The sequence below is a fragment of the Callospermophilus lateralis genome, chromosome 10, assembly GCF_048772815.1.
Source record: "Callospermophilus lateralis isolate mCalLat2 chromosome 10, mCalLat2.hap1, whole genome shotgun sequence".
Taxonomy (NCBI): Eukaryota; Metazoa; Chordata; class Mammalia; order Rodentia; family Sciuridae; genus Callospermophilus; species Callospermophilus lateralis.
In genome coordinates this window covers 34790414-34862502 of record NC_135314.1, presented here as the reverse complement: position 1 = coordinate 34862502, position 72089 = coordinate 34790414, and the positions used below count along the sequence as shown (strand labels likewise).

General features: G+C 33.2%; 1 non-coding gene and 1 pseudogene across 1 annotated transcript; one reads left to right on the top strand and one right to left on the bottom strand.

Annotated features, from left to right (window-relative positions):
- The first annotated feature begins 3340 nt into the window (after positions 1 to 3340).
- On the top strand, positions 3341 to 10738 carry LOC143407782 (small ribosomal subunit protein uS4 pseudogene; annotated as a pseudogene).
- Positions 10739 to 44093: 33355 nt separating this feature from the next.
- Positions 44094 to 44197, bottom strand: LOC143409093 (U6 spliceosomal RNA). Its single transcript, XR_013092601.2, has one exon. It is a non-coding gene; the product is annotated as a U6 spliceosomal RNA (small nuclear RNA).
- Positions 44198 to 72089: the final 27892 nt, after the last annotated feature.

The window sequence follows — 72089 nt, the reverse complement described above, 5'->3', positions numbered from 1 at the left end:
TTGGTATTGAACTCATGGCCAGTGGTGCTATTAACTCATGCCTAGTTGCACTCCATCTAATGTATTTTATTGGTAAGGCGCATCATAGACCTGCACTTAGGAACTCTAGACAACACATCAGAATTAAGCTTGAAGACCACTTTAAATAGAAACATCAATGACAAGAAACCCACACATATGTATGAAATATATAGTGTAAACTGTAGTATGTGGCTTAAACAAGCTGGAAGATATATATCTTTGGTTGACTTCAGCTAGGAATATGCACATTGGGCAACTCAATTTTTTCACTCCTCTTTCCCTGTCTGGAAATGATCATTGATTTGGGGACCAAAAATAAACTTTAGCAAGAAAATTAATTTATAAATACATAATATGTAAATCATGAGATTTGAGTGTTTATAAAATACCAATAATTATCATATGTAGGATATACCTTATGGGACACATGCTCAAGTTATGATGGTGGTGAAGAGACTATGCAATAAAGTTTATTGCCTAGTGATGAATGCAAACCCTATAGACAGATTGCAAGGATTTAAATCGAAGCCCCTAAAGCCGTCTCTCCAAGTCTGAACTCCTTTGTATGTAAGGCTAATGCTACCCATTTCATTCAGTTTTTGTGATACTTTAATAGTATAACTTATTCACATGTATGTGTATATATTTACATGTGCTAAAGGTTGTATAATATTAATCTGTAGAAAGTTTCAGAGTAGCCTCCAGAATGGTAAATGTTTTGTAACTGAGTTTGAAATAGGAATTTGCTATGCATATGTGCACATTCCGAGATGGAGATGGAGTCAAGCTACACAGAGAGAATATCTACAGAAAGACATGAAAACAAAATGTCTTCTGGTATTTTGGCGGGCATGTAAGAGATCTAAAATGTGATGAAAAAGTCCAAGATTCTTAGATGTATTTTGAACCACGAGAAAAAAAGCTATTTCTGAGCTTGGAGTATGGAGTTCTAGTTTGGAGTTTGAGAAAAACAACTTTGAAGAAATATTTAGTTAATTTTGAAGAAATAATGTGGATCAAAATTCAAAAGAAGAACTACATAAAGGTATCAAAAGTAGAAAAATATCTAAGTCCTCTAACTATTTGGAACCTGCTGCTGGAGGGCAAATATGGTTATGCAGAAGGAAGGAATATAGAAAAACTTGGTATTCCAGAGGAACTTTGATGGGTCTTTTCTGGATTTAGAGGAGGATTGTGGTGCATTTGTGGAGACTATGTGAAACAATATTACTGAAAAAAAAATTATGGCAGAAAATTGTGAGGAGGCCCAAAGTAGAAAGAAATTTATCAATTCCAGATTTAGAAATAGGCATGACCATAATTTGGTTGTTTTTTGAATTCTGAGTTTTAAATATGTTGAGTATTATATTCATTTAGATGAGAAGTACATTTTTAATTTTATTTCAATATTTTTAATATTCAAAGGAAACCTTTGCCTATTAATTTTTATCCCAGTAACTTATTCTAGTAGAAAGTGATTATGAAAGAATACAAAGAAACTAAATCAAACAGTAAAAAGAAATGAATAAAATAAAATATTGTTTGAATTGAGTAGTCATTTCTGATTGTTTCAAAAGCTTTGGAGTTTTAAACAAACTCACCTGAAATAGTTCTACAATCCCTTGATGTAGAAGCAGGCATTATAATCTTTATATTACAGCTGGAAATCTCAAGGCACAAAGCCATTTAAGTGATATGTCCAAGGTCACTGAGCAAGTCACTGGTGAGGCCAAAAATAGAATCCCAATTCCTCAGCTAGTTTTTGTTCAGGAGACCATATTGGTTCTTTTATTACTCTGAGGTAAAAATTCAGCTTTATACCAGAGGCTTTTTCCCCCCCTTATAAGCCTACCTAAAAATCAACATTTAAAAGACCATTCTATTGCTATTAAATCAAATCATATTTCATGCTTGAGATTTTCAAGTTACTCTCAGAAAAGTATTTTCTTTTTGTTTAAGAGAATACTATCCATAGGTAGTTTTTCACTGTTATCATCTCAATTCATAAAACTTTTCTTCCTCCCCTAAATATTTAATGGCTCTATTTAACAATGAATATGTTCTGGTTTCTGCACAAGGAAATGCAAGCCATAGTAATTGGCTTTTCCTTCAGACAGCTGAGTCAGCAAGAAATCAGGCAGCCTATAGAAACCTTTTTATTTGCTATCAGTTTTTGAGAGTTTCAAGCATTGAAATATATTGAAAAAATATGGGAGCCAACTAAACCATGAAAATTAACCTTACATCTGCTTTATATGATGCTTGAACCTCAAGATTTGTAATTCCTTATCTGTGGCTGCTCAAACAATTTTCTGGTTCACAATGCTGTAGGTGCAATAGTAGGAAAGGAAAGTGGATTATAGTTTCAAGTACATATTTGTGTAAAAGTACTTGTATTTTTCCAGTCATAAAAAAAGAATCCTATTCTCCTCTTGTGGGAATTTCTGACAACTAGAAATTCTATTTTTTTAGATTCCTATCTACATATATGTTTTTTGTGTAAAATAATTTTATAAGGTTCAAACTTGTTAAATATGTCCATATACACAAAATAAGACTATAAATGTGTTTAATTTGTCTTTATATAAATATAATAATAAATAATTATATTAGGCCTGGAACGCCTTAGACTTCTTTACATATAATATTTCACTTATACTCATCACAACATTATAAAGTGACAATTATTCTTATCTCCATTTACTTAATGAGAAAATTGGGACACTAAAAGGTTAAGTCAATTGCCTGAAGTTATTTAACTTGTAAGTAGTAGAGCGGGACTATAAACAGAAGTAGGTTAGGTCTCCTGCACTTTGTGGGAAAAGAAATCATTGGCAAACATATGAATAAAATAAAATACAAAATCTAGTGGTTTAGTTAAAACTGACTAAAGACATAAACTGAGATAAAGAAAATGTAAATGTCTTTCACAGGTTATAGAGAGTCAGTTCCTAAACTTGGAGTATGATTTAAGTGGTTTTTCACTATAGCTCTCTTGAATAAATATCATCAGACAATGTCAACATTTGCAGACTAAGTAAGAACTATCTTTTATACTAATTATGCAATGAACAGTTACTCTAATTAAACATCTAGCTATTGTGCCATTTTTCAGCTGAGATAATTTAAAAGATTAGGTAAATAAAATATTTTTTATTTGTTTAATTTTCTATTGATGTTCAAACTTAGTTTTGTTTTTTGTTTTTGTTTTTGTATTTAACCACATTTAGGGACTTCCATACTTCCATAAGGTTCGTATTCAATAACTTTTTTCACTCTCATTTATTATTCAAACTACTTCTCTCTAAATGCTAATCAAATGCCTTTTGTTAAGACAATTAGATCTGTAAAAAGCTACATTTAATAGAAAGCATTAGTATTTATCTCAGGGGAACTTTTTGTAGGATTTGAAACTCTTGATCATTCTTCTCTTCTGGAAATTCCTTTGGGTTTGACGCCATTCTATTTTGTTTCCACTAGCAATTTTTTAACTCTGCTTCCTCTTATTTCTCTATGAACATTCCTTTAACAAATGTTGATTTTTCTCAATATAGAATTTGCAGGATCAATTTTTTTCTTTTTTTTTCTGTATAAATGTCTCATAGGTAAGTGTGATCACATCTTCTGTAATAAACATGTTTGGATAACTCTGGTAGGGACCATCACATGAGCATATGTGCACCAAAAAAAAAAAAAAAAAAAAGAGAGAGAGAGAGAGAGAGAGAGAGAGAGAGAGAGAGAACCAGTGAGCCTCAGATTTCACTTATTTATTGTGTTTTCTCAACTATACATTATGGAGGATAGAGAGCATTTAAATGTAATAACCAGAGTTAACCCTATGGAGACAAAGCATGTAAGCTGAAAACTAAGGCCTTAAAACGATCCTGATATATGAATGTAACTTGCATATTATTTTTCAAAAAATATCTTTTAATAACTTATACTCAAATGTTTCTATGTAGTTACAATATCCTGCTGAATAGAAAGAAGGTCATTAAAAAGCCAGATCCAACAATTTCTCTAGGTCCCTTTCAGATTCTAGACTGATCTACCTTCCCATTTAACACTGACTTGAAAAAAACCAATGCTTCAGTCTCAAATCAGTAATATTTTCTCCCTATCATTTCTACTTGCAGTAACAGCTAACTTTACCTTGACCTACAGAAAGATGGAGATAGGAAACAAATTTAGTGCTTTATACAATTTTCTTTCCTCCTTAAAAAAAAATACTCATTTGTCATTTTAACTGAGCCCTAAGTGAAAAAAAAAAAAAAAAAGAAAGAAAACCTCATATTTTAGATGATCTTCAGCTGATGGCCTTTATATTTCCCAAATACACATCTCCCTTTGCCAACTTCACTCTGCAGATCTGTAGGTGAATTGGAATACTACCTCCTCCAGTTTTGTCTACTCTTTTTAAGACTTTTGGGTTCCTGCAGATTGTTACCCTATGGAGAAACTTAGAAGAGGTATTCTTCTATGTCTTCTACAACTTCAGTGCTCTTTTCTCTGTTCCTTCTCCTTCCAATTATTCTTTTTCTCTATTCAGTTAGCCTATTATTAAGTCCTCCTTTTAAGCACATACATGAACAAAGAAGCAAAAATATTTGTTTTGCCAATCTTTAGAAAGAATCCTACAGAACCCTAACTCATGTCTTTATAAGGGAGGGGTCTATGAATAGGAAGCTCTCTAAATGTAATTCAGAGTTTTATTCACCACTACTTATATGAAAATATGCAGGGGTATTGAATAGGTGACCCATGTTTGTTCTCTGACTTGTACTTCTCAATCATTCCAACTGCCAGTGTCTCTCTGAAAAAGTACTTAAGGCCTTAGATTCTCGCCTTACATTCTCACTTTAAGCCATAATTTTAGAACAGAAGCAAGCATCAATGATTTAAAAATATATTTTGATGAACAAAAGGATAATTCATGGGAAAGGAATTAGAAATTGTAAAAGCTCTGAAGTAGGAACTCACTTGGAACCTTAACAAAGACCCTGCCCTGACTTAGTTTTTGATGTTTGGGTCCTGACAGTTTTTATCACTTACTATTCCCTTTTCTCTTCTGTTCTACATCTGAGAAAGTTAATAAAAAGACTAGGTGCTTCCTTCTTTGGAAGGGGCAGGAAGTTCAAACCCTGAGAGCCTCAGCCCATGCACAGGGACCTTTACCCTAACTTTATTGCCTAAAGAAAGCCAAGTCAAACTCTTTTCTCTACTTTCTCAAGCCACTGTTTTTGGATTTGTATGGGAAGATTTCCCTATTTTCTGCAGAAAGCTTCATTATGGGAGTAATATTAAAACTTTTCAAAGCTGCATGCTGTGGGTGTTATTTAATCAACTTCAACACCATACCAAAGTTCATGTAAGGGTTGTCCTTCTGACATCTGCGGGATGAACAAAACCATTGGAACTATGAGGCAGATGGTCTCTTGTTCTCCCTTGAGTCAAGACATAGAATCCAGAAATCCTCTTTTGTCAAATTAGGTCATGGAAATAAGAGCCCCTTTTCCCCAAAGTCAACCATAAAAATTCACAGTATAAATCTATTTTTTTAACCCAATTTTCTGTTAAGAATTGGCCACAAAGACATTTTCAGACTTAACTCTAGTTGATTATAAGTCATAAGACTCTGTCCCATTGCAGAAAAAGTCCTGTCTCATAACCCTAAAAAGGAATGCTTCACAGAGAGCCAAAAAAAACATGAACACATACACCTGTGTTGGTTTTCTGTCAATTGTGTTACTATTAGATTTTACCCTTATTGTCCAGTCATATTTCTACATGGATTTCCATGTTTCATCAAACATAAGCATGAAAATGGATTGCTTAGGTCTTTGAATCTTCCTTCTGAAGGTTGAGGGGATACATAAACTATGATTGGATAAACTTATTGCAGATTTATTAATCTTTCCATTGCCAGTTTATTTTAGCATACTTCAATATCGAACCTTTTGTGTGAAAGTTTGAACCTCCTTATAGTATGTCTCAATCAAGCATTAGCTCTCATCCTATTAAATGTTCAATGAAAGAAAAAGAAAATGACCCAATGCAATGTCAGGAAACATTGGTGATTGTCACATGGAAGAAGAGTAGTTCTTGTGTAGCAGATGATTGATGATTTAAACAAATCCCTTTTTGTTCTTTCTTTCTCTTCCACCTCACTAAGGAGCTCAGGATGAAGAAAGTGGAAAAATAAAAATAGGACATTAACAGAATTGCTGATGTGGATAAGGTGAAAAGCTGACATTATAGAAGAGTTGATGTGGATAGTCTTTGGTGTCTTGATTCATCTCTTTGCATCCTCATTTCTCTCATGAAGGACCTTATCTTGCTCTCTTAGTAATGGTTCCAGGAAGTAGGCATGCATTGGTGAGAAAGATGTTTTAGGAAGTGTTTTAGATGGCTTTTTGTTGCTCAGACTGAAATACCTGACAAGAACAATTTAGAGCAGAAGTGCTTTTGGAATTCATGGTATCAGAGGTTGAGTACGGTCAGCCAAATCCATCACTCTGGGTCCAAGCAGCTGAGCAAAGTGAGACAAATCCTGGGGAAATAATTTCCTGTGCACCTCTGTGCATGTCAAACTAGTTTTCTTTTTTTTAGTGCCTTGAGCCTTTCATGGGTGTGGTGTTGCTGATTCCTGAGATGCCTTCCAAGCATTGTTCCTATTGTATCTGTGCAAAGTACTTAGTTTCTCCTTGGTAGTGATAATCTTCTCAGCAATCATGCCTTCCTTGGCCCATTTTATATGTGCTTCTTTTCAGAAGAAACTGCCAGTTTGTCCAGCCTTTTTTCTTCTGCTTTCCGGTTGTCCTGAGCTGAGCAGCTTTTCTCTACCATACTCTTTCACCATGAAGTTCTCTTTCAACTCTTCAGGCCCACAGAAATGGAGTCCTGCCACCATAGATTGAACATCTGAAAGCATGAGCCGAAATAAATTATTTCTTCTCTAAGTTGTTTTGTCAGGTATTTCAGTCACAGCAAGGGAAAGCTGACAAACACTGGCAGTGACTGGTGTCTGCCATAGAAATGAGGAAAGGGGAGATATAAGAATTCCCAGGAATATAAGACAAGTAAAAAATCCTTTATTTAATTTTTTCTGTACAAAGAGTGTTTCCTGAAGAGGAGCCTTAGGCTGTTCTAACTTTTTTTTTTTTTCACTCTGCCAAAGGCAGTTTAGAGCATTTGAGAAAGTTCAAGTTTTTGTTCAGCTTTTCTGTCTGTGATCAACCTCTCTTTATTCTAAACCACCTGAGACTCAGTTTGATGGATTTAAAGTTACAATAAACATGATTTAAAGTTATAATAAACATTATTTAAACAAATAAAGTGTTGAAAGATAAGTACAAAATGAATAATTTCCTATAGTGTACATTAAAATACACTAATGTCTGCTTTAAATAAAATGCAAAAATTGCATGTTTATTATCTATTTCAGGGTTCTGAAAATTAAATATCAAATGATACTTACATCACTGTTTTTGATTTTCATTTCTTTTCTCTTGTTGTTTTGTTTGTTTGTTTGGTTGGTTTGGTTCTTTATTATTTATCTACATCAAAAGTTCTTTCTGATTTTTCTTTTGAATCCAGATCTTGCCAAGTAGCTTAGAGGTCCATTAAGATGCTGAGATTGGCCTTGAACTTGCCATACTCATGCCTTTATCACCATACCCACACTAAGTCTCTAGTTTTTTTCTTTTTTTTTGTTTATTGAGGATTGAAGGAAGAATGCTTTTCCAATGTAATACATCATCTGGCCTTTTTTATTTTTTATTTTGAAGCAGGATCTCACTATATTGCCTAGTAGCTTCCTAAGTTGCTAAGGTTGACCTCAAATTTATGATCCTCCAGCCTTAACCTCCTGAGTTGCTGGAATTACAAATTGAGTTATTGCTTTTTGATTCAATAAATAATAGAGCAAGAAAAGGTTACTTTTAATTAATTAATTAATTAATTAATTTTTCAGTATTAGTGATTAAAACCAGGGACACTTTACAATTAAGCTACATCCCCATCCCTTTATGTTTATTTATTTATTTTTTTAAATTGGCCTTGCTACATTTCCCACACTGGCCTTGACCTTGCTGATTCTGTCCTCAAATTTGCAATCATCTCTTCTCAGCCACCTGAATCATGGGGATTAGAGGTATACACAACTGCACCTGGATAAAGATCACTTTCAAAATTGCCTTTTAATTTTACAAGTAATGTTTATCTAATAGAGAATCTTATTAATATTTTTTTCATGTTTTTAGAAAATATGGATATGATTTAGTTGTCAGTTACTAAAAAAAATATTTAATTAACATCTAGTAAGTTACTTGGCAAAAAAAGGGTATGTGAAGATAGAAGAGAAACATTTAGGAAAATAAAACATAGGCATGAATCATAATCTTTATTCCCCAAATACTTTTAAACCTTTCCCTTGTTTCTCCAGAGATGCAGGATATATATAAACAGTATCTCTGTGCCTTTGTCGTAGCCATCATATTTTAGCAAAATTGATGATTTATCATCTGTCCTTGTCATAAAGCTGTAAACACATTAAAGGACAGATATTATTGATTGTTTTTTCTCTCTAGATCTCCACTGCTAACCTTTCTGCCTGCTAAATGATGGGTTCAATAAAGTTTTGATAAGTAAGTGTTGAATTAATGTGGACCAAAAGGAAACAAAAGCCTATAAAGTTAAAATACACAGAAGTCTATCAGAAAGAGGAAATAAATATTAGTTTACATAGCTCAAAAAAAATACTAAATTTATCTTTTTTGAAAGGTATGAACAAGAAACTCATAACACTGAGTTACAAGAGCTGCAGATGATTCATAGGTGGGATTTCAGCTTTCAGCTTGATCTGCGAGAGAGCTAATGTCTGAGGAATAAAAGAAGTTACCTTAATACCCATAATTTAACTACAAGGTGTCCTGTTGTTTGGGTAAATATTTAAATTACAAATACTTCTCTAACCTTCCAAAGAACAATAAGAAGTTCTTAAAAATAAAGGGATTTGATAGGATACATGAAGATAGATATAAGCCTGGAAATTAAATCTGGAAATTAGAATAATCTATAGCTTCATTTTTACAGTGGAATTGAAAAACAGCATGAAAGTTTCTTGGGGGGCTGGGGTTGTGGCTCAGTGGTTGAGCACTCACCTAGCATGTGCAAGGCACTCAGCACCACATAAAAATAAATAAATAAAATAAACGTATTGTGTCCAAATACAACTAAGAATTTTTTTAAAAATTTTTTTAGAGATTACTACTAATGGCTATCTTGAAATACAAAGCTTATGCTATTTCCCTTTGTTGTTGTTTTAAAAAATGTGTTGTCATCTTTTCAGTTGTTTACATTGAAGTTTTAAAATCATCAGTGATGGTGCCCTTTACTTCATCTCTAAATATAATTTAATTCTTGCTATGGTTTGCACGTGTCCCCCTAAAGCTTATTTATTGAAACCTTAAATTCCTCAATGCAAAAAAATTGAGAAGTGACAGTGTCTTTAATAAAGGTGATCAGGCCAATAAGTGGGATTGATGCCTTTCTCAGTTCTCATTTTTAAGGGACTGATTTAGTTAATTTGAATGCAAGTTGTTAAAAAGGAGTCAGCCTTTCATGCTTTATTGCTTCTATATGCTCCCACTTGTTGTCCTGCTTTCTGCTCTGAGTTGAAGCTGCATGAGGACCTTACCAGGTGCTGAGTAGAGTCTGTTGCCATGTTCTTATATTTGCCAGTCTCCAGAAATATGAGCCCAAATGTCTTTTATTTACAATTTACTCATTGCATAGTATTTTGTTATAGAAACAGAAAATGGATTAAGATAGCCTCCCGAACCTATCAATTCTCTTTCTTACCTGGTGCTCACTTATTATCTTACCTGTTTCTGTGGTATTTCAAGAGAGCATCTATCATGGCACTAAGACACTTGAAGTAATGCTTCTCATAATTGATTGTGCATTTAAATAATAGGCGAATATTGGTAACATCTACATCTTGATTGAGCAATTCTGGGGAAGATCCTAAAATTCTTGCAGGTTCTTCTGAGCTTGGGCCACATGTTGTGAAGAAAGTTTTCAGTGGTTTTACCAATGTCCCCAACACTGCCAACCATATCATTTCAAATTAAACAAAAAAGGAACAATTAAACTCACTCCATGATATAAGTATAAGGGTCCTCTCTCGCAGTTTCTGGGGACTGTGCATAGGCAATGACTCTGAAGCCGAGCCAACACGCTGGTGGCAGGGAGCTGTATGTGTTGAAAAACCTATGTGACCCCGCGCAGACCCTTGGAGAAATCCCGCCTAGAGTAAAAACTGAAGCTGATTGATGAGTATGGTCTCCGAAACAAACACGAGGTCTGGAGGGTCAAATTTACTGTGTCCAAAATTCGCAAGGCTGCCCTGGAATTGCTGACGCTGGACAAAAAGGATCCCCAACTTCTGTTGGAAGGCAATGAATGCCCTGCTGCGACGACTTGTCCGCATGGGGGTGCTAGAGGAGGGCAAGATGAAGCTGGATTATACATTGGGCCTGAAGATTGAGGATTTCTTTCTAAAAGACCTGCAGACCCAAGTCTTTAAGATGGGCCTGGCCAAGTCCATCCACCACGCACACGTGCTCATCTGTCAGCGCCACATCAGGGTCCGCAAGCTCCTATGGACATCCAATCCTTCATTGTCTGCCTGGACTCCCAGAAAGAAGCACATTGACTCCAGGTTTATTCTGTCCAGTATGATTTTAGATTCTGAGGTTATTCTCTCTAGGTTTCATATGGGGGTGGCCGTCTAGGCCACCTGAAGAGGAAGAATGCTAAGAAGAGCCAGGCTGGGCTGGGGCTTGTGATGAGGAGGAGGAGGATTAAGTGCTCCCCTCCTAGGCTGGAGGACTGTTTTCCCTCAGACAATAAAACAGGACCAACACTTTAAAAGGGGGAGAGGAGACTAGGGGGCGGGGGAAGAGGAAGGAAGGAGGGAGAGAGAGAGAGAGAGAACAGAAAAGAAATAAGTATAAGGGCATAGAGAAAATGTTCTAGTACTTTTAAAAATGCATTTTAATGGAAATTACAGTATTTGAAATTCTATTACATTCTTCTTCTTTCTATTGAGTAATGTAACTCATGTATTTCTGTTTTTATTTTTGCAAATAATATTTTGTGTTAAATCTTTACCCCTCTTTGCAAAACGGTCTTAAAAACAAAATAAACATTATTACATAATTGTATCTCACTAGAGTGTTAAAAAAAAACAAAAAATGTAAAAAAAAAGTTTACTTTTCATTATAAACTAATTATTTAGGTCAATAGTCAAGGCTCACCATCAACTGACTCCATCTAACCTAACTGACTTTATCTTATATTTTCTAAATCTTGAACTCTTTATTTTATCTAAATAGGTCTCTAAACTACTTTGGAAAATGTTAAATGCATTACACACTTTTTTTTTTTTTTTGGCCTACTCATTTATTTGTTATAAGTAATACTCATTGACTATTCTGTCCAGTATAATTTTAGATTCTGAGGTTATGTTAGTATACAAGACACATGCAGTTCTTTTTTCCTATGAGATTCACAGTTTAGTAGGAAGACTGGGATACTTTTTACTTTAATTACATACATGATATTATCATGATTTCTGTTTTCATAATATGGAAAGATTTCCATATTATGTGTAGAAGCCATGCAGTTGGGGTTAATATATGTTTCAGTGGAGGCTTTTCTAAATATGAGACACTAATTTAAAACCTGAAGAATAGTAGGATTTAGACAAGTGAAAGTTAAAGAGAATATCTATGACAATCTGGACACAGGGAGAATTTGAGCATCTCTAATAAAATGAAGTACAAAGCAGACAAATTACCATGAATGTAGTTGAAATGACTTGATAGGCCTTTGGAGAAATTGGTAGCGACTAGATCATATAAAGTTATAAAGGGTGGGTAAAGAATTTATTTTTTATAAGACTTTAATCATTTTCCATCTACTGTCTTAAATTTTTTTTTGGGGGGGGGTGTCTATGTTAATTCTCATCTTCCAATTTCTATTGCCTACAACCTAATCATAGTGGCAAATAGTTAATGAGTGCCTACCATGTGCCAGTCCCCATGTGAAGTGATTCACATATGATTCTAATTTATTTCCCAACTCTATTGTGAAAGGTGCTCTATTACTCTTCTTCATGAGAAAGTGATATATAGAGATACTCAGTAAATTATCCAAAGTTATCTGTAGCAGAGTCTGGTTGTAAGTAAGTCAGACTCCCTGATCCAAAGAAGGTTTAACCACTCAGAAATAATACTTTAACATAAATTTCATTCCATTAACCTCTGCTTTAACACTTTTTAAAATTCAATAAAAAATGTGGGACTCTTAGTTTTTCAGTCATTCATTGATACAAGTGGCTACAATCCAACCCACAAACTGGCAGTGATTTCTGCCATACATACATTGTGAAAAGAAGAGTCATAACAAAAACCTTTGCCTAGTATAAAGATCACATTCAGTTAATATTTGGGGGTAATTGTCTCCATCTTGAAATTTCACATTAAACTGTGGCTCAGCTTTGCTATGGTCTCCAAAAGGCACTATGTCTCAGAGATCTATTGTACTAGGCTGGGCCACAATGAAGATACCAAATGTTTGTTTTAAATCTACTGAAATTCACTCTTCTGTCCTAAGAACCCCAATGAATCTCCCAGTGAAGAGAAGATGGACCCACGAATGAGTGGCTCTTCAATTGATATAAATACCTAAGACTGCTTAGTTTTCCACCAAGGGAAAAAAATAGGCTTAAGAATCAATAGAATTCCAAATTCTAATAACCTTGATCTCATTGCACCATACCCAAACACTCAATAATAATACAGATTAGTTGCATATGAATTTATAGATTGGGGTAATAGTGTTTAGGTGCAAACTTGCTGGAAAATCATTTACTTTTGTCAAAATTCTCAGTGCCTTACTTGGGTATCAGTATCAAGGGAGAATCTATTGTATTTGTTAGCCATTACTTAAAAGAGCTCTTGTAAATTAAAAATCGTATTTATGAAAGTGATAGCAATGATTTAACCATGAGTTAATAATATCTGGAGACTTCTGAATTGAGATTTCCCTTCGATTCTTGAAATGGCTTATAAGCAAAGAAGCTTAATTAACAGAAACACATGCATAAATTTTCCTGTCTACTATCATTGACATTCAGTGAACATAAGGAAGAAAATCCATATTTTGTTCAAAAGCACATTTCTCTGAACTAGGATGTAGGTAATTTATATCAGATGAGGAATAGTTAGAAGTTTAAAAATTCTGTTTCAAAAACTGGTCTTCCATTAAATTGAAAACAAATGTTGTCCTGAGAATTGAATCCATGCACTAATACATAGTTAAGTAAAAATCATTTTATTTTAAATATGTATATTTGTGGAAATATCCTGTTTTTTAACATATTACTTCTTATATTAGAATGTTTATTCACTCACATTTTCATTTGTAACTCTCAATATATGGATTCTTTAAAATTAAATATCAAAGCAAGAGCTTCATAGCCTGTTCCATGAAGAAAAATTGTAAATAAGCACCATTTAATTTGTCTGACTTTGTAATAGCATTATACAAGTAACATACCCTGACATCTTTCTCTCTAAGGTACTTGGGTCAGAGGATCATCAATTTGTAGCTTTTTTCTATGCAACTTCCTTGCCTGTAGCTATAGTGCATAATAGACCAAGAGACTGGACACACACACACATAGTCTCTACATCTGCAGGAAGAGATAGTTCTTAGGACTTGTTTGGCTGACTCTGAATGACAAAAATGGCTCTTGGATATGATCATGACATCATCCATCTTTCTTGGAAAGCTGCATTTATATATAACTTTTCTAAATCCAGCCTGGTGTGGTTAGCTTTCCTTCTGTCCTTTTTGTGTTGTACTCTTTCCCCTCTATTTAAAGAAACAAGGTCAAGGCATGTTCTCTGATGCCTGCTCATTAACAGCTCTGCAGGTGATGCTCCTAGAGAGGTCTGATGTGTTGTGTGATGTTCTCACACAAACTATGTTAATTTTTGATCAGTGATTATGAGTTTTAATTGTGTTTAGGTAACTGGAGATTTGTTAAATAGGCTTCACTTTGAAATGCTAAGTTGAAGCAGTGAATCTTAAAAAATAGAAATCCCCCAACTTCTTGAACTTTATATGTTGCATATTAATTCCTGAAGAGGGAAAAATGATGGGTTAGTGTCATGTTTACACGAGGCTGAAGATGTGAATATGAAAATCGATCTATGATGTTTTTCCACTGACAAGATGTTTACTATCATATGTGTCTATAAGAGTATACACACACACACACACACACACACACACACGAGACAAGATATATATGTTTAACAATATATACATATAATATATATATTATATGTATATATGTGTGAGTTTTTGTTGTTTTATTTTGAAAACTCAAGTTTATTTACTAATTTATTTTTTGAGACAGGTTTTTCTAAGTTGCCAAGACATGGCTTGAACTTCCCATTCTCCTGCCATAGTTTGAAAATGCTGAGATTACAAGTGTGCACATAGCTTTCAACCTTGCAAACAAAAATTTCATAAAAGAGAATTCAGGGATATATAAAAAGAAAAGAGACATAAGATATGTACATAGATATATATATGATATATAAATACATACATATATGTGTGTGTTGTGTGTATGTACAAATGTATATATGTGTGCATGCATATATATATATGTATGTGTGTGTGTGTATATATATATATATATATTATATATACAATCAACAGAGAGAGAGGGAGAGAAACCACTTGTTTATTTAATAAATTAGAAGCAGAATCTGCATTCAAATTCAGGCAGTGTGTCAGTTTGTGTTATGGTCTGGATGTCATGGATCCCCCAAATGCTCCTGTGTTAATGCAGAAATATTCAGAGGTAGAATGATTGGATTATGAGAGCCTTGACCTAATCAGTCCATCCTTATTTGAATGGAATAATTTTGTGGTAACTGTAAGGAGGTGGGTTATGCCAAGAGGAGGTAGGTCACTGGTCACTGATGCCTTAGAAAGGTTCATTTTCCTTGTGGTCCCTTCTCTCTCTTTGAACCTTATTAGATGAGCAGCTTTTTTTCCACCATGTCATTCTGCCATGATGCTCTGCCTCACCTCAAGTCCAAAGCAATAAAGTTAGCTAGCATGGACTGAATATCTGAAACAGTGAACCCAAAATAATCTTTGCTTTCTCTAAGTTGTTCTTTTGGGGAATTTGAGTCACAGCAAGCAGAAACTGACTAACATAGACTCCCAAGTCAGCAGTCAATTAAGATTGCTCTGGAAATTCTGAGTCTCTTATTTTTATATCAATACAGGTCATTTTCATAGTAATAAACATTTCTTACTTTTGACTTAAAAGAAATGTTTCTCTTTTGTTTTAAACATTTAGGGGTTTTTTTGCATCAATGTTTTGGTGACTGTGCATCACTCTTTTAATAGACATACTATATATATTTACGTATATATGTACATATATGTGTGTATACATACAGAAATATACATGCTTATATGCTTGCTATTTTATTTGTTTTGTTTTGTATATATTTGGTGTGTGTGTGTTTTTCTATTGCTGGTAATTTAATTCCTCAGGATGTACAGTTAAATTACAACACCTTCTGGCTTCTTGAAAACCTTTCATAGTTTTCTTTTTTATGCTATTGAAAGAAACAGAAGAAAATGATGCTTGGGATAAAATTATTCTTATTTCTTTCTTTATTGCTCCTTTACTCCACCCTATTACCTTTGTTAGGAAGAATCACTGAGTCCTTTGATATACAATTTTGGGTTGTCTCTAACTTGCTATTGCTACTTAAAATGGGTGAAGAGGTGTTTAATGTAACCAAGAAAAATATTTTAGTGGCAGTTCTCTACAATTTCTTTATGTTTAAATAGAATGTTATTTCTATCTCTGAAGTTAGTTTTACTACATAAAAATGCTGATGTTTAATTTGTTGTTGTTGTTTATTTTTAATGTGACACACATGCCTATAGTACAAACGTCAACATTTCAGTGGGTTATACAACAAAAATAAGTTATTTTTCAACTCCTGTTTCACACTCAGCTGGTGATTAAATTGTTTTTATAAGAAACAAAATATTAATATTAATAGCATTTCTTCTCTCTTCAAAATAAGTTAGCTATTGATTCTATAATGAGCTGCCTTCAATTAGGTCTATAGTTTTATCAGAATAAATTTTATCAGGTCTTAGCTAAGATCTTTGCAAGATCATTTTCCTTCAAAATCGAACTCACTGAAATTTCCAAACAGTAAAGGTTAATTTTAATTATATGAACTAATGTTTCAGTTTCTTTAAGGTCATCTGAACTGAGAGATATTAGGTTTATATCTAATTTCAGAGTTGTACACAGTAGGGAATAAACAAGTTAGTTAAGGACTGATCCATATCAGGAGGTCAAGACCAAACAAGGTGTTAATTTGTCCACAGATTCTGCCAGGTAGGTTGCTAATATGCAAGTCCATAATGCAGTAGGACTCAGAGGAATTCTTTGTAGCGACAATGTAAAATACCTGGTTGTATGAATAGAAAGTTTGCCTTCTATTATCATATTCCCAGGAGTTGACTAGATTGCAAGGGAATGTAAATAGTCAAAAGCTAGTGAGTTTGGATTAGAAGAAAGATATAAAGGATTCTGCTATTGCACTTTGGCAACATTAACTGGATGTCAAGAAACAGCATAACTGAAGAACTCTTTTTCCCTTGCAGAGTACACTTTTTGAAATTCAGAATTTTTATTATATATGTTCTTGCCTAAATTTTATGTACTCTGTGGCCCCAGACTTAAGCTTGGTGCAAGGTGAAGATTGACCATAAGCAAATGCAAATCTATTCAAAGATTTATTTTCTCATGGACCAATTCTGAGCTGACTCTTAGAGCTCCAAGGGCAAGGTCAATCTTCACATGTGATGCCAGGATACACTCATTAGAGTATTCTGTAGTATTGTCTAAAATTAGAACTTCAGGCACAGGGGGAAAAAAGAGTCTTAAGGAAAATGTGTTTCTAGGTTGCAAAAAAACATCATTATTAATATTTCTGTTTATATACCTGTTCTGAAAATAAACTCAAGTCAACAATTACTCAGGCTCTGCCATTCACAAAGCATTGTGCTTGACAAAAAAGAGATATAAAAACGAAAAGGCATAGATTTGCCACTAGATTTTCAAAAAATCAGATCCTTCTTTGTTTTGATAATTACTTGATTACATTTCAACACTAAATTTATGGTCTCATTAAATTAAAGTTAAAAAATGAAACAAGGAAAGAAGAAAAGAAAGAAGAAAGAAAAGAAGGGAGGAAGGGAGTGAAGGAGGGGAAAAGGGAAAATAAAGAAACCTGAACAAAAGCTCTATCCTGTTCACTAAAGGCCTGAAAGTTGGCTGTGCTTCCAAAAGAGACTGTTGATTTATTCTACTCCAGTTCACGTCTTTTGTTTAACTTTGAGAATGACATAAAGAATAGAGTTCTCTGGTTATTTAGTCATGAACTTAGTAAGAAAAATGAATTGTTTTCTTGTACAATAGGATTTTAATAACTTAGAAGAATGTATTGGTAATTTAGAGAAGTAGTAACTCTCATTAAAATTTATTTTTGATAGAATTATCATATACTTGAAACATGATTAATTAACATCTTGAATAGTATTATCTTAAGCAAGAGTTATATATAACCAAAATATCAGTAAAGGCTAATTTTCTGAGACCATAGGAGAACCAAGTCAATATCCCCATAGCTACATCTTATTGATCATTCATTTGATTTAGAGAGAAAGAAGACAAATATGTTAGTGAAAGAGAGACAAATGAGTCTTGTGCCTGGCCAATTTCTGACTCATCTACAAAGGAAGCTAATGCAACTTTCTTACTGGTTTTATGAGAAATATGATAGATCGGATTTTATAATTTATGCCTCTTTTAGACTTTCTATATCCCATTAATTGTCTCTTCCTTTCCCTTCTCCACGTTTTGCTCAGGTATTTGGCAGTTGCTGCACTTTCTGGATTTTTTTTAGAATGCTACTATCAATCTTTTGCCTAAATTTCAATTTCATACCCATGGAAAAGATCCCATTTTTAGACATAATATTTGCAAATTACTTAAGAGGTAATATGAGGGAAAAAATTAAGCATTCACTCACATATGTCACTGTAATTTTAACATATTACTTAGCATTGCATAATCGAAACCTACCACTGTTTTGCTGTACAGTATTAAAAATAGTAGATTAATTGCTTTAAGTGGATTTCTCTTTACCTCAGAGCTTTGGTACAATATATTAAGTAGTATTAATTCTGACTAGAATTGTAAATCATAATTTTCTAAGTTAAATATATTTTAAAACTTTTGTTTTAAATTTTAGGATCTATACATAATATCCTGAAGTTTCTAGTATGTATAAAGAGGTACATTACCTGCCCGCCCCCACACAAACACATACATGCTGCTATTGAAACTGTACAGACATCAAAATATCCTTTAAAATTTTAGTAAAAATTAATAGAAAACATATATTGTACTACTTTGAAATCCATTTTGTGTTTAAAATTTAATGTGCTTAGCTTGAATATGTCTTGGATTTTTCTTTAATACAAACATTTGTGTTGTTGGACTGAACATTTTTAACTAGGAATAAATATAAATCTACTATTGATTGAAATACATGCACAGCTAACATACATTTCTAAATAATTCAAATGCAAGGCAATTGATGTATTTGGTGCAAAAAATCTAGACCAGTGTTTCTCAAAGTTCATCATACACATACAAAATCTCTGGGGTGTTGATAAAAGGAAAATATAATTCAATTGTGTGTGTGATAGGACCTGAGATTCTGAGTTTCCAAGAAGCTCCCAGATGCTGCTACCACTTGTTTCAGAAATAGCTTTGACTAGTATGGTCTAGATTGTAGGCCACATGGGGAAGGTATATTTGATTTGGGGGCTTTACACTTAAAAAAAAATGCTTTGTAACAGCAAATTCCACTATTATATGTAATTATAATACACCAGTAAATTTTTTTAAAAAAGCAACCAAGCAAATAAACACACAAAAACAAACAAAAACAAAAATATTTCCCTTTTGTAGTATAATAAGTGTATCTCAAGTCCTCCTTTCTAGAATTCCATTAAGAAATCTCCAGCTTAAATACCCACTGAAGGTCTAGAAGCAACATGCACATATGTCAGTATCTAAGTTATTTCTGTTTCTAATTAGTTGCCTTACTTGTAGGTTTGAGAAATACAGGGTTAATCTGATGCTGGGTTTTGAACTTAGGATGCAGTTGGCTAGCAAAATTACAATTGCTGTCAGCCAAGGGTATAGGCTTCAACTTCAACTAACTATATTTAAGCAAGCGTAAACATTGCGAGTCATGGTAGTGGTTCCAGCCAAATTAGAAATAGAGTTTAACAGTTACTATCTGAACAGGACTAGACTTGACAGGGAATGTGGGTAATTTGCTTTGACAGGGTTAGCATTAGAACTTTGTTTGTGTTTTATCACAATAATAATCTTTTTAACATCTCACAAAGAAAATGATTTTAATAAGTTTGTTAAGTACAAATTCCTAATCAATGTGTAGAGTTTTTGCATTTCTTGTCTTGTCATATGATTTTACAATGAAGAAACAAAACACACAGGGATCATCATGGAGGGATCTTGGTAAGAATGGTGAAAATTTTCATTCCAGATACCAAACAAAAAGACAATGTGTCCAATAAATTTCATTTAAATGTGGTGATAGATTTTCATTCATTGAGTAGTCAAATTAATCAAGATATAATTGTTCTTTTTACTATAGTTTATAAATGTGTGCTCTGAATTAAAAAACAGAAACAGTTTGTCTTAATACTATAAGCAATGGATTTTCTTCTACTATGACTGAATTTAAAAAGTCTGTATATCATGTAAACAAGGATTTGTAAACAGAATTTATATTGTGTTAAAAAGACCATAAATGAACAAATATATTTTTACTTGAGCTTTAGTGATATTTCATTCAAGAATTCATGAATAAGTGAAGAATAATAAGTCTTTAAAAGACATCTGTGATCCTCATCACTCGGGAGGCTGAGGCAGGAAGATCGCAAGTTCTAAGTCTTACTCTGCAAAAGTGAGGCACTAAACAACTCAGTGAGACCTTGTCTTGAAATAAAGCACAAAATAGGGCTGGGAATGTGGCTCAGTGTTTGAGTGCACCTGAGTTCAATCCTAGGTTACACCCTCCCACCAAAAAAAAAAAAAAAAAAAAAGACAATTGTGAAATGATCACTACAAGGACAGCAAAAATATGCAGATCACTGAAAGAAGAACTAATACTTCCCAGGAATATGTGACATGATTGTTAATGGAGTTAATATATTAGGACAAGTGATAATAAACTGGCATGTTCAGTGGTAAAATGGGCCATTAGAAAAGTCTCAGATAAAGAAGAATACATAAGATAAGCTTTGGCAACATGCCTTCCAGCACTTCTCTTAAATGGAGTCCTAACCAATAATGTGAACACTCTAGACACCTGTCTCCTTCTCATTCTTTATCCCATAAGCTCACTCTCCTACCCATGAGGCCCTGTTAATTGTGAGATGGATGATATTAGACTTCTTAACTAGATCTTACTCAATACTTGATACACTGACTGCATGTTTGGGTTGGATTCCGTTCAAAGCAAGCATTTTTTTTTTAATCTGGTCTCTCCATATTGATGTCATTACAACAAAAATTATACAAATCACCTGGATATGACTATTTCAGGAATGAAGCACAATTTATTTATTTTTTTCAAACAGGTATTACAAATTATAGTGTAATACAAGATTGAGTGGTAGGTTTTCAAAATCTGTATTGGGCATAACACAATGAAGTGATTTACTTCCTTCTTCAAATTAGCATATGCATGTATATGTGTATGTATATATGTGTATACACATATATATGTATATATATCACAAAATGCAATTACAATTATTATTTTTGATAAAAACATCATTATGCTAACTCCTTGTATAAAACATTTTTAAAATTTAGTAAAATTAATGGAAATGATAAATAGCTCTTTGTACAATGCAAATTACACTGCCAGGTTCTCTAATCCAAATTATAAATATAGAGGTGAGAGTTGAGGAGTATTTATTTTTAAAATGATGCCAGTTCTCAAAGATCAGCAAAATCTTTCTTCATCTGATCCTTGCTTTCAAAGTCTTAGAGTTAATGGAACAGTCTGGCAGCATTTAGATTATGTTCACCCTTGACACACACTCTTCTAATTTAATAGTATTAGCTTTTTGTTTCCTCTCCTTAGGTATGGAAGAAGTGTAAAAATATTAGCACAAGATTTTCTGCATTCATTTAAAACAGGAGGACCCAATATTGGTTCTATTACTTTGCACTCCTTTATTTCCTCTAATTTTCTTTGGTGATAGATGGGATCTTTAGGAGAAGATAAAAATTATAAAATAGAAAGCAAAAGCTACTTTGTAATTGATTGTGCATTATCAATTTATGGCATGCATTTCTGAAGTTCTTGTTTATTCCACAAATATTAAAAGTATTATTAGATGCTTGGCATAATAATGAGTTCTGAGGACTGAGTTTCAAACAAACTTGCAAACTTTTGTATTAAAAAATTACAGAAATATATATATATATATATATATATATATATATATATATATATATATATATATATGATTTTAATTCTTACACCAAAGGAGTCTTATTAAGGAAGTTGGGGCCTAATCCCACATGATGGAGATTAAGGCCTACTCTTTCTTCTATTAGACGTAGGGTCTCTGGTTGTATTCCTAAGTCCTTGATCCAATTGAGTTGAGTTTTGTGCATGGAGAGAGATAGGGGTTTAATTTCATTTTGTTGCATATGGGTTTCCAGTTTTCCCAGTATCATTTGTTGAAAAGGCTATCTTTTCTCCATGCATGTTTTTGGCACCTTTGTCTAATATAAGATAATTGTATTTGTGTGGGTTTGTCTCTGTGTCCTCTATTCTGTACCACTGGTCTACAAGTCTGTTTTGGTGTCAGTACCATGCTGTTTGTGTTACTATTGTTCTGTAATATAGTTTAAGATCTAGTATAGTCATGCCACCTGCTTCACTCTTCTTGCTAAAGATTGCTTTAGCTATTTTGGGTCTCTTGTTTTTCCAGATGAATTTCATGATTGCTTTTTCTATTTCTATGAGGAATGTCATTGGGATTTTTTTTTTAATTTTTATTGTTGGTTGTTCAAAACATTACATAGTTCTTGACATATCATATTTCACACTTTGAGTCAAGTGGGTTATGAACTCCCATTTTTACCCCATATATAGATTGCAGAATCACATCAGTTACACATCCACTGTTTTACATATTTTACATACTAGTGTCTGTTGTATTCTGCTGCCTTTCCTATCCTCTACTATCCCCCTTCCCTTCCCCTCCCATCTTCTCTCTCTACCCCATCTACTGTAATTCATTTCTTCCCCTTGTTTTTTTTTTTCCCTTTCCCCTCACTTCCTTGTCATTGGGATTTTGATCAGAATTGCACTAAATCTGTATAGTGCCTTTGGTAGTATGGTCATTTTGATGATATAAATTCTGCCTATTCAGGAACAGGGAGATCTTTCCATCTTCTAAGGCATTCTTTGATTTCTTTCTTTAGTGTTCTGTATTTTTTGTTGTAGAGGTCTTTAGCCTCTTTTGTTAAGTTGATTCCCAAGGGTTTTTTTTTTTTTTTTTTTTTTTTGAGGCTATTTTAAATGGGGTAGTTTTTCTTGTTTCCCTTTCAGAGGATCTGTCACTGATATACTGATATACAAAAATGCCTTGTATTTATGGGTGGTGATTTTATATCTTGCTACCTTGCTGAATTCATTCACTAGTTCTAGAAGTTTTATGGTGGAATTTTTGGGGGGGTCATCTATGTATAGAATCATACAATCAGCAAATCATGCTAATTTGGGTTCTTCTTTTCCTATGTGTATCTTTTAATCTCTTTCATCTATCTAATTGCTCTGACTAGTGTTTCAAGAACTATGTTAAATAGAATTGAAGAAAAAGGGCATCCCTGTCTTGACCCAGGTTTAGAGGGAATGCTTTCAATTTTTCTCCATTTAGAATGGGATTGGCCTGGGGCTTAGCATAGACATCTTTTAGAATGTAGAGATAAGTGTCTGTTATCTCTATTTTTTTTTTTTTAGTGTTTTGAACATGAAGGGGTGCTGTATTTTGTGGAATGCTTTTTATGCATCTATTGAGATGATAATATAATTCAATTACACTTATTGATTTCCATATGTTGAACCAACCTTGCATCCCTGCGATGAACCCACTTGATTGTGGTGCAGTATCTTTTTGTATTCGACGTGCCAGAATTTTATTCATAATTTTTGCCTCTATGTTCATTAGAGATAATCGTCTGAAGTTTTCTTTCTTTGATGTGTCTTTGCCTGGTTTTGGAATCAGGGTGATACTGGCCTCATAGAATGAGTTTGGAAGTGTTTCTTCTTTTTCTACAAATATAATTGAAATAATTTGAAGAGTATTGGTATTACCTCTTCTTTAAAGATCTTATAAAACTTAGCTGTGTACCCATGCAGTCGTGGACTTTTCTTGGATAGTAGGCTTCTGATGGCGTCTCCTATTTCATTGCTTGAAATTGTTCTGTTTAAATCAAGTATATTATCCTGTTTCAGTTTGGGCAAATTTTGTGACTCTAGAAATTTGTTGATGTCTTCAATATCTTCTATTTTATTAGAGTACAAATTTTCAAAATAATATCTAATTATTTTCTGTCTTTCTGTAGTGTCCATCATTATTTACTTATTCATCACAGATTTTAATAATTTGAGTTTTTTTCTTTCCTTCTCTTCATTAGCTTAGCTAAGTTTTTCTCAATTTTATTAATTTTTTCAAAGAACCAACTTTTTGTTCAGTCAATTTTTTCAATTGTTTCTTTTGTATCAATTTCATTGATTTTAGCTCTGATTTTAATTATTTCATGACTTCTACTGCTTTTGGTGTTGGCTTGTTCTGTTTTTCTAAGGTTTTGAGATATATTGTTAAATCATTTATTTGTTGACTTTTCTTCTTTTAATGAATGAACTCCATGCAATAAACTTTCCTCTTAGATCTGCTTTAGTAGTGTCCCAGAGACTTCAATATACTGTATCTGTGTTCTCATTCACCTGTAAAATTTTTTAATCTCCTCTTTGATGTCTTCTAAAACCCATTGTTCATTCAGTATAATATTATTTAGTCTCCAAGTGTTGGAATAGCTTTTATTTCTTATTTTATCATTGATTTCTAATTTCATTCTATTATAGTCTTATACAATGCAGGGTAGTATCTCTACTTTTTTGCGTTTGTTTAGAGTTGCTTTGTGGCATAATATATTCTCCATTTTAGAGAAAGATCCATATTCTGCTAAGAATTAAGTGTATTCACTCATTGATATTTGAAATATTCTATATATGTCTGTTAAGTCTAAGTTATTGATTGTATTATTGAATTCTATAGTTTCTTTGTTTAGCTTTTGTTTGGAAGATCTATCCAGTGGTGAGAGATGTGTGCTAAAGTCACTCAGAATTATTGTGTTGTGGTATATTTGACTCTTGAACTTGACAAGAGTTTGTTTTATGAACATAGATGTATGTGTGTATATATATATATATATATATATATATATATATATATATATATATATCTTTATAACTGTTATGTCCTCTTGATGTATGGTTCCCTTGAGCAATATGAAATGTCCTTCTTTATACCTTTTGATTAATTTTGGCTTGAAGTCTATTTTATTGGATATGAGGATGGAAATCCCTGCTTGTTTCTGCAGTCCTTGTTAGTGGTATTTTTTTTACCCAAACTTTCATCTTCAGTATGTGGATGTCTTTTCCTATAAAATGAATCTCTTGGATGCAGCATATCATTGGGTCTCTTTTTTTTTTTTTAAATCCAATCTGCCAGTCTATGTCTTTTGATTGGTGAGTTAAGCCATTAACATTCAGGGTTATTATTAAGACATGATTTGTATTTCTAGCCATTATGGTTTATTTTTGGTATTAAACTGACTTGGTTTCTCCTTTGATTAGTTTTTCCTTTATTGTAATGCCTCCTCCTGCTGATTTCATTTTTTCTAAATTTCCTTCTCCTGGAATATTTTGCTGAGGATGTTCTGTAGTGCCAGCTTCCTAGCTGTAAGTTCTTTTAACTTTTGTTTATCATAAAAGGTTTTTATTTCATCATCAAATTTAAAGCTTAATTTTGATGGACACAACATTCTTGGCTGACATTCATTTTCTTTCAGAACTTGGTATATGTTGTTCTAGGATCTTCTAAGTTTCAGGGTCTGGGTTAAAAAATCCTAATATGTTTCCCTCTATATGTAATATGATTCCTTTGTCTTGTGGATTTTAAAATTCTCTTCTGATTCTGTATGCTAGACATTTTTAATATATTGTGCCTTGGTGTGGATCTGTTGTGATTTTGTACATTTTGCATTCTGTAAGCCTCTTTTATTTGGTTTGCCAATTTATTCTTCATGTTTGGAAAATTTTCTGATATTACTTCATTTAATAGATTGCTCATTTCTTTGCTTTGGAACTCTATGCCTTCTTGTATCCAAATAACTCTTAAATTTGGTCTTTTTATGTCATTCCATATTTGTTGAATGTTTTGCTCATGGTTTCTTACCATCTTCACTGTGTGATCTACATTCTTTTCGAGATTATATATTTTGTCTTCATTGTCTGAGGTCCTGTCTTCCAAGTGGTCTAATCTATTGGTGATGCTTTCTATTGAGCTTTTAATTTGGTTTATTGTTTCTTTCCTTTCAAGGATTTTTGTTTGTTTTATTTTTAGAACTTCCATCTCCTTATTGAGATAATTTTTTGCTTTGTGTATTTGCTTGTGTAGCTTTTTATTGAAAAGATCTTTTACTGCCTGTATTTGTTCTCTTATATCATTCTTTAATTCAGAGAACATTTTAATTATGTGCATCCTGAACACCTTCTCTGTCATTTCTTCTGTTGTGCTAGTCATGGATTCTAATAATGTAGTATCTTGATACGTTTGGAGCATCTTTTTCCCTTGTTTTTTCATGCTGTTCCTGTGTCTTTCTTTCTTTCTTTCTTTCTTTTTTTTTTTTTTTTTTTATGCTTTAGGTGCTCTAGTTTTCTAGGTTTCTAGTGCACCTGCAGGATTCCAGTACCTCTCCTGACCAGCTGGTGTTCCAACCTGGGAGTTGCCAAAACTAAGGATGGAAATGATGGTGTCCCAAGATGGAGGCTGCTGCTTTCAAGGATGGAATGTCAGGTGGGGTTGGGGGCAGCGGTGGTGTTGGGCAATGTGTTCAAAGATGCAGCTCAGACCCAGTGTGGGCTCCAAAGGCATTGGTGTGGCTCTCTGGGGGAACTGCTTGTGTTCCTTGCTGTGTCTGCAGGGCTGTCCTAGGCCTGACTGTGCTCTGCGGGTGTCAGCAGGGCTGACCTGGGCCTGCCTCCAGGAAGTAGTGTTATAAAATGCAATATAGTAGATTTATCTGCAAGGCACAATAAACATTAGAGTCAAAATAATTGTTTAGAATTGTGAGTTTATTATCAAACATAAATTGAAATAATTAAATTCATTATTGGCTTAAAAGAGGAAAATATGATGGAAATTGCAGTATAAACCTCTTGAAGAAATGTAATCTTACTTCTTGACACTAGCTAGATAAAATTTTGTAGTAAATGAATAGAGAGCTGAGAACAAATAATGTAAGCAAAAACAAATTCATCAGTACCTATTTTAATAGTTTTTCAAGATTCAAATTGCAAAATGCAATTGTGAAACTGTCAATTTGTGGCATTTTACTGTAACATGGAACAAGGGTTTTGTTATATAAATCAGCCATTAGACAATGGTAATTAAATGCTGAAAATGCCATTTAACTTAGTTTCTACATGCCCTAATTGTGGAGATATAAGAAGTTATGCTAAATTAGAAAATCATTCTATTTTATTTTAATCTTTGATGCCCAATTTAATATATCATTTTTACTTCTCAGTTGGCTGAAAAATCAAGAAAAATTCAATAAAATATACATAGATTTTTTTTGGGAAATGAAGTACCTTAGTATCTAAGAACTGTGTCAATATTTCAATAAGCAATTGATTAACAAATATGTAATCCTATTACATATGAATCTTAATGGTTTAAAAATTGCTGCATCTCAGTTAAATTGGCAAAAAAATGTTAAGTTGTTTTTGCTGCTAGCACAAGTCTCCTGAGCATTTCTTGTTTCTTCAGCTTTTATGCTTTTGACCTCCAGCAAAACCATGCCATTCATGGTGTCGCAGTCTTTCCTATTGAGGAAAATAAAAGATACACTACAGATACTGGTGTTCTTTCTTCAGTCTCATTTCAACTCATGGTTCTTTGTTCTCCTGAACCTCTGGCCTATATGATTGCAAAAGAGAGATGTAAGTCTCACATGTAGTCATATAACGTATCTCTAACACTTTTGTTCCTACTTCAAATTGAGGTATGTTTTGAACATATAATTAGTTTTTCTCTAACATTTTTTATGTTTTTAAATTCTTTTTTTATGTGTAATAATTTCCATTCCAATCCCCATTTCATTTCTTCTTAATTGCTTTGTTATTGATGCTACCAGATGACAAATATGGAAAAATGACAAAAGTTACAGTTTTTGTCAGTATAAAAATTTAGTAATATATACAATAATTAGATATTAAGATATTCAAAAGTGGGAAAAATTCTATTTCCAACATAACCTCCTTGAAGAAAAGACAGTTTTTTTTTAAAGACTAGCTAAATAGGTTTTTAAAACTAGTAAGTCTTTACAACAGAAACTCATAATCCTAATATACTCCCTTTTAGATTATCTTATTCTACTGCATTTCACTCTTGCTTTATAGCTTTATTTTTTTAGATGCATAGATGGTGATATTTGTTTACTATTTATTTATTAGTGATACTATCTCGTGCATTAATTATCTTCATCTTATAAATTATGTACTCTTATAGCAAACAAGTTGAAAGAAATTTTTAAAATTTTTTCTTAGCACTTATAAATACCACAATTCACATGTTCAAATAGTAAATACCTTGCTTCCATAATATAAATGTCAAAACCCTATTGTTTGCCATGTGCTTTAATCCATTTTCTAGATTCTACTAAAATTGAATATAAAATGAGACTTATTTAGGACACCTCAAATATTAATATGCTTTTGCTAAAATTTAGTTATGCTGACTGCTAGTTCTTCATTGAACTTATTATGGATCTTGTAAATCAGGACAATTTGAGTTTCTCATAAAATGAGGAAAGAAAACAAAACTTAAAAAGCAATTTGGACAGGTACTAAAATATTAGATATTAAAACTTCAGATTATATAATTTTATCTATTTTTGTAATAGTACAAAACATCCTGGATTCTCCTTATAAAAATAGTCTCTAGCCAGGCATGGTGGCACACTCTTATAATCCCAACAGCTTGGGAGGCTGAGGTAAGAGGATGAAGAGTTCAAAGCCAGCCTCAGTAAAAGCGAAACACTAAGCAGTGAAACCCTGTCTCTAAATAAAATACAAAATAGGGCTGGGGATGTGGCTCAGTGGCCAAGTGCCCCTGAGTTCAAAATCCTTGCCCCCTCCCCCAAAATAGTCTTTATACTTGTGACTTATCATGATATAAGTAAAGCCAATATTCAGACAAGTGTTTTTTATTCCATATTTATTTAAATAGAAGAGGATCTTACTATAAGTGAGTGAAAGAATAGGAAAAAAAAGAGTTCAAAGAAGTCTGTGCCTTCACAGTATATACTATTTAACTTAGAAAGTTCATAATTCCATTCACAAGACACAGCACTCACTTATTTAGTAACTGCTAAGGACAAAGACTCTTATTGAAACTTTAGTTAGGATCCTCTGAGCCATTTTAAGCTATATTTTTACCTTGATAATATCCTTTCTTTGGTCTTCCCAACTCACTCTTAGCTAAGAACCTCATGCCTGTCCCCTTGATGTCTGATTACCCTTGGTATTTGATCAATTCCTCATGCCCTACTTTTTATGTGTAATTCCTTGCCTGCCTTTTTCAAGAATACACTTACGACAGTTTTGTAAAAATCACTGTACTCTTGATGGCTCTTCTTAGTAATTTTCTACACACTGACCCTTTGCATTATGCTTTGGTTGAACATTCCTTGATATATTCAGAGATGACATCTACCCTCTTCTCTGTTGCAATAGCTACTATAGTAACCTTGGTGAAGATGTTCTTACCATTTTTACTAAGTGTCAGAATAATTTTGTTTAACACTGTTTCTACTAGCTGTATGAGTGAAGATTTTCTTGTTGAAAGGAAAACCCCCAAATACAGAGTCTAATCAAATAATTTTATTTCAAGTTCATGAAAATCCTATGCAGATATCCTTGATGAGGCACCTTGTGGGCAGTTTGTTCTATGGAATAATCTTGAATCTGGGTTCTTTCTCTCACATGGCTCTTCATTTTTTATCTCTTCACTTTCAGGGAGTTGGGAGAATATTTGGGAGAGGTTGAGGGACATTGTATGGTGTAACATGAATATGACATAAAATTTTCTGCAGATTTCTGTTTGAGTCTGTAAACAAGTTAAGATGGCGCCTGGCATTTTGCAGAGGGAGTGGTTTGTGAAGTAACGCCAGCGAGCCATTAAGTGTGGAGATTCCTTATTTCTTGACTGCTGTATCTAGTTTATGTTAATTAAGATAAGCTGTGTGGAATGTATATATACCCCTCCGGTCCTACAATAAATGGCTCCCACTCCTACTGTATCAATGTACACAAGTTGCTCGTTACCCCCTGGTTATTTTGCTGCAGCCGGACTGTGGCAGATTTCCACTATACAAAAGTAGTTGCAAGGTCTCATATACATGAAAAGGGACCAAGGAACATAATTATTTTATTTATTCAAGTGAGAGATAATTTTTTTTATAACATTTCATGGGAGGGGACACACACCAAAAGAAAAAAAAATGTGTTAACAGGTTATGGAAAATAAAGTATGAGAAATAAGATAGAAACTGTATGTGTGCTCTTTGCATATGTTTTTTAAGGAGTCTCTTACAAAGTGACCTTTGAGCAGAGACGAGAAGCTCATAAGGAAACAAGTCACGTGATCTCCAGGTTATGAATAAATAGAAGAAACAGCAAGCGAAAAAGGTCCTTAGGCAGAATTAGAACAGCACAAATTCCAGTGAGAATAGAGTCCAGTGAGAATTAAATGGTATGGGACATGGAATAGTGAGTGGTCAGAGAAGAGGACCAATAGATGGAGTGGGTGAGTGGGTAGAAAAATGTGCTTGGATCTACACAGAATGTGAAGATGAAAGGCCCTAAAATAAAATTTTGATATATTTCAACATTTATAGTTTAAGTACCTTAGGGAATGTTTTAGTCAGTTTTTCAACTGCTGTGACTAACAGATCTGACCAGAACAAGTTTAAAGGAGAGAAATGTTATTTAAGGGCTCTTACTTTGAGAGGACTTAGTTCATAGAAGGCAGGCTCCATTCCTTAGGGCTACAGGTAAGGCAGAAAATCAAGGCAGAAGAGTGTGGCAGAGGGAAGCAGAGAAAAAGAGACTCCGCTTGCAGGATATAAATAAATATATACCCAAGCCATGCCCCAATTCTCACCTACACCAACCAGTCCCCACCACTTCAATTACCATTCAGTTAATCCCTATCAGTGGATTAATTCACTGATCGGGTTAAGACTCTCACAACCCAATCATTTCTCCTCTGAATCTTCTTGCATTGTCTCACAGGTGAGCATCTGGGGAACGTCTCACATCCAAACCACAACAGGGAATCACAGAAAACAGCCTGAGTAGGAATGGTCAGTGAGGCTGAGGACCAACTATATGCATGTGATCTCATGAAGATGATCATTCAGAAGTGTCAAGAGGCATCACAGGGCCAAGATGCTGAGGGGTTGACAGTAAACTCAGGACTCACCACCGGATGTGATAATATGGTGGTCATTTATGATTTAACAAGATGAATTCAAGGGAAGTTTTTGGAAGAAAGATTGAGAAGAATGGAAACTGGGAAAGTGCAGATATCAAGGAGAGACAGCTATTTGGATAACTTTTGCTAAAGAAGAGATTGTACTGGCTATAGCTGCATGTAGGAACAAAGAGGTTTTTAAAATGGGTATAGTATAGAATGTTTCACTTCTTTTGGGAAGGGTTCAGGAGAGAGAGAAAGAGGAGGAGAGAGAGAGAAATTGATGACTACAGAAGGCAAGGGATAATCAAACTTGTCATGTTATCACCTACAATAGCAAGGTCATACTTTTCATTATTTCTGTAAAAGCAAGATCTTTTGACATTTTTCACAGTTTATATCTCTAACATTCAAAGCAGAGAGGCAAAGGCACAGAGCTTAAATGCTCTATCTTATCGATCAAGAATCCCCTGTGAGATAAAGGGCCACAGCAGCATCAAGACCCTTAACTATCTGCCTCTCCCTTTCAAATATAACCACATCCATAACTCTATTTTTACTTTCTTTCATTTTACTTCACTGGAATAAATTGTTTCTCCTTTTACTCAAATGCAATATTTTTTGATTTGTGGATATTTCAGAATTGGCAAACTTGAATTATTTTCTGTTGTTTTTAAACAAAAGATCACCAATAAGGACACACTGAAGATGCTCTATGAATGGGTTTAAGCATATTTCTATGATCTATTGTGTCTCACAATTCTGTCTCACACAATCACACACATCATCTCATTTTTATCATCTAGTCTTGAAATTTTCAAATATATCAGCTACAAAGTAGAGACAAACTAGTAAAGGTAGATTCATTCCACACAGTGATAATTGAAGTCAGAATCAACAATTTGCTTGGGATAACAGACTTTAGTGAATACCAGAAAGCAAAGAGCAACCAAAATTTGCCAGAAGATTACTTTTCTTCATATGCTGCCACTGTCAACTGCCACCAGATAATTGAAATAAGTTGCCATGTTATTGGATTCGATCATTCTTAAATTTTCACCATGGGTCCCACTGCCACTGTGTCCATGAATGATCCCTAGGTGACTGGCACAGCTTAGATCATGTGATTTGTTTTCTAATTGTCAGGAAATGGAAAGAGGGTTATTTCTATCCTTCAGTTTTTATAAAAAGGATGTATGACAAACTTCAATTTAATATAAGGGAAAAAATCTGACAATTTATTTGTAACCTGTATTGAAGTAAAAGCAAACCTTTGAGTTACATGAATTTCTAAGTTTTAAATAAAACACCCAGGGAAATTGGCCTCTACTGACACTGTATCTCTATCACTGTTTTCCCTTCTTTGATAAACTCATCATGAAATAAATTGCCAAACTTACTTCTTGGCAGATAGGCCAAAAAACATAATTGCCATCCAACACATGTTTCTTTGGGAGTGAGACAAAAACTAGAAGTAAACAATTGTATAATTTTGCTAATTTTGTTTTGGACATGCCTGTCATTTATATATTATTTTATATTCTTGGTTTGATATTCTTCAATTATGACATCTCTCTGCCAGTGGAGAACTTGTCTCAGATTAGTATCAAATATACTCAAATATGTACATCTTCAAAATCCTTCTAAAAACACAAATCTTTTAATGAAAATTTGGTTTTTCAAGATTTGAGCATTTCCTCAGTCATTTTCTAACTATTGTGAGTTGGTCAAATTCTTATCCGCATCTGTCAAATTGTAAAAATAATAATACACATCTTTCATTAAAATTACCTTAAACATTTTAAAAAGAAAAAAGTTTATATTTTTTTTAAATGTAAAAGCTCTGTAAATAAAATACTTGGTTATTATATTTAATAAGACATATTTGACTCCTCAAAAAGATTAGCTTTGGAAAACAATATTAGATTATGGAATAAATGAAGTAGAATTTTTCATATGAAACAAATTATGAGTTAAGAAATCTAATTAAAATATATTTAATAAAGTAAATACTGTTTCTTCATTATCTGATTCTTCTTTTAGCCTTAATATAAGTCTCTTTTCCTATTACAGATTCCATGTTAATAAAGACTGAAAATAATTACTAGCTGATGGTCACTGATTTTTATGAATCCCTCCTAGCAGAGAGAAGTACACTTTTCTCAGTAGGACCTTAAACAATGCCATTGAATACTATAGGAGCTCCATGAATCGTTAACAATAATTTGGGTGACCACATGTCCAAATCCATAGTCATTGATACTTTTTGGCATGGATATCAAAGAGTGGCAATATTGGTAGTTTTGAATACTGAGTAGATTCTAGACATTGTTAGCTTTAATTAAGAGTTGGAATATCTTGGAATATACTATATAGAGTACACTAGTAAATGCCTGAGTAAGGATTTAGAAAACCTAGTTTCTAGATACAATTTTGCTTTTATCATTAAATATTGCCACATAAAGTTAGAGGGTTTTTTTTTTTCATACATAAGTAGAGATGTATTCTAAGAAATGCAATAAAATGCTAATATGTAATCCCAAGGTGAAATTTTCAAGCTAAATGTATTCTTCAGTGTACTGGTATACTGGATGTTTTATATATATAATTTAATCCATTAAGTTTTTTTAGTTTGTAAGTATATAAATGCCATATAGAGGGCTGGAGCTGTAGCTCAGTGGTTGAGTGGTAGCCTTGCACGTGTGAGGCAATGGGTTCAATCCTCAGCGCCACATAAAAGAAAGTAAATAAAGATATTGTGTCCATCTACAACTAAAAAAATTTAAAATGCCATTTAGAGTTGTTGCAAGAATAAACATAAATTCTGTGAAAACTGTAGCATACTATGGAAGGTATTACTTTAATGATTTTAACTACATTGGAATCAATTTAGCAGTAGGTTAAGGTGAGGAAGAATATTTTCATTGCAAGAACTAAACTGATTTTTGTGTTGACAAGCTCTATCTCAGTAATATCAGCTTAAAAGACTCTCTCCTTTGTGATATACAGATTTAACCTAGAGAAGTTGTAGGCTTCTATCCTCCACTCTCATCTAACATTAGGCTAGTGACTCAAGGTTAATTGAGAATTAACCTAGGTTTTACGAAGTCCATCCCTAAATCTGTAGTTCAAATTAATGTCATCTTTTACCACTACCACATAGAAATAGCAGGGACTAGAAAGAAGCCCAATGGAGATTCTGGAAAAGGATATACATCCTAAGAAAAGGTAATGTTTGAATCAGTATGATACATACTGACAGGGAATATTTGACCTCATATTAAAGAAAACACTTACTTTGTGCAGGTGTCTGTATTCGCATATAATGCACTTCCTTCTACCAGAAGCAAAGATGAAATCCTCAGTCAGTACTTGAGGGATACAGTGTAAGCCCCTTAGGGGCTTTATTCATCCCTGTGGGATTCAGGTTAGTTCCATAGTCTCCTTTTAGGATAGTCCTCTTGGGAGGGCTTCTTCAAGTGAGAAAAGAACATACTTCTTGTCATGTTATTTGAGAATACACTGCCTCAAAATATAGTAGCTTCACTTTTTTCCTTTTGTATTAATTTGAATGAGATTTGCATTCCTAAGAGGAGCAATAAATACATTAAGACTTGTGATTAATAACTTAGTTTAAATGGTTCATTAGAGCATCCCAACAGAATAGTACTCTGGCTGTGGTATTTTTTACTTGGTACATTGGAAATCAAGATCCAGCAGATAGCCCCAGGAATGAAGAGCTTAGAAGTGGAGAGAAGACAAAAGGCTTTGAAACAGCATTGGGCTTGAGAGGAGTGGAAATGAACATACATTATTTAGTATGTGATGGTTCAAAAGAGGGAGGGAAATAGTTTTGAATGAAATAGGTTGACATGTTGAAAAAAAATTTCCATAAGATTTCTTATGTAAAGGAATACATTAGCAATAGCAGTTGATATATTAATTGCTTTGGATTTCACTGAGATAAATCTGATTTATAAAATTATGATTCATGCTTTGGCTCTGATATGGTGTGCCCCTGATACTTGGCATTTGTCAGACAGGCATGATGCCCAACTCGTGCCAATCTGGGCTAATCAAACATACAAAGGCATTCATGAGATATACTTATTGTTTTATTGCCTAGACTGTACCTTTCTTTTTAATAATTTCAGCACCTCAGTGTCTAGAAATGTCAATCTTCTCTATTTTTCTGGTACTGGAAGAAACACTTTGTGATAATGCCATGAAATGAGCATTTGGCAGAGGAAAATCTGCAAATCAACTTTTCACATTAGTTACTGTTACAATGTTTCACTCCAGGGGTGCCATTTCTAGGCCAAAGCATACATAACTATTACTCAATAGCAAAGAACAGAAATTAATGCTGAGTCTGGAAAACAAGAGTGTATTTTGTGAATTCTGGAGAGGAAGCCTCTGTAGAGGAGAGAATCTTAAAATGAGTTTTCTCTGTGGGAGAGTCACTCAGTGCAAGGTACTGTATATCCCAGACACGTACTTAGTGATAGAATATGGTGTGAAAATCAGTGGTTATGTTAGGACCCTAAATGCTGCTTCTACAGCCCAAACTGTTATATTCTCTCTTCATCCCTGATTTGAAGCAGTAGGTCTTCCCTAAGCATCTTTTTTTTCTTTTCATTTTTCTCTTTTAAAATTTCATTTTGTTCCCAGTAAATTCTGTGGGGAAGATAACTGACAGAAAGCAAAGAGACACAGTGAGAAAAAGAAGCCCTGTGCTAGTTTAATTGTATGCCTCAAAGTCATATTCCAGTATTATCATCAGTTCAGTCACAGTCCATCCTGCATTTCAGTTGAAATCTAAGCAGATAAACAATTTAAAATAAGTTTATATTCTGCTTGTGGAGAGCAGACAGATCATTGCATCCATCAAATCCCTGTTTACATCAATAGAGATGGGCATGATCTTAAACTAGCAAAAACTGCACTTGCCTTGCTGCTATTAGTATTCTCAGCTGCTTCACGGTCCAGGGCCAGCAGCAGGAGATCACTTAGGCGTCCATCATCCATAGTGGCTCTTAAGGAATACAGTCCCTAACTTGCTTTAGCACAAAGAAGTGTCTTTCATTCTGAAGGACAGAAACTGGTAAAGAGAACACAATAAAGTTGTTGACAGTGTAGCTGATAAACTCTTGATAATTTGGTAGAGGGCTCAGGGTGTTATCATTGTTGAATTAAAATTCTTTAAAAGTTATGGTTGTTTTGACTGCTTTGATTTCTTGGGTTCAGGCAGATTGTAACTGAACAGGATGTCAAATAATAGTGAGAGAGCAGAAGTAAAATTTCAAAATGTGTGGGTGCTTATGAGTTGAAAGGCTGAATTTTTAAGATGCAAATGTTATTGCTCTACCAACTATTTGTAAAATGTACAGAATTTCTTTAATCTACAGTACAGCAATTACTGCTACCTACATGGTGTTATTATATGTGGGTGCACTTCAATTGCTATCATATCTTTGTAGATATGCAAGTACAAATTAAAATAAAAATTGAACCCTAGGTTAAGCAAATTGAGAAACCTGCAAATTGCACTTTTAGAAATCAAACTTCATTCTTATTATCGCCACTATGGGAAAGATGTTATCATTCATTCATGTCATCATAGAAATTGATTGCTTACCTTTGCATAAGAGCTAACTCATGATTATAACAAAAGTATTTAATGCAATAAAATTTCAAGATAAAAAGTATGTTTAATTAACTACCTTTAGTTTTCTAAAGTGGTAATACAAATTAATTTAATATCTAATGTGAGCTGGACATGGTGGTGTACACCTGTCATCCCAGCACCTCAGAACATTGATGCAGGAGGAGGATCACAATAATTGTTATTAGAAAACTATAAACAGATTTAATATAAAGTGCTTGGTTGATGTTTTGTAAATACATTTAATTTAAAAGATTGCATTATTTATTAATAATGTTGTTGGGAAATTAGGTTAGAATTAATTATATCTACTTACATCTTGAAGACATATTATATATATTGTCATCATGTTAGGGGCAGACTATAGCCTTCAATGGAACATAAAATAGAAAATAAAATCAACTAGTAAGATAATTTCTGCAACACCATATGAAATCTTTGCTTAATTCTTCAAACATTCCAAATATATTTCCCGGATATGTTTCCTTTTAATTTTCTGAGAGGAAATTCAAGCAATCTATTATTTTAATGGAGTAGTGACTTTTTTAAAAAAGAAAAATTGTTGTGTACTGTTTTTAGCATCCTAAATAAAAATTTCAATGTATTTTCTATGACAGAAACAGTTTGTATATTACTACATTAGCAAGATCTTCAAATATACTGGATAAACATTTTATCAACATAAGATAAATTAACAGACTATTTTTTACTCATATGACAACCTATATAATGTAGACAGGTGTTATGAATCAACAGGATGTCCCTGGTAGACACAAAGCAAAGTAACACAAAATACCATTCATGCTTATTGGTTGATAATATTGATAGGTTAAATAAATTGTCTCTAGTAGAAAATAGAAAACAATGAATTTAATTTCTTATTTTCCCATATGCTTTTTGAAGATTTGGGGATTTACAAATCATCTCAAAATATTTAATTCTAAGAAAGCATTAAGGCCTTCAAGGCATTTGGTCATGTCATTGAAGGTACTCTGAGAATAAAAATCACTGTTCCTAGAAATCCCCAAGATTGTTGTGCTCATCTTAAGAAAATCATTTAGTATTTAATAACAAGTTTTAAAGGACAATAAACACATGTGAAAAAATAAGTTTATTGGAGCTCATTATTTGTGTTGGGTTTATTAATGTGAAATAAAATTACCATGCTGAGCTTACTCTTGTCTTCTCAGAGAAGACAATACTCCTATACTTCTATATATCTTGGAATGTGAAATATCACATCCTTTTCAAATATGGTTTTAGGAAAATCTACAGAAACCATTTCTTAATCATTGAAGTATCTGCCTATGCGCATAGTTACCAAGTGGAACAGACTTATATGTGAAAATGACAATAGAAGATATATAAAAGGATACTAAGGAATAGAGTATGTGTCAGAACAAAGAATCTATGCATGATTTGGAAAGAAATAGGAATTTCAGGACGATGGAACAAGGCAAACATGATGGGGTGTTGTATGAGTTAGAATAAAGTGAATAGGTACCTTTGAGTACAAGTGAGACTAAAACTTTAGGGGAAATTCATCATAATAAAAAAAAAAACAGGAAGACAGTGGAAAATATTACTTATCAAAACAAATTCTAAGTCAATTTTGAAGTCACATACACCTAATTGCATAGAATCCCTTTCCCTGGGAATGGACTGACCTAACAATAATAGCAAATAGAATATTCTTTCTTCCTGTATGTTTTAATCTAATGATAAATAGTATGCTTGTCCCACTATGTAGATTCTAAAGTGATAGCTACTATATAAATTTTTAAACAAGTAATAAATATTAATCAATGTGATACATTTTATACCACTATCAATATGTTGCAAACACTTTACAAAGATCCTTTAATTGATATTGGTGCCAGGGTTGATTGTACTAAACATTTATTGATGGCCATCAACTTGAAACATTTCATAGACATTGATTTGATCTAATAAAGCAGCTAAAACAATAAACATGTTAAAACAAGTGACTTACCCTAGAGGAACTTAATCTGGCCTTCAATTCTGTTTTATATTGTCATGGATTGTAGTCTTCTCCAAGGACATCAAGTTTCATGGGGAAGAAACTGATGTGATTAACTAAAAGTGAATATTAAAAATAGATTGAAAAGAGGACATGAATAGGCTTGAAAATTCAGGAAGAGGTTTTAAAAGGTAAAAGGAATTGCCTTGAATCAAACCTGAAAAAAAAAAAGTTAAAAAAATGGCCAAAATCTTTTGAGAAGGCATTAATGATTCCGAAAAAAAATGGGTATTTTATTCTTCTTTTCCTCTCCAAGTTCTTCTGATTTTCAAATTTCCAGTGAAGTATGTTTTTATAAACTTCAACCCTAGTTCCTCTTCATATCTACATATAATTCATTAAAAGTAGTTTCCCCCCACTCCTATGAAAATTCAACTGAAATATCACCTTATTTATGCCATTGAGACTGTGGTTGGGAGAAGAATATCTGAATTCATTCACTACAAAATAGAAACTTCAAGAACTGAAAATTCAAGTGGAGAAAGTCCTTAGAAATTGTTGTTCTATTTTGAAATGGTATGTAAGTTTTAGATTGGCAATACTATTTTCAAAACATTTAGTCATGATTTATATATCATTTTGGACATTTGCCCAGCTCTTTTTATCTTGAATTATGAAACTGTGGGATGTATTTAGTATAAGTATTCCTATACTAACCATTGAACTGTGTGTCAGATTTTCTGATGGAAGTCAGTTGTTTTAAACTCATTAAAAAACTATATTTTTCATGAGGAAGTTATTCCATGCATATCACTTCCTTTCTAAGAATCATACATAAGAATTTAATGTCACTAAAATTAAGTTGATATTTAAAGCTTAGATAAAATTTCAAGACTGGGCTCTGAAAAAAATCATTCCAATTCTGTTATGCTTGATATGAAGCCTTATTAAAAACATTTCCCTTTCTCTTCCTTATTTTTGCTTATGTACACCCTAGAAAATAGAAGTGTCCTTCAAGCTTATGAAATATGAAACATATGACTCAGAAATTTTGGAAAAGAAAATTTCATGATAGCATATGCAGAAAGTGTATTTTCAAGTTGGGAGTAACCATTTATAAATCATATTTATAAAATGTGCACATATGACCTGGAGATTATCTATTTTCAGTTTAAAGATCAAATATGCTCATGGAATAGAATGAAGATGAAGAAGACCTACCTATTCATATGATTTTTATTTAAGTCTACATGCTATATCTTTTTTTATACTCCTCCTCCTCCTCCTCCTCTTCCTCCTCTCCTCTTCCTCCTCCTTCTCCTCCTCCTCCTCCTCCTTCTTCTTCTTTTTTTTTTTTTTTTTGATAATATGGATTGAATCCAGGGAAGCTTAACCACTAAGCTATATCCTCAATCCTTGCTATTTTTTTTTTTTTATTTTCAGAGAGGCTCTTGCTAAATTGCTAAATCTGGCCATAAATTTGCAATCCTCTTGCTTTAGCCTCCTGGGTCTCTGGGATTACAGGTTTGTTACACAGTTCCCAGGTGTATTTTCATTTTTTGTATTGTTTAGTTGGGTAAATTTTGTTTCAATATAAATCAGCATTTAGTGACTTCATGTTGAATAGCAATCATTATGCAATATAAGACAAAAGAAATATTAAATTTTCTTAATATTTGCATTAAGAAATAATGAGACAAAATTCTTATTCTCAAGGCAAACACTAATATAGTATTAACAATAAAAAATGTTTAAATTTAAGTGTCAAAGAAGATATTTGGGAATATAAACCTTAAGCTTTCGAAGGAAAAAAAATGTATTTAAATGAGATGATCACAGAAAGGACATTTTGAAACTTTTTCCTTGAGTTTGCCTAGATTTCACAGAAAAGGTAGAATTGATAGAAAAAAATGTAGTGTAACTGATATAATTTAAACCTGAGAACTTTTATTTTAATTTTAAAGCAAAGGAAAGGAATATCACTAAGTATCTTTTGGGAATAGATAACAGAAGCAAATCATCTAAGGAGGGGAAAGAAGAAAACTGCTACTGGAGAGAAAGGCAACACTGAGTAAAAATGTTGTTGAGGGATGGCTCTGCAGAGAATAGATTTGTGTAGACCTCTGTTAACAAGGAGCAAGCTGGATTATATGAATCTCTAAACTAAATGTATCCATCATGAAGCATTTAAGCCAAAACGTTAAATATACAACCTAAATCAAAATGTCTACAGATGGTTTGAAGGATTAGTTTTAGAAGCTCAATTTAGGATGTGCAATCATTAAGACTCATTTTCAAGTCCATCCATGAAATTCTGAACCAACTCTACAAAGTGCCTCTCTATTCTGACCTTGTGCTACATCTTAGTCTACTTTAGAGGCTATAACAAAATATCTTAGATTGGATAATTTATAAATAATAGAAATTTATTTTTACAATTCTGAAGGCTGAGAAGCATGAGATCAAGAAGCTGACACCCATTGTCTGATGAGGGTCCTTTATCATACCCTAACATGGCAGAAGAGTAGAAGAGCAAGAAAGGCCCATCTTGTTCCTTTCAGTTGTTTGTAAAGTCATAAATTTTATTCACCACATCTTTACTCCCACAGCTTAAGGACCTCGTAAAGGCCTCACCTGTTAAAACTATCACAATGGCAAAAAGTTTAGACATATGACTTTTGAAAGAAACATAAACATTCTAAATATAGCTTTCCATTAGTTTTTGCTTTCATCTTGTTTTTTTTTAAATTTTTCTCCTTTTAAATAGATTTTTATAAAGCAAGTTTTGATTTATAGTAATATTGAGTAGAATGTAGAGAATTCCCAGATATCCCTTGCTAAATCACAGTTATCTCCAACTATTAACACAACTCTCTTGGCAATACATTTTAATAAAGAATGAACCTGAATTGACACATGATCACCACCAAAAGTCTATTGTTTACAGTTGAGTTTATTCTTGATGCTAACCATCCTATAGATTTTGACAAATGCATAAAGACATGTATCCATAATTTAGTATAATACAAAATAGTTTTACTAAAATGAAGATCTTTTGTGTTTTGTCTATTTTTCTTTCTGTGCCTGGCTTATTTCACAATTGCCTCCAGATCATCCATAATGTTGCAAGTCCATGATCACAGGCTGAACTTCTGAAATTATAAGCCCAAATCAACATTCCCTTCTCTAAATTCTTCTTTTCAGATATTTTCATCACAGTGAAGTAAAGCTGATGAACACTATATATTTTGCTTTGGTTTGAAGGAATGCTCTGTGTATGTCTACTAGAGTCTTTGGATCCAAAGCATATTTTATTTCCAGTATTTCCTCATTGATTTTCTGTATAATCTCTCCATAGTTGAAAATGGGGTATTGAAGTCCTTATTATATTGCTTTCTATTTCTTACTTTGTATATATCAAAATTTGTTATATATATATATATAATAAACATTGGCATTACAAGACTGTTATCAATATAGCAATGGAGGTATTTGCAATCCAGGTACCAGTGCTCTGAGTCTCAATTGATATCCTGAAGTCTTGGGCTTCAGCTTTTGAAATGATCCATTTTTTGTTTTTATAATGATTCTCTGTCTTTTTAAATAATTTTTGACTTAATGTCCTTGGTGTAAGTATAGCTAGCCTTGTTCTCTTTTGGTTTTCATTTGCATAAGCTATTTTCTCCAATCATTTCACTTCAATTTATCTGTATACTTAAAGGAGAAAAAAATCTCTTGTAGGTAGCCTTGTTTTAGTCAGCTTTTTTGCTGCTATGACTAAAGGACCCAACTAAAACAAATGTAGAGAGGAAAGATTATTTTGGGGGCTCACAGTTTCAGAGTTCTCAATCCAGACACAGCAGACGCCATTCCCTGGGGCTCAAGGTGAGGTAGGACATCATGGAATAAGAATGTCGCAGAGAGAAACATCTCACATGGTAATCAGAAAGCAGAGAGAGAGGTCTACACTTTCCAAATACAAATATATACCCCAAAGCCACGTCCCAATTCCTACCTGCTCCAGCTACATCCTATCACTTCAATTACCACTCAATTAATTAATCCCTATCAGGGATTAATTCACTGATTAAGTTAAGACTTAAAACCCAATCAATCACTTTTCCTCTGAACCTTTTTGCATTGTCTCAAATGTGAGCTTTTAGGGGACTCCTCACATCCAAACCAAAACAAGCATATAGTTGGGTCTTTCTTTTTAAACATTCAGTTATTCTGTGTCTTTGGATTGGTGAATTTATTTATTTTGTATTCAAAGTAATTATTGATAGGTAAGGACCACCTCTTGACATTTTGTTAATTGTTCACTGGTTGATTCATAAATTCCTGTTTATTTTGTTCCTCTCCTTTTGTCTTTCTTAGTGATTAGGTGATTTTTTTTTCTCATGGTATGCTTTGATTCTTTGCCTTTTGCTTTTGTATATATAGAACAGATCTTTGCTTTTGAGGCTACCATGATTTTTTCAAGATGTCTAATGGTTAGACCAGGCAATGTTAAGATGATAGAAACTTAAATTTGTTTTAAAAGTAATATTTTTACTTTACTCCCTGCTATATTTTATACTTTTGATTTCACAACTTATTTTATAGGATATATCTCTTAAGATGTCTTAGCTATAATTACTTTTAACAGTTTTGTCTTCTAATCTTTATATTATACATATTAGTGGTTTATACACCACCATTATAGTATTATTCTGATTTGAAACATGTACTTACTTTTACCAGGGAAGTTTATATTCTTGTATGCTTTCATGTTACTAACTACTGTCCTTTCATTTCAACCTGAAGAATCCCACTTAGCATTTGAAGACAGGAATACTGGTGAAATCCCTTAGCTTTCGATTTTTGGAAGACTATACTCTATTTCTAAAGGACAACTTTTCTTGGTAAAATATTCTGATTGAAAGTTGTTTTCTTTCTGTACTTAGAATGAAACCTTTAAGATTTCTGCAGCGAAATATCTTGCTACAGTTATGAAATTCCTTTATATTTGATTTGTATCTTTTCTCCTGATACTTTCAAGCTTCTTTTTGTCTTTGATAATTGACAACAGAGTATGTGTTATGGTTGAAATATTAGATGTCTCCCAAAAGCTCATGTGTAAGACAATACAAGAATATTTAGAATGAAATGATTATATGATTATATGATTAACTGAGTGGGCACTGAGGGCAAGTAAGGCATGGCTGGAGGATGTAGCCATTGGGGGCATGCCATTGGGATATATGTATATATATATATATATATATATATATGTTATAGATGGACATGTTAATTTTTTTATTTTTTTAGTTGTTGATGGACACAATACCATTATTTTATTTATTAAAAAATATGAAATGCTTCATGAATTTGCATATCATCCTTGCACAGGGGCCATCCTAATCTTCTCTGTATCGTCCCAAATTTAGTATATGTGTTGCCGCAAGCACTGGGTGATATATTTTGTATCTGGCCAGTGGAGTCTCTCTGTTTCATGCTGGCCTTATCTGAAGCTGCCTTCCTTCACCATATTCTTCTACCATGATGTTCTGCCTCACCTCAGGCACCAAGGAATGGAGTTATGGTCTAGGGCTAAGAGCTGTGAGTCTGTGAGCCCTCAAGTAAACTTTTTCTCTTCTAAAATTGTTCTTTTCATGTCTTTTGGTCACAGCAGTGAAAAATCTGTCTAAAACACTATGTCTTGGTATAATCTTGTTTGGATTGAATTTGATTATTACTTTTGATCTTTATTTACCTGGATTTTTCTTTCTCCATATACAAAAATGTTTTTCCTATTATTTCTTTGAATAGGCTTTTTGGCTCTTTGACCCTTGAACTCATATAGTTTGAAAATATGCTGTTTTTGATATTGTCCCAATTTTTGCACTTTTTCTTTCTTATTCTCATTTTTTAAAATTCTCATTCAACAGCATAGTTTCAGATAACTTGTCTTTGAGTTCATAAATTTCTTATTCTATTTGATCATTTCTGTTATTTATATACTCTATTGAATTTTTATTTCCTTCATTTTATTTTTCAGGTTCACAATTTATTTTTATAAATTCAATCTCTTGTTAATTTTCTAGTTTTTTCCATTTCAAATCATTTTATTGAACAGAAGCACACTGAGATTTCTTAATACAATTATTTCAAATTCTTTAGTAGTTTGTCTCCATTTTGGGGGGTTCTGTACTAAAAGACTATTATGTTCTTTTGCTGGTACTCTTTCTCCTTTTTTTATGTTTCTTTTACATTAATGTCTGCACATTTAGTGAAGTTACCTTTTTGAGACTATAAGGATACAAATTATACTAGTTCTAGGGCAGGGCAGGTTCTAGATCTCTATGGTTGTTGAACTAATGTCAGTATCATGGCTGTTCATACCAAGGGTTTAGCTCCAAGGCTATGAATGTGAAATAGCTTTCGATGGCCAGTGTCTGAGAAGTGGTGAGGACCTGGGTCTGAGGTGGGAGAATTTGATAGGCTCTGGGGTTGGGAAATAATTAAAATTGGAGAAATGGTAACCTTTATCACCCAAAATTGTTCTAGAGTGTCAGCTCTTGAATGGGGAATTGGCATGGGACCACTTTTCCCTATTCAAATTCACAAGCAAGAATTTCCAATGTTTACCTCAATAGAAAAAGATGCTAATGTCATTGTGGAGTTGTGGTACAGATAACAAAAACATTTTTTCTTTGTTTCTAGCCATTTTATTTCATTTAAGATGTCAGTCACCTAAAATCCCCTCTGTGTGGATATTCTCTTCTTTTTTCCACTTTGTTGATGAAGATTCTTCAATGGGCTCTTGAGGCTTCTCTGAACTATTCTGATATGTGAATAGTGTCCTGTATATATATTATATGGGGAAATTAAGAATATTCTCTTCTCCACCATCATGGTGCTATCACTTCAGCCTTAATTTAAAAAAATATTAAAAAATAACGGTGGAGAAAATGTTTTAAAAGGACACAGATAAGCAGAATTTTTTTTGTTTGATTTTGTTGTTCTATCAATAAAAGTTCTAGAAGGAAAGTGTTTTTAGATAAGAAAATATTTAAAAGATTATTCTGTATACTTTAACACAATAAGCTATTCTTAGAATATATTGAGTCAATGGCAATATTTATTGTGTCAATTAATGAAATATTTCAAATAAATGAGTATATTCTTAGTTCATATTAGATATTATATAATTATCTAGAAAAGTAAAGGACAAAGTTACCCTTCTTATTTATGATTTGGTTTTTTTAAAAATTTTTCCTGAAAACAAAAGTGGTAAAACTTTTACATATTATATAAATGTTCACACATACCCATAAAAATATATGATTTAATTATATTCATTATTTATTCAAATCATAAACTATTCTCTTCAAATAAAAAACTATATTATTCTAAGAATGATTAAAAAACACAATTTTGTTTCTAGATTTTAGAATTTACTTGCCTATAAAAGTAAAATGAATTAGTGTTCTTTCTACTCCACACATGGAAAATGTGTTTCCATCTGATATTTTTAAGGGCACATATCATTTTTAAATGGTTGAAATAGTTACTGAGATAAACTGAAGATTCACAGTTAATGGAAAACTGTATTATAGAACTACTCCTTGTACATTTTGGTCAATTTTCCTCAACTAAAACATTTTACAAAATTATTATACAGTTATCATTGTGGATATTGTTTTGATACATTACAACCATCTTATTTTTGTTTTATTTTTACCATTCCACATGGGTATGGTGTATCCTAAGTTTTATGTAATTTTGTCAGTATATGTTGGTTGCATATCCATCACTAGAGTTAAAGTAGTGCAGAGTAGTTCTAATGCCTATATCTCTTTTATAACCACACTTGCCTCTAAATAGTCCCCTACTGTTGGTTTATGAATCTGGCTAAGAGTAATATGTATTTATAAAAAATAATATCATTTTTAATATTTGTATAAATGGAGTTTATACAAATATTAAAAATGATATTATTTTTATTTTTAAATGACATTATTTCAAAAATAATGTCCATTACTCATCATAATTTTCTGAAGTTTCATCCAACTTGTCACAATATATCCCTACTGTTTCTGTTTATTGCTAAGTAGTTATCTATAGTATAAAGGATATACGTAATTAACATACTGTTGCACTGAAGTATATCTATTTTCTCTATGAGCAAAACTGATAGAAAATTATGATCTTCCCCAGAACACACGATATTTTCCAAGGGGAAAAACAGATTAAAACTATAGTTTAAAAAATAAACTGTTCGTAGAGAAGCAATAATATTTAGAAAACTCTGCTGAACTTGGTATGTATATATATTAACAAAAATTTTTATTTTTGTACCTTAAACCATTTACTTAAAGTGGCTTTAGTTTAGTTTTGTTTTTTTTCCCCAAATGAATAAATTTGTATTAGGGCACACTGAGTTTCAATATTGCAAGTGCTAACTTGAAATAAAGCTAAAAATACATTAAAAACTTACATTTTTTTACTAAATTATCTAGTGTAAATTCTTTCCAAGCATAGTTGAATCTAGTGCTGCCTACAATATTTTCAAAATGGCTTTCTTTGTCCTCTTTTTGACATTGCTTATCTTGGCATGGCTTGCTTCATGGGCATAATTAATCTCTCTACATGGATAAAGATAAGCTAGACATGATAACTCAAAATATTAGTAGGTTTGATAATTTTCTTATGTTAACTAAAGTGTTTTAATATCAATTCCTAGAAAACAATTCAATGCTTACCAAGTTATATCATTGATTCACTAAGTAGACTAATTCTTATTTTTCCTAGCTCCCTATCCAAATGATCATTAAAATTTTAAATTAATCAGTAATATCAAGGTATAATTTAATCCTCAGTTCAGCAAGATATTTGCCACCATCGCCATCACCATTGTATTATTAAAAATCAAGATATGTAGTCTATATTCATTAGCTAGGTTTGTAACTGATAGAGTGTATTTGGTACATGTATCATCATTAACTGGGAAGAAGCTCATAGTTTTGAATTGGGTTCTATTTCTCACCACTTCGACGTTTTTGTTTTTTTTTGTAAACAAGCTAATTTCTCCTACTTTATTCATTAACTCAACTTCATTAAACCATTAAACAGCTTGGCGGTTCACTTTGTTTTGTGTATTTCGAATTGGTGAAATGATGCAGATGATTGGTGACCAGTAAGGCTAGTTAAGTTAGCCTTGTGATACAAGGACTAACTTATTTATACACAGGGACTAGCTCTTTGCCAAAGTCCTTTCACATGTACCTCACAAGTGTATAGTGGAAGATAAGTGGGCTGGTAACTATAACTACACTTACAAGGGTCAAAATTTGTCCTAGGCACCTAAGTAGCCGCTGATTAAATTAAGTGTGTCAGTCTAATTAATATTTAGACTCTAATAGGAGCTGGCATTTTTGGCTTGGTTGGAGACAGATTGTATGCTAGGGTGACAAGCAAGACAAATGGCTCCATTTATCAAGCTTGGTGAATAATGGGCATAAAAGTTCCCTTGTGTTTCCATAGACAAAACATGTAGCCAAAGAAATGACAGGTAGATACTTAGTCCTTGTACTAAGATCTTAATGGATAGGTCAAGAGGAAGAGTTAAAAATACTTGAGAAATGTTTTTGCAATTAGTAAGGCATAGAAGGAAACAATCTGAAACTAAACTGCTTCCACCATGTATGTGTGTTGATCTTTTAAAATCTTATATTCCTTTCATAATTTTTATGCAGATCATCCTTCTAATTATAAAGTCACTCACAAAACTCTCCTATTCAAGTGTCTGATATCTACAATCTTACATTGATTCTAAAGAAGAAGCAATTGAATATTTCCTTGCCACTCTATTATCATTTTTGCCTGTTTTGCCATGGAATAGTACAAACAGGTGCTCCAACCTATGAGGAATCCCAGGAGCACCAGTGAATTCAATTAGTTAAATATTTGTGAATTACATAGTACATTGAAATTATTTTTATATAATAAAGTATTTATGCAAGTTATCATTATCCTTTTTTGAAAAATATTTCTTAAAAAGTGAGATTACTATATGAATAAGTATAAAAGACATAATCCCTTCTCTAGCATATTTTTTTATATTTTTAAAAAGTTATATATGACATTAGGGTACATTTTGAAATAATCACAAAAGGATGGTATATAATTTGCTCTTATTCATTCCCCAGCACTCCCCCCCTCCTCCTTCCATCTTCCCTCTCTCTTCGCTACTGATATTTCTGCAATTTTATTTAGCATTTTTGTTATTGTTTTTGTTTTGAAATCAGTGTTTTCTGGATATTCTTGATGTTGGGATTCACTGTTCTATATTCATGTGTGTACATACAAAAAATTTAGTCAGATTCATTCCACTCTTCTTCCCTTTTCCCATCCCTTCTTCATCCCTTCATCTACTTTACTGATCTTTTTATTGTGATGAAGTTCCCTCTCCCTTTTTTTCCTTTCTCCCCTGTGCCTCATTTTGGATTAGCTTCCACATATCAGAGAAAACATGTTACCTTTGACTTTTAGGGGATTGGCTTATTTCACTCAGCATGACAATTTTCACTTTTATAAATTTACCAGTAATTACCATAATTACATTCTTCTTTATGGCTGAGTAATGCTCCATTGTGTATATTTACCACATTTTCTTTATCCATTTATCTGTTGAAGGGAGTCTAAGTTGGTTCCATTGTTATGCTTGAATTCAGGACCCCCAAAAGACCACCAGAGACCAAGATCGATGTAAGCAGCAAAGAGGTGTTTATTGGGAGCTAGCTCGGTCCTCCGCATGCACACAGCAACTGGTGACTCTGAGAGGCCCTGAGCCCAGGATTTGCAGCAGTTTTACACATTCTTTGGAGAAGGCAGGGACCCGCACATACATCATAGCATCTCTTAGCAAATCGTCACACACTGCGGGAAAATCAAATAACAACTCTAAAACATGATTAGCATATTCACTGGCAGGAACATGTTGGGTAGGCATGATTGGTTACTACAAGAGGAGGATTCATTTGAACTGATTGGTTTAAGCCAAGAGGGGTGTTCCTGCTGAACTACATGGTTTCCCAACACGTTATCAACCACCATAAACTACTGGGAGGGTCATCTGGCATCCCAGGTATTTCCCTGTCTCATGCTGATAGGTGGCAGCTAGGAGGTTGCTATGGGTCCCCACCTAGCCTGACTGAGTCAGGGGCACCTGGCGCAGCAGATCTCTCCTGTTATTTGTAGATAAGCAATTTAGCAGGGTGGGAATGTGCCTAGGAGTGCTCTGTGGGTCTTTTCAAGGACAAAGGTCATGTCCCTTCCTTGGACTGGCTTTGCTCTGAGGTAGAGGCTGGTTTTTCACCATAACTTGGCTATTGTGAATTGAGCTGCTATAAATGTTGATGTGGCTGCCTCCTTGTTGCATGCTAATTTTTGATATTTTGAATATATACTTAGGAGTGGGATATAGCTGTGTCATATAGTAGCTCCATCCTAGTTTTTTGAGAACTCTACATACTGCTTTCCAGAGCGATTTCACACATTTGTGATCCCCCTAACAAAGTATGAATGTACCTTTTTTCCCTCTACTACCTCACCAATATACATTTATTATTATTTATATTCTCTATAATTGCCATTCTGACTGGAATGAGATGAAATCTCAATGCAATTTTGCCATAAAGCTAGAGATGTTGAACATCTTTTCATATTTTTGTCAGACCATTTATAGTTATTCTTCTGAAAAGTACCTGTTTAGTCCTTTTCCTATTTTTTTTAAACTGAGATTTTTGTTTTTGTATTAGTGTTAAGTTTTTGAGTTCTTTGATTATTCTGGATATTAATAACTTATCTGAGGAGCAGGTGGCAAAAATCTTCTCCTACTATTCTTTAGGCTCTCTTTTCAGGCTCTTAAATTATTTCTTTTGCTCTAAAGAAGCTTTTTAATTTGATGCCATTTGATTTACTGATTTTTAAATTTTATTTCTTATGCATTAGGAGTCCTGTTAAACAAGTATTTTCCTTTGTCAACATGCTAGGAGTGTTGGGCCTACATTTTCTTTCTTTAAAATTCAATTGTTATCCTTTTAGAGGTCCTTCACCTCTTCTGTTACATTGATTTCCAATTATTTATTTTTGAGTTTATTGCAAATTGAATAATTTTCCTACTTTTTATAAAAAGTTTAATAATTGGAGTATAAGAGTGCAAATGATTTAGAGACGTAAATCTTGTATTCTGCTACTTTGCTAAGTTAATTTATCAGCTTTAGATGTCTTCTAGTGGAGGAGGAACTCTTTGGATCTTCCACATAAAGGATAATGTTGTCAGCAAATAGAGATAATTTGAGTTCTTCTTTTCTTATTTGTGTTCCTTTAATTTTCTTCTCTTGTCTGATTGCTCTAGCTAAAGTTTCCATGACTCCCTTGAATAGGAGTGGTGACAGTGGACATCCTTTCTTATATGAAGTCACTATCCGTTCCTGTCTTAAGAAGAAATCTTTTCAGTTTTTCTTTGTTAAATATAACGTTGGCCTTGGGTTTGTCACATACAGTATTTACAATGCTCAGCTAAGTTTCTTCTATCCCTAGTTTTTCTGCGTTTTAAACATAAATGGGTATCATATTATATCAAATGCTTTCTCTGCATCTTTAGAGATAATTATGTGTTGGGGCTGGGGATGTGGCTCAAGCGGTAATGCGCTAGCCTTGTGTGCGTGCGGCCCGGGTTGGATCCTCAGCACCACATACAAACAAAGATGTTGTGTCCGCCGAGAACTAAAAAATAAATATTAAAAAATTCTCTCTCTCTCTCTCTCTCTCTCTCTCTCCCACTCTCTCTTAAAAAAAAAAAAAAAAGAGAGATAATTATGTGATTTTTGACCTTAACTCTGCTTATGTGGTAAATTACATTTATTGATTCTCACATTTTGAAGGAACCTCGCACCCAGGAGGATACCCACTTAATCACAATGCACTGTTTTGTTTTTAATGTGTTTTTGTTTACAATTTGCCAATATTTTGTTAAGAGTTTTGGCATATATGTTCATTTCCTTGATATGTCTTTGTCTAGGTTTGGTATCTGGGTAATAGTGACTTCATATAATGAGATTGACAATTCCTCTCTTTTTCTATTTCATGGAACAATTTGAAGGGTGTTTGCTATTAGATCTTTAAAGGTCTGGTGGATTCAGCTGAGAATCCATCTGGTCCTGGGCTTCATTTTATTGTTGCTGTTGGAAGGCTTTTGGCTGCTGCTTCAATTTCAATACTTGATACTGGTATGTTTAAATTTTCTATATCTTCTTGGTTCAATTTGGGCAGGTCGTATGGCTTGAGGAATTTGCCAATATCACCAAGATTTTCTACCTTGTGGAGTAAAAATTTTCAAACTAGTTTTTGAAGTCTTTGTATTTCAGTAGTGTCTGTGATGTTATTTCCTTTTTCATCTCTAATTTTGTTAATTTAAATGTTTTTTCTCTTTCTTTTGATTAGTTCACCAAATGGTTCATCAATCTTGTATATTGTTTCAAAAAACCAATTCTTTATTGATCTTTTGTATTGTTTTATTCTAAAGTCATTGATTTCAATTCTGAGTATAAATATTTCCTGTGTTCTGCTGATTTAAATATTGAATTGTTCTTCATTTTCTAGGGCCTTAAGATATAGTGTTAGAAGATTTACTTGGGATCCTTTTTTTTTTTTTTTTTTTTTTTTTTTTTAATGGATGAACTCAGTGGTACAAACCTTCCTCTTTACTGCCTTCATACTGAACCAGATATTTCCATATATTATTGTTCTCACTTCTTAATTTTCTTTTTATTTCTCCCCTTATTTCTATTATTTTCCATTTATCATTTGAAAATATATTATTCAATCTCCAGGTTTAGAGTAGTTTCTTATTTTTCTCTTATTATTGATTTCTAATTTATATACATTATGATCTTATAGAATTCAATCTCTAGAATCTCTATATTTTTTTGTCTTTCCTAAGATTTGCTTTATTACCTAAAATATAGACTATTTTAGAAAATGTTCCTTGTGCTGCTGAGAAGAAAGTGAATGTAGTCATTGAAGAAAGAAATATTCTATAGATATCTGTCAGGGCCACATTATTAACTGTATTTTCTTCGTTCTGTAAAATCTTAATTTATGTCTGGAAAATCTATCTAGTGGTGATAGAGGTATGTTAAAGTCACTCAATATTATTGTACTGTGGTCTATTTGACTTTTAATTTTGAGAAGGGTTTGTTTAACATGTGTAAATGCACCACTGCTTGGGGCATAAGTATTTACAATCATTATATCTTGTTGCATGATCCTCAAAAGCAATAGGAAGTCATCATTTTTGTCTGTTCTAATTAACTTTGTTTTGAAATGCACTTTGTCTGAAATGAGAATAGCTACCCTTGATGGTTTATAGTACCATTCACATGGCATGTCTTCTCATCCTTTCACCTTCAGTCTTTGGATATTTTGCCTGTGAAGTAAATCTCTTGAAAGGGCATGTTATTTCATAATTTTTAATTCAATATGCTAACCTATATCTTCTGATTGAAAAGTTTAGACCATTTACATTCAATGCTATTATAGAGATGAAGCCAGAATTAGACAGGTAGTCAGTGTACAGAGGTAAACCGAGTCAGGTCGGGTCAAAGAGGTCAATTTTAAGTGAGTTTGGTAAGTTGGATACTGTCCCCTTAGGGATCCTATCAAGAACCTGCCCCTGCTCCAACCTGTTGTCAAGGTAACCTGTCCCAGGAATTTCCCCTCCCTGCAGGGAGCTATAAGGTTATTAAAGTGTCCTTGGCTACTCCATTCTGCCCTTCCCCCTTCAGCCCACCTATTTCACACCTTTTGGCCATCCCACCAAGCATTCCTGGGCCTAGTCAGGTATGCAGGAAGGAGAAAGATAAGGGGGAAAAGCAGGAGAACAAAGGAATCCTAGGGCATATAAAAAGGGCAGAACACTTCCTTTATTGGGGTACTGTTATGCTCAAATTCGGGACCCCCAAAAGACCACCAGAGACCAAGATCGATGTAAGCAGCAAAGAGGTGTTTATTTGCAAGCTAGCTCGGTCCACCGTGTGCACACAGCAACTGGTGATGCTGAGAGGCCTGAGCCCAGGGTTTGCAGCAGTTTAATACACTCTTTGGGGAAGGCAGGGACTTCACATACATCATAGCATCTCTTAGCAAATCATCACACAACACAGGAAAATCATAAAACAACTCTAAAACATGATTAGCACATTCACTGGCAGGAACAAATTGGATAGGGCTGATTGGTTAGTACAAGAGGGGAATTCCTTTGAACTGATTGATTTAAGCCACAAGGGGAGTATGTGCTGAATTATGTGGTTTCCCAACAATAAACTACTGGGAGGGTCATCTGTCATTCCTGGTATTTTCCCTGTCTCATGCTGATTGGTGTCTGCTAGCGGGTTCTATAGGTCCCCACCTAGTCTGAGTCAGGGACACCTGGTGCAGCAGATCTCTCCTGTTATTTGTAGATAAACAACTCAGCAGGGTGGGAATGTGCCTAGGAGTGCTCTGTGGGTCTTTCCAAGGACAAGAGTCATGCCCCCTTCCTTGGACAGGCTTTGCTCTGAGGTACAGGCTGGTTTTTCAGTACCATGATACCAGCTATGGCTCCCTTTTTCCTCATGGGAGAAGTCTGTTACCCCCTTTTAAATAAGTCCTGCTTCGTATGCTAGCCTCAGTGAGCTTCTCTAAGGTTCAAACTTCAACATGTGGGGAAGCAGGACTCCTCACTGATTACTGGCAGTATCAGAGAGATGCTTTTTATTTCATGCCATTTTGATATATTTCTAATGTTTAAATAAGACTTGATTCTTTTTTAATAGATTATTCTCCTAGTGTAATTCATCCCTATGCTTGCTTCCATTTTTTAAAATTTCTTCTTCACAAAATATTCCATTGAGGGCTGGGGATGTGGCTCAAGCGGTAGTGCGCTTGCCTGGTGTGCGTGCGTCCTGGGTTCGATCCCCAGTACCATATACAAACAAAGATGTTGTGTCCTCCGAAAACTAAAACATAAATATTAAAATTCTCTCTCTCTCTTAAAAAAAATTATTCCATTGAATATGTATTGTGGTGCAGACTTTCTGGTTATGAATTCTTCTAGCTTCTGTTCATAATGGAAGGCTTTATTTTACCTTCAGTTCTGAAGCTTAACTTTTGTTGGGTTGGCATCCATTTTCTTTCACATCCTGGTTTATATTATTCCAAGCCCATTAGGTTTTAGGGTCTGGGTTGAGAAATCAGTTGAAATCTGAATTGGTTTACCTCTAAATGTAACTAGGCCTTCTTCTCCTGCAGCTTTAAAAATTCTATCCTTATTTTGTATGTTAAGCATTTATATTATAATGTGCCTTGAAGTAGATCTATTGCGATTCTTTTATATTTGGAGTCTACATGTCTCTTGTATTTGAATTTTCATCTCATTCTTAAGATTTGGAAATATTTCTGTTATGATTTTATCAAAAGTATTGTGTATCCCTTTAGTTTGTTTTTCAAAGTCATCATCGACCCCAATGATTCTTTAATTTGGCCTCTTGATGAGGTAATGCTTCAGATCCACAGTGCTAGAAAGGAAGACACATGAGCAACATGAAAATACAGGGAAGAAAGTGTCCCGAACAAATCAAGATACCACATTATTAGAATCCATGGCCAGCACAGCAGATGAAACTACAGAGAAGGAGTTCAGTCAGTACATAATTAAAATGTTCTGTGAACTTAAGGATGATATAAAAGAGTAAATACAGGCAGCAAAGATCATTTTGGCAAAGAGCTACATAAACAAATATAGGAAACAAAAGATTACTTAAATAGGAAAATAGAGATTCTAAAGAAAAACCAAACAGAAATTCTTGAAAGAAACAATATCCCAAATTAAAAGTTCAATTGAAAGCATCACAACAGATTAGACCACTTGGAACACAGGACCTCAGACAATGAAGACAAAATGTATCATCTTGAAAAGAATGTAGACCACACAGCGAAAATGGTAAGAAACCATGAGCAGAACATTCAAGAAATATGGGATAGCATAAATCAGGGGTAAATTGGAAGAAGAAAAAGATTGAGCAAAAAAATAGAGGGAAAAAGAAAGAAAAACAGAAACAGAAGAGACAAAATAGCAAAGGATAATGTACAGCAATGAAGAAAGAAGAACTAGAAGGTGGATATTTGAGATAGTAGCAGATGATGTAAGAGGAGGGAGGGGACACAAGAGGGGCAAGTATAAACTAGAGCTAGGAAAACAAAGGTAGATTGATTCCATTTAATGCTTTAAATCATTAAAAGAAATACATTCATATTGGCTATGAGAGTAAAAACTGTCAATCAACTGAAACATGATATATATGATAAAAATTGACATTGGAGTTATTTATTGTAAACCATGGCAAGGTGAAGAAAATTCCCATTGAATCTTGGTTTGGATATCACTGGGGAGTGGACATTTAGCAGACATCCATCATTATTTGGCTGTGGGTGCCTCCAGAGTTGCTATGGCATAGGAGCCACTTCCCTAGTTGTTATGGACCTCCCAACAACTGCTTCTGGCTCATCAACTCAGTGGCATGCAGCTAACTGCTCAAAGGGTGAAGTGTTGTGTCTTGGTTGTTTCTGTTGTGTGGGAGTTCAGGATGTAGGCTGTGGAGTGTCACTATGATTGCTCTGGGTCACCATATACCTGCTACCCTGGACAGGATTCTTTTCGTGGTGGTGGCTCCTGGTGGATGTATGTGAGCAAGGACCTCTGGTTATTAATTTTCTGTGAATATTCTGTTGTGCAGAAGTATTGCCTGGCTGAAGTGACTCTCTGGGATATTGCAGTAAAAGAACTCAACTGATTCACCTGGGTTCTAGTTTCCATTTCCCTATGTTGTAATCATCAGATATTGAATCCCTCTGTTTACTATGACTGATGGAAGATCTAGCCAGTGCCCAAACAATGCCTTTTCACTTGACAATTATGGTCATGGGTCAGTCTGGTTGCTGGGTCAGGCTGAGAGCTGTCATTCCCTGCTGGTTTGGATTAGGCAATTTTCTGCCTTAACTGACCTCCCTCTGTCTATGGTTTGGGTGCCTTTTGATTAAGTTTCCTGGGATACTCAAGCAACTTCTAGTGGCCTTCTGCTGGTGGCTGTCACCATCCAGGAACTGGATCTTTACATCACTGTATATTCAGGTTACTTCTATGTGGTTCAGCCCTTGTGGTCAATGGTCCAGTCTCTGGGGTTCTTACAGTGTCCCTCCCTGCAATGTCAGTGATTAGGTCTAGTGCCAGCCTGATGGATCTGCTTTCCTCTGCTCTGGGTCTAAGCTTCCTTGTCACTTGTCTGCCTGGGTCTTCACAGGCTTTCTGCTTCTGCCTGGATCACAAGGAGACAGAGCTAAGCCTGGGGTTGTGTGCACTTCCTCACAGTGGCCTGTTCCACCTCCCTTTCCTTGTTTGTGGTGAGGGGGTTTCAGCAATTTTGGGTAGTAGTGATCCCTCTAGAAGTTCTTACTAGATGGAATCTTAAAATATACCACTGGAGGGGACATCCCTCTTCTTTAATTTGCAGCTAGCTGGATGTTGGGAGACACTATGTTGATTTAAGATAGTTACTTATAGGCTAGGGCCCCCCAAAAAGAACTTTTTCAAGATTTGGTCTTAAGATATTTGATCTGCTTCAAGGACATCACTGTTCCCATCACACCTTAGGTTTTGTCTGCTTTTCCAAATGTTTGTAAGTCAGTGAGCTTAAGAGTTGTTCTGCTCCTTCTCTCTCTCTGTTGCCCCTTACCCTTTCCTCTACTCCAGTCCAAGGACAAGATTGAAAAATTCTGTGCTATTTTCTACACTGGTAACCAATCTTCAAGTCTCTCCAGGTGTGAGACTTATAGTCTGAGTCTTAGAGCATTTAATTTGTCACCCACTGCTCAATTCCACTTTTCTTTCTCTGGCTCCTTTCTGTGTTCTGAGATCAAGAATCACTGTCTAGCTCCCTTTTATCATTTTCTCCCTACTGGTTTGATAGTTTTGATATCTATAAAAAAGATATCATAGATTATAATCCCTGGGAGAAATCGTATTGACTGAATACTTGAACAAAGTTGTGCTCAAAGTGATGAAATTCCAAGAAAAAGTCATTTTAAAGTCAAGGATTTATAATGTTAATATTATAATGCAAACATTGGAGTCTGGGTTTTGGACATACTTTTTCCACATAGGCTTAAAATAATATCAAATTATGGAAAGGTTACTTTCCATAAACTAGAATGCAGGACAAACAAGATATCCAGATAATCAAATTTTATGATTTTCCAAAACAAAACAATGAGAGTGTTAGTAATTCAATTCTTGATCTCTAAACAATGGAAATACTTTCAACCTTAACATTAATCTCTTCACTCTCCACTCTTTACCTCTTCCACTGTGGTTTTAAAGCTTTTAGCATGTATATGTGTATAGGACTTGTGCATAGACTAGACTTTTTCTTCCCTTTCTTTCTCTCTTTCATTCAACAATCTCTGTAGAGGCAAAAGTATTGCTACCATGTAATCTAAGGAGGTGGTGATCATATTGAAGAGAAGGTAACAAATTTTTTTTTAATTTGTTCAATGCCCATCTTGGGAGAATTTCTTTGTTCTTTACTTAAATTATCACATGGAATAATGGCTCATGAAACTAAAATTGTTGTTACAATATAATGATAGATATTACATACCTAGATATTATGGGAAAGTCTGGAGAAACTATGGTAAAGTTGCTACCAAAGGATTGTGAGCCAATATTTACACTAACACCTTTGTTAGAATCCACAAAAGAGAAAATTACTGCATCTGACTCCTCAGCTCTGCCTACTCAGGAAGTTGATGGGTGAAGATATGGGTGTAGACATCATGTGCCTCAACTGCATCTCAGTTGGCTTGAAGCTGAAGTCTAGACACTGGATCATAGTGAGAAACTCCTAAAGCTCATATCTCAACCTTCCCAACTGACTATAACCTCAGCAGGAAGATGGCTTGTGCCTCAATTAATTTTCAAAAATATGAACAAGTACCTTTCTTTGGCAGAATCTAATTTGAAAATATAGTTCTAGCTGCCAGGAGGTCTGAGGACTACAATAATTTGTCTTTTTCAGATCTTGTAATGAAAGTACTGTAAGAGGAATGGAAGTTGAATGCTAATAAAAATAATATGCAATATTAAATATGGGTGTATATGTATGTGTGTACATAATATAAACACATATGCAGAAAATGTGCAACACTGATTAGGAAATTGTTACATTGGGTGGAATTAAGATAAATATACTAATTTTATGTAAGATTCAGGATATATAATAATTTTTTTCCTTGTGAAATAAAATTTGCAGTCAAGAGTATTTGCTATACACTGTGCAGCAAATAGTAATTTTCAAAACTCTCCCCTATTTAGTTTTGTTGCTTCCATGAGTATACTTAAGGAAGAAAATGGCATAATGATTCTGGGCATCAATTTATAGCACTGTAATTGAGACTGGGTAAAAATCACAGCAATTTTTGAATCAGTACTTTAAAAAAATCAGTAGGTTCTCCTTATGGAAGCAATCTATATATTCTATTCCTCAAGTATTTCCTTTCTCAGGCTTACACAAGAAGGTAGAGCAATTACTTCTCAAGTTTTTATTCTTATTCACTAGGGTAAAATACATTCTCTTGATGGGCTTCATCAACATTTCTCTCTCTCTCTCTTTCTTTCTCTCTCTTTCTCTCTCTCTCTTTTTAAAGAGACTTCCTTAGAACAGAGAATGAGACTATTTGAAATTGATGGGCTGGCTAGTAGCCTTTCCTCATTCAAGGAGGCATTCTTGACAAGATACATACTATTTCTGCTTGCTTTTGCAGTCAATTCTTAAGATTAAGTTAAGGAAGAAAAAGAAAGAAAAAATAGATGTTTTTCTGGTCAAAGTGTCAGAGGGTTCATTAATGTACAGTAATCAATGTCTTCATAGGCATAGCAGGGTTAAAATTATTTAAAACATTTAAACCTGATTATTTAAGTTATCTCATTCCCTGTCTAATTCATTGTGACAGTTGAAATAAACCTGTTTTGAAGCACATTTATTTGACATTGAAATTTAATTTGTATATGCTTATTCTCTTCAGCAAAATGGCATTGCTGAATGTTTAAGCCAATAGATATGGGGTTTTAGATCTTGTAAAATTTCTTATCCATAGTGTTTCGGTTTGGACACTCAAGGAAGTAATTTTTGGTAGTACACAACTTTCATGATGAGTGATTAAATAAAAGCATGGGGAAGAGAATATCATGAAAATTTTATGATAAGTTACCAGTAGGTTAATACAAGTGAGTTGACTCTTTAAAGGCATTAAATCAATATACTTCAACTAAATTTGTGCAACAGAAAATTTTCTAGTAGAAACACTAAGAGTTTTAATAAGAAATGTGAACTTTTGAGTATTTTTAATATTTTATATAATCACCATTTTATAAATTATAAGTTTGTTTCGGTACTTCAAGAAGAAATTTTCTGTGTAGTAAGAGATATGTACTGTACAGTAATTATCTTGAAATCAGTTAGCATTCGTTTTTCTGAGATTTAATGCTTTGCATAATGACACTTTCAATTTACTTGCTGTTTTTCTTAAAATGTTTTAAGTTTTAATGGCTATTAACCGATTTATTTTGATAAAATATATGGTATCTGTTACTGTCCAGAACATGAGATAACTTCCCACTGAAAAAAATAAAAAAATTAGATTCTACTTCGTAGTATCAGCTTTTAAGGTTTAGGTGAAAGACAAGAGTGCTGACTAGAAAGAGAATAAAATGAAAAGCAACTTTGTACACAGGGGAAATAAAAATCCCTGGATCCCACTATTTCCCAAGTTAGTTAATTATGAGACAAATTCTCCTGGTTGGAACATATCAAAAAGAATTTTTAACCTGAGGAAAAGATTCTTAAGCTATAGAAAAGAAACATTTACACTTTTTTTTAACATTTTACTTTAATGCTAGGTCTTCCTTTCTATCATGAATAATCTTTTAGCTTCATTCTACTTGTATTACAGACAAGGGAAAGTCAATATGGATGACAGCAGTAGGATATCATTACAGATGGGTAGCCTAAAGGAGAATTTCATAAAATATATATCATAGACTTGCTTTGGAACATTCAATAATAGGACGCATACTGGGTGCACAATATTTGCAGCAATTCAAAACTATATTTAAATTGCCATTCTCTATTTTTTCCCAAATAGCTTCCATTATCTGATTAGGTATATGTCTTTTATTATTCATTGATCAATACCAGAAATAATAAGGAAGTAAAAGTTTAGATTTTTTATGACATTTGATAAATTTTGGAATATATTGAATTGATGCATGCTTTGCTCTGTGATAGTCATCATGTAGTTTGATAAACTGAGTTATAACCTCACTCATATTTTAAAAATAATAACCATTATATTTTCTCATTGAAATTAATGTGTCATATAAACTAAGTATTTTTCATACATCCTAGAATTTTCCCAGATTTTTAACCACGATCATTTTGTAATATCTGTGACAAACCTGAAACCTCTAGCATGAAGTAGAAAAGTAACAATTGCAATGAAATTTCTTTTAGTATATCCACACAATGTAATTTTTATATTTTAAAAAGTTTTACTGAGATATAAATAATATACAAATATTACACATATTTAAAACATATATTTTGTTGAATTTGGAAACATACATCCACATGAAGGTACAAAACATATTAATAACCTCCAAAACTTTGTTTTACATATTGTTTTGGTAAGAATATTTAGTATGATTTCTATCCTCTTAATATATTTTATTTTATTTTATTATTTTTTTATTGATTGTTCAAAACATTACAGAGCTCATGATATATCATCTTTCATACATTTGACTCGATTTATGAATTCCCATTTTTTTCCCAAATACAAATTGCAGAATCACATTGAGTGCACAATTCTGTTTTTCTACCTATAAGCCCTGTGTTGTATATGTTCTACCATATTGATATTCAGAACTTGAGATTTACTTATAGTTCAGTGATCCTTAGAGAAATTTATACCTCCCCATTTCAATTTTAAAAGGTAGGAAATGTAGGTTCTACATATCTTACCAAGAAACATTTAGTTCTAATTCACTTCACAATTTTGTTTTTATATAGAGAGATTACAAAGAAATACCTATCACTCATCTCTATTCTATCTCTCTATCTTTCAGAGAATTCATCTAAAATATTATCTCCCAGGGGGAAATGCTAAAATTTCATAATATTTAATTTTCATTAACGTTATGTATGTATCAAATAGGGGTGCTCATACACACATAGGTACACACATGCAATTTTAAGACTTTTCAGTGAAAATTAAATTATAAATATTTCTTAGCCACCCGAGAATCTTTTCTAGAAACAGCACTAACAATTACTAGCCACCAAAATTATGTTTGCCCACTATTTTTTGAATAGTATGTGTACATAGTATTTTGATCATTTCTGAATATGTTATTTATTGGAAAGATTCCTAGACAAGCAGTTTTTCAAGAGACTTGAGTCTGATATTGGGTATTCATAAACTGATGAGTTTTATGTTTTTCATATAAATGCAGTTCTGGCTACCAAAACAAACAAACAAACAAAGCCACTGTCTTGAACAAACTAAATGCAATAATTCTCTGAAGTATTGTCCACCTATATATACCAAACTCCGAGGTTTTCCAACACAGTCGTATCTGTTACCTAGAAATATGTATTATGTAGTACTCAATAAAGAGATTTTTATCTTCTCTCTTTTCTTCCTTTGAATATTTATTTTCACAAATGGCCATTTACGTATCCAGTCATTCCTTTATATACTCTTAAAATTTTCCATTATTTGCATTTGTGCTGGGTTCTGCAAATAAAATGATGAACAAAACCAGAAAAGTCCTTGACCTTGTAGTTCCTACTATTTACAGTAAGGGAGGAGCCACAAATAATTGGTCTATGGAAACTGAATTGAGCTGGATTAAAAGTGCATGAGGACACATCAGCTTGACATTTAATTAGGAAAAGAAAAATAGAACTACCATGTAATTCATCAATCCCCATTTCTGTATAATCAGCTAAAAGAGATGCCTAAATGACCATAGTTTTTATTGAATTATCCTCAACAACTAAGATATAAAATTAATCTAGATGCCTATAATATATGAATATATAAAAATGAATGTATATACACAATGAAGTATTATTAAACCGTAATAAAGGGTGATATCCTACTATTTGCTGCAAAATGGATAAAACCAAAGAAAATTATTTAGTAAAATATGTCCAACACAAAAAGACAAAGGTTTTCTCTCATATGTGGATGTTAAAGAACTTGATTGGAATGTATAATAGTCATTGTAGAGGTTAGGAATGGTGGAGGGGTCAAGTGGATAGTGGGAGTTTGAAGAATGGGAACCTGAATACAGTTAGGTAGATGTAATGAGTGGTAGTGTTCAAAAGCACAGTGAGGTCACTAGATTTCACAATAATCTTATTATATATTTTATTAATAATTAGAAGAAAGGAGTGGGAAGGTTGCTTACACAAAGTACTGATAGTAGGTGGAAAGTAATTTTACTGATTTGATCAATACATATTGTATACATTTATTATTACATTGTACCCCATGATTATGTATAATTATTATGTTAATAAAAATGATTAAGAATTTGGAAATTTTAATGCCATTTTGATCATTGCACCCTGTGTACATTTATCAAATTATAATGCTATTTCACAAATTTGTAAAATTAAAATAACTTAAAAGAAAGAAATCTATTGAGCAACTTTCTTACCAATGACATACATATTTTTCTGACAAAATTATTAACAGTGACATTTAACTCTCAAAAATGTCTTATTTGAGCTAAGAGTTTAGCCAGCTTTTATAAGAATTTTTTGAATTATTATCCCTCTGTCCCTCTTATTTTACAAATAAAGAAAATGAGGAGACTGATTTGTTTGATGACTTTTCCATAATAAAATAGCTAATTAAAGATCAACATGTTGAACTTCATGAGATAGGCAAATCCCAGCTACAGAATGGCAGACTACAGAATATCAGGAGTTAGCATGAGATCAGTGGTGTTGGAAATCAGCCCAATGTCTCTAAACATCTGAGTACCAATCATGTGAATTCTAACACTCTCCTTAATGGGTCCTGTGGAAATTAAAAGAGCCTAATGTTCTTGAAAGACATAAAACAATGGACTTCAGATGCACTCAGTGATGTGAATTCCTCTGCCAAAAGAGACAGTGCCCTCACCCAGTGTCTTTCATAGAATAAGAAAGTTCTCATTCATAAAAATTTATAAAATTGAGTAAGAATTTTTGGAATTTTTCAGAGCACAAAGTAGAAACAGCTGGATAAATCAAAGATAATTAATTTAAAAATAGTAAAGACAAGTTTATTCTCTCTCAATCACATGAAGAGAAGTAATGTGACCCTAATGCTTGTCCTTCAAAGAAAAATAGCATGTATACAACATCTAGAAGTTGCATAATGACTAACACTGAGTTGAATAAAACTTCTAGCTTAAACTTCAAGGGAGAAATTTATCAGTAGTTTATTATAATTGTAGAGAAAACCTTCTCTAACATCTCAGGAATGGAGAAAAAGAAGGATAAAATGTTTTATAGATGTGGAAACAGATAAATGGCTATTTAAGCTTTCAAACTATATTGTCATTCTTTATAACATATATTACCAAAGCAATAATTATATGTGGCCTATTAAACCCTTTAATAAAATATAAATCCATATGGGGATTTTGATTTGGGGAACCTTCTGAAGTTTACACAGGTTAATCACCTACAACATGGTAAGTCACTCATGCTGAGCAACAAGTCTTTAGCAAACTCCTACTGTACTGTTTAATGATTTCTTTAATAAATTGTCAATGGGATTCTACATACTTCGTATACATATTAATTTTAATTTAAAATTGTTTTACAGTTTTAATGTAAATCTTAGATTAAATTGTTTGCTCCATATAACATATTGGGAGGTTTATCCCATAGATCATTAATACAGGAAGTCTGAGGACTCATATGCTTTGAAATATTTCCTCAAAGTAAGACATAATGGAGTATGACATGTGATGTTTAATACGTTTGGAATGCATTTCATGTAGCATGTCTAACAAGCAAAAATCATCACCTTTATCAAAAAATACAAGTTCAATTTTAATCCCAAACCTGATTAAAATGTTTATATTCCTTTTGGAAAAGTTGCTTAACAGCTTTTGAAACTTAAATTAAATAATAGATTTAAGTTTTTAGATAGTAATTTCTAAAACATTTAAGACACAAAATTTTAATACATAATAATGCTAACTTGACCATGTTACATCAATAAATAGTAATTATTTGTCATGTTATGAGCTGACTTTTTTTATAACCAAAATGACTTAAACACTTTCACCATATTTTATACCTCTTAGGTATTATAAATATACTGATTTTACACAGTTGACTATATCCTATTTCTCTGTATCTGTTTTAACGTGTGTGTGTGTGTGTGTGTTTGTGTGTGTGTTATATACTGAAATAAAGGCATTAAAATAGTGTATAAGAGAAAGTCTACTGTCTTGTGCTTGTAGGCACATTCTTAACAAACTGTTGCAGATTTACTTTCCTAAATATTCTGCTAATACACATTCGCTTATTTAATATCTTATGTGTACTAAATAAAGCATCTTGCATTTGTGTTGGAATAAGCTCTTGGAGGATTGGAAAGAAAATGGAAATAATGCTTTTTTTTTTTTCATTTTGATTTTATCACGTGAAGAAATAATCATTTGGTCCTTGAAGAAGGAATGTTATGGAAGGGAAAGGAAACATTTGCTATTTCTATATTGTTTCTAATTTGAAATACTTCTGACAAAATTAAAGGGCATATTATTTAATAAACTAATCAAGATCTTTCTGAATTTAGCTCTGAAGGGTTACCTTTCCATTTTATGTTGAATTGTATTCCCATCAAAGATATAGAATTCATAAACCCAGTGTTTGTGAATATCATCTTATTTAGAAATAGGATCTTTGAATATGATAAAGTTCAAAGTAGCAAATAACAAATTAGCACACTCCTTCTATATAAATGTAAAATACATTGCCCATAAAGGGATGTGTTCACAGTAATAAACAACAGTCTCCAAGACAATCATAAGTTAACACTTGCTACCATGATACTTGGAAAGATTTAGGATATAAACATGAGGGATGCATGAGCATTTATTTTCTGCATGAGATGGTTCAATGTCTCATATCATTTGTGTAAAAGGAGATAAGATTTGCATCAGATGGGTGAAGAACCTGACATTGAATAAAAGTCCCATGCACCAAAGGAGCCAATATCTCTCTCTTGTCACTATTCTATAGATATAGCTTCCAGAATACTAATCATTGCACTCAGGGTAGCCTGAAGCTATGTTTTTTTATCAAGTATTTTTGTATCTCTTAGTTCAGCTGAAATTGACAAACAGTGGTTATTTTTTTCTGTAATCATTGTTGCTTAGAAATGTGGAGGAAATGACACCTTATTAGCTTACCAGAGGAAGATAAAAAAATAAATAAATAACCTAAGTTCCCTTCTAAAATATATGGTAACATAATTTTAGTGGCATTAAACTTCCATGTAGCAGTAATGTGTTCCTTGGAGAATGGCTGAACACAAGAAACCACTGACTGTTTAACTACTCAGTCTACTATATCAGGTTGTAGTATTGCCATTCACAGTTCTCCTGAATGTTTATGCAGAAATCACAATCCACAAGAAGTAACTACTGCTTATGTTGAGATTATATTCTTTTGGGTGTTTCTCTCCTTATTCTTACTATTCCCAACTTGCTTTAGGATTTTCATTGTGATGCATATCTCCTACCTTTTTATCTACTACCTCTCTTGGAATGTTCTTTCTAACTCTGTTAATAATTATTTTGTGCTATGATCAGCTTTATCAGGAATTTTCTCTGATAGGAGAGTGTTATAGGTGGACTGTAATTGTCCCCTAAAAGATCAAGTGTAAAAGGTGTGGTCACCGTCTTGTGGTGCTGTTAAGTTCTGGAAATATAAGATATGGGGCCCAGTGGAAGAATATTAGGTCACTGGGGGCAGGCCCTTAGGGGAATAGTGGGAACTTTCCTTTTTTTTTTTTCTTCCAGCCTCCATGAGTTGTAACTGCTTTAACATGTGCTACCCACCATGATGATGTCCATCAGGATAGACCCCAAACAATGGAACCTACCAAAATGGAATCGAAACTTCTAAATATAAACCTGTAAACCTATAAATCTAATTCTTTTTATGTTTGGCATTTTGCTTCAGGGATAGAAAGATAACACAAAAAGTTACCAAATAATATTTTTTGTCCACAGTTTGAAATATATAAAGCTAAAATAATAAAATTGCTCCTATATATTTGTAACATATCTGCATTCTACCAGAAACATTTACATTATCATTAGTTTTAGGACATATTAATCATAGAATATTTAGATAAAATACCCAATTTTTAAAATATATAACTTTGGAGATGTTTCTATTCCAGGACCTTCCTATCATTCAGTCATGTTTATTGTTCCCATGTATATGATATTGCCTTAGTTGATTAAATTTTATATTTTATTTTTACTTACTATTGTGTTAACATGTTAAATCATTTTTTATATTATATTTATGTACAGTAATTATCTAATCTTTGTATCTGAGAGTTGATATTTGCCCCTTTTTCTTATGGTACTTCTTTATTGCTGTCCCAGAAACTGAATTTTAAACAAAATATGGCCATAAACACACTAAGACATGAAGACACTTATCTAAAACCAAAAGCACATTCAGATTTGATCTTGATCTTGTGGGAATATGGTTTTATTAGTTCAATTACTTCTAAGAAATTTTGTTAATCTTGTCCTCCATTTTTGAAGAGTAACTGAAAATTTACACATGCATACACACCTTAATCTGTACATACAGTACAGATAATTGTACATACAGTACAGCACTGTACATACAGTACATTATCAAGTATTTTTGGTATTAAGAGAACTCACACACTATCAAGCACATGCATGTAACCCTTTGAATAAAGAATATTATAAAGTAGAAAAAAAGGAGACAGAAAGTTTGGGCAAGAATTAGGGAAACAAAAAACTTCCTGTAACATCTTTTAAGTTCTTGCTGTCAACACAGGATGTAATTTATTTCCAGATTGAATTGCCAAACATTGCATATTTAATATTGATTTTAACAGAGCTACCTAAAAATGTACTGTGATATCTTTCATGACACATGACCCTCTTATTACATGATTAAGTTAAGATTTCCACTGAGAATGTTAGGTGTAAGTAATCAATAAACCAACTCACTCTTCATACAACAAGGGAATTTTAAACTTGAAACATTTGGTGATAAATCATTAACCTAATATCTTTATCAGGTAAAGATTCAGCACCATATTTCTAAGCACCTCTAGAGATATTCACTATATCTTAAATGCTACACACACACACACACACACACACACACACAGTCCTACTAAATTAATAATAGGTTTACATACCAATAAACTCATTGTAAGTTCAAAATATTTTGAGAGTAAAATGCATTTAATTCAACTAATAGAATATCTTCTAGCATAGCCTACCCTAAACATGGTCAGAATACTTACATTAATCTATAATTCAGAAACATTCAAAATAAAGTTTTTTTATATAATTAAGTGATCAATAGCTCATTTTAAGTTTATTGAATCTTGTACTGAAAGTGAAAATCAGAATGGTTTTGTGAGTATGCTTTTATAGCACTGTGAGGTTGAATAATCATTAAGTTGGATCATTGTATGTCAAGGACCATATCCCTCTCTCACCTCTGTCTCATGTGTGCATTTGTGTATGTGTGAATCAGGATATTTTCTTATGGAGAATAGTTTATAAAATTAATCTAAACAAAATGTTAAAAATTTAAGCAAATTCGACTCATATTTTTACGAAAGCTAAGTATCCTTTTACAGTCAGACAGCTTTTGCTAAATGAAAAGCTTTACAAAGTTCATTGAATTAAAATAACAACCATTCATTTAGTTCCTCATTCTACTACTTTGCATTTCATTTGGACTCAGGGGCACTTTGCTCCAGTCTAGGAAGGGATTACTTAAAGTGTCTACAGTCAGCTGCTGGGTCCATTGAGTCCTGGTTCCTTTGGGCAGCATCATTTGGGATACCTCATTTCTGATAGAGTCTGTAAACAAGTCTGGATGGCACCTGGCATTTTGCCAGAGGGAGTGGTTTGTGAAGTAACACCAATGAGCCTTTAAGTGTGGAGATTCCTTATTGGTTGACTGCTGTATCTATTTTATGTTAATTAAGATAAGCTGTGTGGAATGTATAAATATCTCTGTAGTCCTACAATAAATGGCTCCCATTCCTGCTGTATCAATGTACACAAGTTGTTCGTCACCCCTCCGGTTATTTTGCTGCAGCTGGACTGCAGCACATTTCTATTCCAGACAGTCTTTCATTTTATAGAAAGTTACCTTGAACTTGCTCCTATTGTGTCATCAAAGGGTTCCCAACATTATAGTGAAAATTCTTAAGACTTTTTGAAGTCTAATCTCAAAGCTGAAGCAACCCAATTTATATCACATTTTATTGGCTAAAACAAATATCATAGGTTGTGTTCTCCAGAAACAGATGCTATGGTGTGTTGTGGATTAAAACCTATGAAAGAAAAAGAAGAAACAGGACTGGACAGAAGAAGATGATCTGTAATGCAGGTTCAAATAGATTCAGATGGCCTGGTAATGAAGGCTGGAGTAGGGCTACCCAGTTAATGAGCCCTCTATTGGGTCAAGATGAATGGGTTGTGTACTTCTATCTTATTTGTCCACTGAAATCAGGTCAAATTGGAAAGGAAGTAACCTTACTTGGTGTGACTTTCTGCAACTGAGGCCAACTCTTAAATACTTGATGGCCACAGGCTCTTTACTGACCGTGTATATTACAGCTGAATAGCAATACCTGCCTTAAGGCAGGATATAGGCAGGGCATTTTTGTATTTATTGTAGCAAGTCAGGGAAAATATACCTGATATCTTATTGGGTAGAGTAGGTGGCATAAACTGTGTCTGTATGTGCAAAATTTCATGATATTCAAAGATAACCATGAGCACAATTTGTACTTAACACAAATATATCTAATTGAATTAATTGCTAAAAAAGCAAATAAGGACAAATGAATTTACCAAGTAGGAAGGTTTTTCATAAATAAGATATAATAGCACATTGTCCTACTTGTTAGTAGGTGAAATTATATGAATCCTCTGCTCTAAGGCATGATTATTGTCAACTCTACATTCAGTATCATAAATAAAATTATTGGGATGCTAAATGGAATAGCATTATCCTTTTCCATTACTAGATAGACTGAGTGTTTTATATACTTTCACTGTCTGAAATATCATTCATATTTGTGGCTTTTTCAGTTATAAAATTCAGTCCCCATCTATGTTCTTTGCCCTGGGTATCATTATCTCTTTTGGTAGCACAGATTTTGTGACCTATATATTCCAAATAGTTTAATTTGGGACTTATTTCACCTAGTAAGTGCCTTCTGCTTACCCTGTGGTTAGAAACTTCATTTCTTCTTCTTTTTTTTTCTACATCAGTTTTCACTGCATTGTCTTTTGTGCATCTGCTTCTTGGTATCAGTTCCCTCCTAGCTTTGTAGAGGTGAGCTATCTGATGGCAACTGCTCTCTATATCAGTCTTGTTGTGTGTTCTTTAAGTCAGCAGAAGTAATTATGAAGGAGTAAAGAAAGACTGACATTCTTAGTGGAAAATAAAATCACTGGAGAAATCTTTTCTTTACCTTAAGTAATTCTTGATAAGTGATAGCTTAGGGTGAACCATCCTGAGTATGCAGCCTTCAGGGAGATGTTCCCTATTCTGCATGACTGGTCTCAGCTGTCAGTGTGATAGTTGCTTGTCACACAAACCTCCAAATTCACACTCTGAATCTCTGTACTGTGCCACCAACATCAGTGACTATGCCTGGGACATGACAAAGACTGATAAGAGAGGGAGATTTTATAGCTATCTGGACACATTCATTGCAGCTTAACCAGCATGTAATGTAGTAATCATTGTGTAAGATTTCAATGTGTGGGAAAGTACTGTTACCAACATCTGAGGTAAATATGTCTCACTGGATTGGAAACAAAGGCACAACAATTTGAGTAAATGACCAATCAATGAATGTGACCATGGTTATTAAAAACTATTTAGAATAGTATTTATTCATATCACTATATAGAAAAAGGCATGAGTAATAACACATAGAAAGTTTGAGATGGATAGCAAAAAGTAAAAAAGCAAAATAAATAAAACATACTGAATAAATTAGTCTCATTCTCCAAATCGTTACCCAATAATTCATGATTATAAATTAAACCTATTATTAAAATATCATAACAATGAAATCTAGATTTAATATCTTCAGGTAAAACCAAAAGTTTTTCCTCAAAATGGTAAGGGAAAGCAAGCTTATTCCTTGGCTAAATTTTCAGACTAATTCATCTGAAGGAAACTTGAACACTAGTATTTCTTTTCTTTCCTTGTCTTGCATGCAAAAAAATTAGTTAAAAATCAATGTGGTTACAGCAAGCTATATTGCAATATTGGGTAACAATACTGTTTGTTTGCTCAGAATAAAATAGCAGTTATTCAGGAAAATTTTCTTAAGGAAGCAAACAAAATTGGAACAAAATTATGAATATAAAGTCAAGGAATGAATAGAACTACTTTATGAGTTTTGATGCCAATGAATGCAAAAGTACTACCACACCATTTGGGGTCTTTTTTTCTCAAACTTCCCTGTCTTGCAATTATGAGCTTTCAAACATATACTTGGTATAAATAAATTAAAAACTATCAAATAATACGTGGTTTTCTTTATTCTCAGAGCACAGATTGATCTTGTATGTAAGATGGACCAAATGCCTGTTTTGATAGGGGAAAGGTGAAAGACAATAAAGCAATAGAAAAAAGTTTATCACCCACTAGCTTTCTTTTTTAAAAAAAGTTTTATTTATTTGTTTATTCAAATTTGTTATACATGACAGCAGAATGCATTTCATTTCATAGTACACATATAAAGCACAACTTTTCATTTCTCTGGTTGCATAGAAAGTAGAGTCACATCCTTCATGTCTTCATACATGTACTTAGGCTAACAATGTTCATCTCATTCCACCATCTTTTCTACCCCTATGCC